At 36.0% G+C, this 72,089-nt stretch overlaps 2 protein-coding genes across 5 annotated transcripts in view; both read left to right on the forward strand.

The window, feature by feature from the left end:
- Positions 1-16,272: 16,272 nt before the first annotated feature.
- LOC121421666 (tetraspanin-18-like) lies at positions 16,273-54,743 on the forward strand. Of its 2 annotated transcripts, none has more exons than XM_041616432.1 (9): positions 16,273-16,479; positions 40,158-40,253; positions 40,827-41,024; positions 42,472-42,546; positions 43,337-43,441; positions 46,968-47,093; positions 48,370-48,480; positions 50,585-50,668; positions 51,253-54,743. In XM_041616432.1, exons 2-9 carry the CDS (start codon positions 40,179-40,181, stop codon positions 51,316-51,318), a joined length of 840 nt encoding a protein of 279 aa, XP_041472366.1. In that variant the 5' UTR covers positions 16,273-16,479; positions 40,158-40,178; the 3' UTR covers positions 51,319-54,743. The 2 variants fall into 2 exon arrangements, with proteins under 2 accessions (XP_041472366.1, XP_041472365.1); XM_041616431.1 differs by lacking the exon at positions 16,273-16,479 and adding an exon at positions 37,019-37,125.
- An 8,966-nt stretch (positions 54,744-63,709) lies between these two features.
- LOC121421667 (tetraspanin-18-like) overlaps positions 63,710-72,089 on the forward strand; it is a 17,093-nt gene continuing 8,713 nt past the window's right edge. The window contains exons 1-4 of one of the 3 annotated variants that reach the window (XM_041616434.1): positions 63,712-63,837; positions 68,219-68,314; positions 68,883-69,080; positions 71,824-71,898. In XM_041616434.1, the coding sequence (XP_041472368.1) occupies positions 68,240-68,314; positions 68,883-69,080; positions 71,824-71,898 (348 nt within the window). In that variant the 5' untranslated portion in view covers positions 63,712-63,837; positions 68,219-68,239. Of the gene's footprint in view, positions 63,838-66,908; positions 67,056-68,218; positions 68,315-68,882; positions 69,081-71,823; positions 71,899-72,089 lie in introns of those variants that run through there. The other 2 variants (XM_041616435.1, XM_041616433.1) reach the window with 2 other exon arrangements.

Below are 72,089 nucleotides of genomic sequence, written 5' to 3' on the forward strand. Positions count from 1 at the left end.
TAACGAACCTTATTTCGTTTTCGGATTAACGAACCTTATTTCGTTTTCGGATTAACGAACCTTCGGAATTACGAACCTTATTTTGTTTTCGGATTAACGAACCTTCGGAATTACGAACCTTATTTTGTTTTCGGATTAACGAACCTTCGGAATGACGAACCTTATTTCGTTTTCGGATTGACGAACCTTCGGAATTACGAACCTTCGGAATTACGAACCTTCGGAAATACGAACCTTCGGAATAACCGAACCTTTGGAATTACGAAGCTTCGGAATTACGAATGTATGCGGCGTAATCTTACAAGAAATTGGTATTTGGAGTATGGAATCTTACAAATTTCCTTGAATAAAACATCCTTTTCCCCTTTTTAAACAGACCTGTTCTGTTAAATTACAGAAAAATTCCTGTTTTATGAATTTACAGAATGATTCTGTTATTGCTTTCTGCAAAATCTTCTGTTTATTTTCTGTAAAATCACGTTTTTATTTAACAGTGTAGTAGTATATTATTGACGGTTACACTTCGTAATTCCGAAATCACGAAACCAAGCTGAAGTATATTCTCGCCTTGAGGCAAATAAATACCCGTGACTAAAAGCTTGCGAGAAGAAGTTGATTTTATTACAGGTACAAGACATCACGATGAATCTTCAACACACATGTATTTCGTTTACCACTCATTTCGTCCAATTGCATTATCGTCTAATTACAATTTTGTCCACCACCCGTTAGGTCCAATAATCAGTTCGTCTAACAACCACGTCGTCTAATAACCATTTCGTCCAATTCCTTAATCGCCCAATCGCCATTTAGTCCAATAGCCAATTGGTCCAAAAGCCATTTTGTCTAACACCAATACGTCGCGTTAGCCGAGTGGAGGTGGCGAAATGACTTCTCAAATTGAAGATAAAATAAATGATTTGAAAAATCATGATGATAACTAGGCCTACTATCAGAATGTGGGCCCTCTCTCTCTCTTTCTCTCTCTATTTCTCTCCCTCACATCATGCACGCAAAAGGGGGAAAATTAGTGGTTAACAAGGATCATATTGAAATAGGGTCCTTTGATTTGGATTGTACCCTTCTTTCTTTTTTCATACAAGTGCACACCTAAAATACAACAGGATTTGATTAATAATAAATCACAAGAGCAACAGGAGTCGCGTCAGCAATAAACAGGCACCAAACACGTAGGGTTGCTAGTAGTAGACTATGATTGTAGACGAAATGATGATTGGCTGAGATGGCAATTGGACCTATTGGTGATTAGACCAAATGATTTTTAGACGAAATGGGTTTATACTAAGTGACAGTGAACCAACTGCAGTAAGACCAAATGGAACATAGACGAAATGAAAGGAGACTTATTGGTCATTAGACCATTTGCCTTTATATAGACCAGTTGACTATTGGACTAAATGGTAAAAGATGTAATGAAAATTGACAAAATGGCTATTGGACCGATTGGCCAAAAAATGCAATTAGACCAAATGGCTATTTCACCAAATGATAATAGACGAAATGGTTATTAAACCAACTGGCTATTGGGCAAAAGGGTAATTGGACGATGTGGATCGTGGACCAAGTGATGGTAGCCGAAACGAAATTAGACGATGTGGTGAGTGGACAAAATTGCAGTAGACGAAATGGCAATAAACCTTCTTTTTCTTTCAGATACGACATTAAAGGAAAGAGGGTATCGCCTCATCCCATTAATATACAGATGGTGGCTCGGGGCATTAGCCCTGCGGACATCGCCTCTGCAGTGGCGAACACCACAGTACGTGCTCGGACTATCGCAGTAAGGGGGCCATGGACTCCATTTCACGAGCAAAAAAATAAACAGGAAAAGAAAGGAAGAAAGAAAGAAAGAAAGAAAGGTGAATCGAAAAGAGATATAACATATATAATTGTTTTTGATATTGTATTGAAATTTATTATGAAATTAAATTTTTGTATCAAAAAAAGTAGCATCTGTTTAGAAATCTTGCCTTATAGGCACACGTGCCCCCCCCCCTTATTTTTTTTTCTTATATCATTACGATACTTCCTCCTTCACAATGACGGCTCTATCCAAATCTTTGGGATTTATGCATTATGTTCTTTCCTTTCCCTTTTCCCCTTCTTTTCTTTTCTTCTTAGCTTTCTCTTTTCTCTCTTTTGTTCTTTCGATTTCTTTATCTTTTTAAAAATTCCCTTTCTGTTTTACTTTTTCCCTTTCCATCCTCTTTTTCATTCCCACCTCGGTGATTTCTTTGGGTTTTCACCTCTCTATGTCATTTAAAATACTTACACTCTCGATCTTTCTTCTCCCCTCCCCCTCTCTCTCTCCCTCTGTCCCCCCCCCCCCTTCCGAACTGTCCCTCTGCCCCCCCCCCCGCCCGCCCGCCCCCTCCTATTCCTAGTAGACTTGTTAACTGGAAAAAAAGGGGTGAACGCTGCATTTTTGAGTACAAATGTCCCACTTGGCACAAATGTTCCTCGAGTCAAAAGAAAAAGATTCATCCAAAGAGACACGCTGTATCTATGCAAATAAGCAAGTAATTTGCATAAATTTGCATATTATGTCGATATGTAAAAACAAGTAATTCAGAATATATATTTCACCAGAACTGCCCTAAAATTGGAAATAAAGACTTAGGGTAAGACAGGGAAGAAAATTGTCATCAGATAATTGGGATATCCTTGTTTATTATTACCTAATTTACAGAAATTATGCAAATTATAATTCAAAACAAAGTATTTTGTCAAGAATCCTGAACTGTTTTTATAAATAACAGCAATTAATACAAAATGTCAACATTCTACATGAAAGAGAATATATTAGCGAAAACATCGATATGCTTCATGACAGTATTAGTGTCTTAATTTGCTTAGAAAGAGGGCAAATATGTCAAAATGTATGACGTGATATTGCGCTAAAACGAGACCAAAACAACCTCTATGTCACAGTCACACTCACGAATCGGACAATAAAGCGATCAATAGGTATGTCATTCGAGATAACACAATCTCAACACAATAGCTTCCATCGGCTTCTCGTATCGCTTTTGTTGGTGTGTCTGCACACCGTAATCTATGATACATACGGGCAAAATGCATTTCGGTATCGGTAAAACACTATTAATTTTGTTTTATTTGTTTCTAATTTGTTTCTCTTGGAAAATTTACAAGAGACATTGCTTTGCAGGTTACTGCTTAAATGAAGCTCTGGTACATGAATCATGACGAATGTACCCCACCTCATAGGCGGCGGAAGCGGGGGGGACGGGGGGGACGTGTCCCCCCTAAATTTTAGGTGGGGGGACGGTCCCCCCCCCCCCCCTAAATTTTGTTTTCAAAACCTTTTTTTTTTTTTTTTTTTTTTTTGCTTGTCAATTTTTTTCCTGCGTCCCCCCCTAAATTCACGTGGACCCCCTTGACACGTGTGTTGTCCCCCCCTAAAATTAAGGTTGATGACCTTTTTTTTTTTTTTTTTACATGTGTCCATCCCAAAATTTCAGGTGGACACCCCCTAAATTTATTGGCTTCCGCCGCCAATGCCCACCTCAATCCATATTTTAACTTTGTTAAAATATATGTCTTTTGGTGACCACGAAGTGGCAAAACTGCATTCCCCCGCGGCATTCCCGCTACTTTACAAACCAGTTTGACTTGTATTATCGACTTGGAAAAGACAGATGTATGAGACATCAGTTAACATGTTTCCTGAAGATATTTTTTTTTGTTTATTTAAGCCTACGTCCACGGGAGCCCTCCGAATTTACTCCATCCCCTCTCTGTATTTCGACACTAAATACAAAAATATCGTGTTTAAAAGCCACCGGCAAGGCAAATTGCGTTATTGGTTTAATAAAGCAACTTGTATATCTATATTTCATATTTATCTATATTAATATTGTCATTAATGTTATTATTATTATTTATGTTCTGCAGTTTGTAATAATGCTCTAGCACAGTAAAGGCTATAACCCAACAGGAGCATGCCTAGGATACCCTTTTCCCTTTTGGTTTTATGTATTCAAAAATAGTTTATTGTCTTTAGAACTCTTAAAAGATTACTTTTGTTTGTATTGATATCTTGGAATAGATTGAGGAGAAAATACTCTACAATTGACATGTAGAAGAGCTGTAGTACATTGAAAAAAGAAGCCACACGTAAGCTCTATAATACTCAAACCCCGTTATTGCTTCCACTCTATGTTAAATTTAAATATTTTCAGAGCCCATTCGGAAGAAAGATACATTTCTACTACACACAGTAAAGCCTCTTTACTTTCTCCTCTTGAAAAAAAACATAGAAGGCATTGTTTTATATCGCATAAAATAAATTCGTGTACATGACGGTGGCCTGTCGAAGTTGCCCAACCCTTTATTTTGTTTTGACAATATATATTTACAATATCGTCTAAATGAAGCCCTCATCTGGAAAAGGGCACTTATTAAAGGCAGCATCTACATTATATAGAGGAGGCCCTGGTACTTGAAAGCGGGGCTGAAGCACCCGCAAGATTTTCCGGAAGAGGGGGGGGGGTGATGCGTGTATTATTCTCGATAGATAGCACCCCCCGGAATTCCGGCAGATGTGACAAAAAAGAAACGTTACCCAAAAAACTTCATTTTGTAGTGCAATCCTTTTTGTTTATTTGCCCGTAAAATTTATTGATGTAAATTTGAAAATAAAAAAAGGTTCAATGTAAAATTTTGGTCCCAAGAACTTAAACAAGCTTCAGCCCCCTCTTCCCAGTGCCAAGGCCTCCTCTATATAAGATGCTGCCTTTAATAAGATGAGGGCTTCATTTAGATTATATTCTAAATATATATTATCAAAACAAAATAAACGGTTTTGGCAACTTCGACAGGCCACCGTCACGTACACGAACTTATTTTATGAGATATAAAACAATGCCTTCTATGTTTTTTTTTTCAAGAGGAGAACGCAAAGAGGCTTTACTGTGTGTAGTAGAAATGTATCTTTCCTCCGATTGGGCTCTCAAAATATTTAAATTCAACATAGAGTGGAATCAATAAACATGATAAAGGGCCGTGTGGCTGTTCTTCAATTTACCACAGCTCCTCTACATGTCAATTGAAGAGTATTTTCTCCTCAATCTATTCCAAGGTATCAATACAAACAAAAGTAATCTTTTAAGAGTTCTAAAGACAATAAACTATTTTTAATACATAAAACCAAAAAGGGAAAGGGTATCCGAGGCATGCTCCTGTTGGGTTATAGCCTTTACTGTGCTAGAGCACTATTACAAACGGCCGAATAATAATAATTATAATAATAGTAATAATAATAATATTAATAATAATTATAATAATATCAATAATGATGAATGTAAATATAAAAATATAAATATAAAAGTTGCTTTATTATACCAAAAAACGCAATTTGCCTTGCCGATGGCTTTAAAACATGATATATTTTTTTTTTACTTAAAGTCGAAATACGGAGAGGGGATGGGGTAAGTCGGATGGCTCCCGTGGGCTTAAATAAACAAAAATTTAAAAAAAAACTTTTTTTCAAGAATCATGTTGTCTGATGTCCCATACATCTGTGTTTTCCAAGTTGATAACACAAGTCAAACTGGTTTTGTAAAGTAGCGGGAATGCCGGGGAGATGCAGTTTTGCCACTTTGGGGTCTCCAAAAGATATATATTTTAACAAAGTTAATATATGGATTGAGGTGGGGTACATTCGTCATGATTAATGTGCCAGAGCTTCATTAAAGCAGTAACCTGCAAAGCAATGTCTCCTGTAAATTTTCCAAGAGAAACAAATTAGAAACAAATAAAACAAAATCAATAGTGTTTTACCGATACCGAAATGCATTTTGCCCGTATGTATCATAGATTACGGTGTGCAGACACACCAACAAAAGCGATACGAGAAGCCGATGGAAGCTATTGTGTTGAGATTGTGTTATCTCGAATGACATACCATTGATCGCTTTATTGTCCGATTCGTGAGTGTGACTGTGACATAGAGATTGTTTTGGTCTCGTTTTAGCGCAATATCACGTCATACATTTTGACATATTTGCCCTCTTTCTAAGCAAATTAAGACACTAATACTGTCATGAAGCATATCGATGTTTTCGCTAATATATTCTCTTTCATGTAGAATGTTGACATTTTGTATTAATTGCTGTTATTTATAAAACAGTTCAGGATTCTTGAAAAAAAAGTCTGTTTTAAATTATAATTTGCATAATTTATGTAAATTAGGTAATAATAAACAAGGATATCCCAATTATTTTATGACAATTTTCTTCCCTGTCTTACCCTAAGTCTTTATTTCCAATTTTAGGGCAGTTCTGGTGAAATATTTATTCTGAATTACTTGTTTATACTATATCGACCTAATATGCAAATTTATGCAAATTACTTGCTTATTTGCATAGATACAGCGTGTCTCTTTGGATGAATCTTTTTCTTTTGACTCAAGGAACATTTGTGCCAAGTGGGACATTTGTACTCAAAAATGCAGCGTTCAACCTCTTAACAAGTCTACTTTCCAGCGGAAACCGAAGATTTAAGGTCTGTGGAAATGAAATCTAATGCTGCCATCTACGGTAAATTATCCTCCTGCATTACAAGCGGATGTAAAGGGGGCACTGTCATAAAATATTTTGGCGGCAAAACAAGTGTTCGCCCTACAAGGAAAAAAAATAATCAATATTTTAACAAAATAAACAATGAAGGCAATTTACTTGTCTAAACTTGTCAATTTCGTAACTTAAAAAATAATATAAAAAACGCCACTGAGCTGCACGTTGCCGTATGAGTAAATTAATGTAAAGACGGTGGCATTGCGTCCTTTAGATGATATGACCCATGTCATGTGAAAACATATCTTTGCTAAAAAGCCTTTTCATTTTCCTCTGCGTTGATTGCAATATAAGAATAATTTGTATTGCTTCCGTACTTAGTAAAATGTTTGTATTTATGTAACAATAACCTCTTGCAAGATTACATCAAAACATCATTTAAGTTCAATAGTGATTTCCATGGATACATCACAAGAAATGCAAAGGATTTTCATCTACCTGAGCCAAGACTCTCATCTTTTAAAACTCAATTTTATTTCAAGGACCACAACTCTGGAATTTTGTTTCTGTAGTTATCATTCAATCAGTTTCATTAAATGTTTTTAAGTCAAAATCAAGGCAATTTATTTTACATAGTTATTCATAAAGTTTGTTTGTATAAATTTCATTCAGGCATTATAGGTACCCCCCTTACGTTGTAGTTTAGTGATTGTTGTTCTATCTTTGTTATTAAAGTCTTTGTATAATTATTATGTTCTAGGATCAGCTCATCACAAGGCTTGTTCCTTTCTTGCTGTCCCTCTCATATTCAATCCACTGTTTATTTCTAGTTGTTTTTTTTTCTGTTTTGTAAATACGATACTTTGTCAATTTTTATGAGCAAATAAATTGAAATTGAAAATGAATAGTTTTCATAAGTTATTACATCATGATTTTATTCTTTCGCAGGGAATTTTACATAATTCCCAAGAAATTTGTTTTGAAATGATTTATCAACGCGAATTTTATATTCCACTTTTACACAAAGTCCCTACACTGTGGGAGGGGATAGTGAGAGGGGCGAAGCGCCCCCCCCCCTACACCTATTGTGGTGCAAAAAAGGAAGAATATAAGAAAAGGATGAATAAACACAATAGGAGGAAGATGATTGAATGAAATAAGGGGAGGGGAATACACAAAATTCAGGTCATTACTAGTATATAAAAATTAAATTTTCGCGCGCTCGCGAAAACTTTCTGTTGAGAGAAATAATAATCTGATCAAGAGAGGAGCTCTAGGGTAGTTCTCAAGTCAATATGCACAATCCTTCTGCTTGCGTTTCGAGTTTTCATTACTCTCTGTTAGCGAAATTCGCACCCATCCATGATTAAATGGTAAATGGTGGTGACTTTTTGCTTGGAAAGCATAAATGCTTGTAAGCAAGCAACCAGAGGACCGATGGCCTGAGGTCCTCTACTGGGGACCTGGTAATGCATGAGGACAATGCCTTACCAAAGGACACCAGCGCACCAAGTGGAATCCAACCAGGCTCACCGTTGTTTTTTTTTTATTGTGATTTTTGTTGATTTATCTTAAAATATACTTTTAAAAAGTAATCCGAAACCTCTTCTCAACCGACTGAGCTACCGTGCGCTCGCATTATCATGAGATACCTTTTCTTGTTTGTAAGAGCATGAAGAGTGAGACTGTGTTTGTAAAGTAACGACTGCCCTCTCAAGGCCGCAAAAGCAACAACAGCAAATAAGCTTAAGCGGCCAGTTGGGGGAAATGTGAATGAAACCCACCCCCCCCCCCCCCTCGCCTAGAATCTGCCTAGGTCACAAGATTGTGCCCGTTCAAGATTTTACCTTACTTCCTCAAGATTGTAACCATTCAAAACTGAAAATATTTCGCAGCGTCTGTTCTCCACCTCCCCATCTTCCCCCTTCTTCCACTTTTCCAATTCTTCTCCTTTTTCTATTCTTTTCTATCTTCTACTTCTTCTTCTCCTTCTTCTTCTTCTTCTTCTTCTTCCCCTCCTCCTCCTCCTCCCCATCTCCTCTTCCTTCTACTTCTCTTCTTTCTTATCCTTTACAAATTCTTTCTCTTTTTAGTTTCCGTTTTACACGTTTGCTTTATTTATTCATTTTTTGATTAATCACACAAATCGTACACAATAAAACATACCAAAGACCTTATAATATATTACTAGACCGAAAGCTGCGCGCGCGTTCAGCACAAAACAAATGAGATTAGGCTCCGCCTACCGCGATCATTTGAAGACAAAAATAAGCCCCCATTGACATTCATGAGCGTAAATATATTCATATTCCGCCCTTTTCATTGGCTAAGAGCGTCATTAATACGCGATTTCCCCGATTCTTTGTCATCGATACTAGTGGTATCGTGTTACAGAAGTAATTATTCATTTGACCTCATTACGTCATCTAATTTATTCATTCTGAACCCGAATCTGAAACTTTTCTTTCCACACAAAAATGGACCTACGAACACTCCGGTGAGTACGTGTAAATTGATATAACCACATGAATTCAGTGGACTATTTACAAATTTCACACAGTATTTTGTGATCTCAGGTTATTTCTCTACCAAATTAGAGAGTTTGCTATCATTCTTCTGTTAAAGGAAAGCAGAATTTGGTCTTTGAAATTGAAGTTAGATTGTCATCGTCGCCCAGTGCAGCCTGTATGTTGCTTGCAGTGTTGCGGTTATGCCGCTGTGTTAACCACATGTATTTTGTATGGGCTCCTAGCCGATTGGTCATCGAGAGAATTTCGGGCCGGTTTGGTTCATTTCCAATTAACAAGGACCAACCCATGATTGATTAAATCAAGAAGAATGAAGCTTCTTTTTGTATACTGTAACGTTAGATCTAGAGGGAGATGGAGGGAGATCTGCATCTATCTTCAGTAGATCGAAACCCAGTCAGGAATAAACTGTGAAGTGGAGTGTGGATGAAGATATATTGCCTGTCATTGATTGTGTCAATCCTCACTTTCAGTTTCAGATATCAAATTTATTTTGCATAACTTCAGGCTTCTGGCCTGCATTTAGCCCCCATAGGCGGCGGAAGCGGGGGGACGTGTCCCCCCCCCCTAAATTTTAGGTGGGGGGACGGTCCCCCCTAAATTTTTTTGCTACGTTTTTTTTTTTTTTTTTTTTTTTTTGCTTGTCAATTTTTTCCCTGCGTTCCCCCCTAAATTCACGTGGACCCCCATTGAAACGTGTGTTGTCCCCCCCTAAAATTTAGGTTGATTACCTTTTTTTTTTTGCTTGTCAAAATTTTTTGGAGCACTTGTCCAATTTTTTACATGTGTCCATCCCAAAATTTCAGGTAGACACCCCCAAAATTTTTTTCCTTCCGCCGCCAATGTTAGCCCCCACCCATTTTAACTTATTGTTATTTATAAATAGGGTCTATAGTTAGACTCTGTCTTAGAAATAACTAGACCAAAAGCTTCAGTCTCTCTATTTTGGTTCCGCTGAACTGTGTTGGCTCACTCACGAATAGTTAATGTCAGAAATTGTTGAATAAATCCCCAGAAACGACGGTTATTCCTGTAGAGGTCTATAAGAAATAATATGCTGCTCTGCATGTTTGTCTTATTATCAATAGGCTAGATCTAGGACCTAGATCTAGATAGGCCTAACGTTAGATCTAATTTCTAACTTGGTTAGAAACCAGCAACTAGTGTTGCTTCTTATTATTTTAGACTTAGATCTAGGCCTACGCCTACGGTACTTTACTTTTATTCATCGATGCTTTCTAATTCTAGGCCAACCTAATTCAAATCTAGTCATCTAAATTATACTTTCCCAACCCGCGACACTTACCCCAGGCCCAGGGCTTATGATCTAGGTCTGTAATTTAGGCCTAGATCTAGGTCTGGGCCTAAACGACTCCATTTACATGTAGGCCTACGACTACGAGTATGTCTGTCAGTGTCAGTGGACCAAGGACTAGGCCCTAGATCTAATCTTGGTCAATAATGGCAATGAAGTTTAAACTTTTAGCCAGGAATAAAAGTCAGACATCAAATCCATATAGGTCCTAGGCCTAGATCTCAGTTTAGAACCAAAGCTTTACTTTCTAGGTCTAGATAGATCGAGAGTCCATCGTTACTATCTAGATCTAGACCTACGAGTAATTTAGATACGCGAATGCTGTTGCACAGCTCTGAGTCTTGGACTAGATTTTCATTTTCTTACAAATAGATCTAGACCCAGTGCATGAGATGAAATTAAAAGATGCAGATTTTTTTTTTTTGGGGGGGGGCAGACATTTGAAAAAATTTAGAGAAACCTAAAATTCAGAAAGCGAGGGCCAGAAGTAACCAATATTACCTATGGCCGTTTTGTGCATTTTCTAAAATAAAATTGAAGGATGTCATGCAATTCTTTTTTTGATGAAGGTTTTCACATTTCAGCTCTTACCCAAATCCCTCCCCTATACAAACGGCCATGAAAAATATCACTTCTTATTATTGTACTCTTTTCTTTCACAAACAGGTTGAGTTTGAAGAACAAGAAAAACGGGTTGAGTTTGAAGGACAAGAAAAACAGTATAGAGGTCTACCTATGTGGTTCAAGATGATGATCATAAGTGCATGCATCATTTTGCAGATTCTCATCCAGGTATTAAAGTTAAACTAACCCATTCAAAATTACAGATACATTACATGCTTTGTATGTCAACCATGTTTACATTAAATAAAAATAACCTGAGCCACAAAGAGGTAGGATCTGTACTGAACATACACTTCTTAAATATATAGGCTCTCGAGTCTAAAGTAGAACCAATGTCAAAAGATATGTACTTTGGGCAAATTTATCAAATTAGGTCGTGTCCTTGATCTACTAGTAATTAAATTGCCTTTTTATTTCCTATTTGTTTATAAACAAAGCAATATTTATTTTTCATGAGTTATATTTTATAAAATTCATTTTATTCATTCTTTAGTGTGATATTCATATTTCATATTTGTAGATTTACAATTTTTTTTTTGGTTTTACATTTTGTCTAATAGGATGATGCAGTTTGACAATTTCCATGGAGGTGATTGATGATGATAAATAATTGGTGAAGTAGGCCTAATAGAACAGTGCCTGGACCACAAAGAGAAACACAAACTACAGCGGTTATATGAGTGAGTGAGCTAGTTAGTGATTATTTTTGATAATGGAGGTTGTTCACATTTTTTTTGGCAACAAATAGACCTGCCTTTGAAAAACCCATTTCAATTTTGTTTTTAGATTATAGTTATTGTCGTTTTTAATTACAGATCAAAATATTCTGTGCAACAAAACATATCAACTTTAATTCTGTCTATTTATATAATTTACATATGTTAATTTATATATTCATATTTACAAGAAATCTCTGTCATTTTTTCAAAGAGTACATGTAGTTAGAATGGAGAGTGGTATGTAAACTGCAGAGAACATGTTTAAGTGATATATATGCTTTATAGAAGTACAAGTTTATAATTAGTAGAAGTAAGATTTCCTATGGTATGTGTTGAAGAAACATATATATGCATAGTCTCACTTTTCTTAAAACATTTGTTTTATAAATCATGACAATTTAATTGATTTTCTTTCTCTATTTTTTCAATCTGCAGGACTGGTGTAACAGATGTTTTCATTCAAGTAATCCAACTATTCAACATTGAAGACTTAGGAACCACGTGATGAAGATGGAAAAGGTTTTTTTTCCAAGTCCAATTTAAAAAAAAAAAATTATTATCACAACCCAAATTCATGACGTATGAAATTTCTTATTGATTTTCATTAAAATTGGTTGCAAAGAGAGAAGCTATAAACATACAAATAGGAGCAGCGGATTGAAGTTGCTTGAAAGTGGGGGGGGGGGGGCACAGGGAAAATGCTGTTTTATGTGAAATTTTTAAAAAGTTGCGAGCGAGCAAAATTTTGACATTTTAAAAACAAATATCCAATTTTGTGATAGATTTCGACAAAATATTCAAAATGATATATTTCACCCTTTGCTTTCCTTTTTCTTTTTTTTCTTTGGTCGATTTTTTTTTTTTTTTTTGGGGGGGCAAGAGCATTGGCGGCGGAAGGCAAAAAATTTAGGGGGTCCACCTGAATTTATCCACCTAAATCTTAGAAGGGACCACAATAATTTCCAGCAAAAAAAAGGTTGTCAACCACAATTTTAGGGGGGCCACAATAATTTTAAGGGGGGTCTACCTGAATTTAGGGGGGACGCAGGAAAAAAAATTGACGAGCAAAAAAAAAAGATTCTCAACAAAAAATTTAGGGGGGACTGTCCCCCACCTCAAATTTAGGGGGGACAGGTCCCCCTATCCCACCGCTTCCGCCGCCTATGGGCAAGAGTCCTTCAAGCCCCCCCCCCCCTCCATCTGTACGAAACTGCTTATATACCCCACTCACATGAATTATTAAACTTAATGCACACAGTATTTCCTTCAGAAGTATATCATAGAAATGAAAATATTGTTTTCTTGTTTCAAAGGGCACTCGTCATGGTGACCATAAAACAGATCCTTCTCAAGTGAAAGGGGCACAGAATAAATTCTTTAGGAGCACTTTTCTTGGGTAAAAGGGGGCAGTTATTCAAGTAAGGGCACTTTCAAGAAGGCGAGGGGGCACTTTTGGCTCTCAGATGGAAGGGCACAGAACACGTGGGGGGGCATTTTTGGGTAAAAAATGCATATAAGGAAGAGCACTAATTGGTATTACCTAAAACAGGTTCTCATCAGGTGAAAGGGACACAGTACACGTTCGTGATGGGGCATTTTCTTGCATAAAAAGGCACTTTTCAGTGCTTCAAAAATTAGGGGGAATTGTGCCCCCCCCCCCCCAGCATACAAACACAAATTTCTTTTGGTTCAAACTATTAACATACGCTTAAGAAAAAGGTAAAGCTTAATCCTCTGATAATTTCTGGATAATTAATAAAATTCACCACTAACCAGAGAATTCCTTCATGTCTTTCATTTGTGTTCATATAGTATTTGTACAGAACTAACTGAATGAAAGGGATTTGGAATTGGCAAAATTCAAAATGAGACGGAGATCGAGAGAGGGAAAGAGTGATGAGAAGTGGGTTGAAAAGAGATGAGAAAGAAATGGAGGGGCACATAATTATGAAGAGATAATTTAGAGGGGGTGGTGAGAGAGCTGATGTTGGAAGTAGGAACAAAAGGGGTGGAAGAGAAATAAGACGAGATTTTTGGAAACCAGGAGACAGATAACATTGGGTATAAAAGAAATCTACTTATCTTCATATTTTTTTAAGATATTATTTTCCAGAAAAATTATGTATGGACCTAACCCCTTTTGAAAAAAGTGAATTTTCTTTTTTTAGTTCACTTTTTTTATGGGAATTTCAACTTTTTTATGGTATCATCTTATAGAGCTACTAAAAATCAATTAAGACATAAAAATCAAATTTGATTAAAAATTGACCTAACCCCTTTTAAAAGTGAGCTCTTCATATGTAGGAGAAAGGTGGCACAAAAGAACATGAGTGGGAAAATGATTAAATGGAAAAAAAAAACAGAGTAAGAAATGCTGGAGAATAAAGGGGACAGGAAACATTGAGCATGATAAACTGGGCCCGTTTCATCATGAGTTACAAGTACTAGTATGGTAACTACGAATACCAATCATAATCAAGGTTCCCACGGTTATCACAATAATAGCGATGTTTAAATAGCTCAGTGTAATTCATTATGAAACGGACGCCAGAAGAAAGCAGGCACGGGGATCCATGAAGATTTTAATTTTTTTTACTTCTCCAATAATTTTAACAAGAAATTACTCTTTTAGTGGTGAAAGTTATTTTTTCAGTATTCATACTCAACCAGTGAAAATGAATACCATCATTGTAATAACCATGATTTGCCCCCACCCCCAATCCCACCTTTTTACCTAATCGCGACTTGATCTACTCTTTTCATCTTCCCTTTTAGAATTAGCATAGGCTTTTAAGACGCAATACAATACAAACATTGTTTTGTTTTTAAGTGATATCGCTTGTGATATCGATACTTTATAAAGCGCAACGTATCGTCTCAGATTTGCGCTTGCTTGATTCGCTGAATCCTTCGCGTCACGAGCGCGTAACAAAATGAATACATTAATAAATTTGCCAAGTTGACCTTTGTCATTGCGCTGGTGTACGTATTGTCTAATACACGTACAAAACCACAGTTGACGAGGGAGCATCTTACGAAATTAATATTAATGGGGGCTTATTTTAGCTTCTAATGGATTAAACAAAATGGCGGTAGCTTCGGGGGCCTGAAACATATTCTTATTTCCGCGACAAAATAACGCGCGCGCTCCATTATGACGCAAAACGCGTCATCAACTCTACGCGCGGTTTAACTTAGAAACAGAATCCTTTATTATTGTATTCATTATCATCGTTAGTATTATTCATGTCTATTCCCCTGTGCATTTGGTGAGCGATTTTTAATCAAATAGGACGAGCGTTAATTCACTTAAAGGTAGGAACAATATCATCGCTACTTGTTTAAACTAACGTTGGAGTCCGACAGTCGTATCTTTTTCTTAACCTATTTGGTTCGATTTCAAATTAAGCCTTCAGTGTTAAGTGGGAAACTTTTAATAATTTGTATACACTGTGAATGATTAATAGTACATATATATTTTTTAATATGATGCATACGATTTGTATTATAATGTATATATTACATAATGTAAATATTGTTAAGTTTTTTGTTTGTTTTGTTTCGTTTTTACAAAAAAAAGCAATTCAGTTGCTATAAACACGTAATTAAAACATTAAGGGGGGCCTACATTTTACAAGCTCTGCTTTTCAGTTGGCCCTCCCTCCCTTTCAAATATTTATATATCTCGATTTGATGATTGTCTATTGTAATTTTAGAAGGTTATTTATTTTAATGTATGTACTTCAAATGTGATTATAATATGTTACTATGTCAATTGAATCATAATTGTAAATATGAAATTGAAAGTGGAAAATGAAATAATTGAATTGAACTGATTTGATTTCAAAGTCAATGGTAAAACCTGTAACTGACATAATTATTAATAAAATTAATTATGGTTAAAATGATGTATTCATTATTTACGACCTACTCATTACAAAATGGTATAGGGACTATTGATAAATCATTTTCAGTTCTCATAATACATTGGGTTGGCTCTGCCATTCCTTTGACAAATAGGTCTGAAACTTGAACTAATATTTTTTTAAGAAGCATTTTGAGTACATACCAGCACTAGGCTCTATGCGTGATCATGAATAAGCTGACGTTGCATCGGCTAAATTAAAAATGTGTAAAAAAAAATAAAGTTATAACGCCCGGACCCCTACTCCTTTCCTATATATCAAACAAAAAAGAAATGATATAACGTTTGATATGTCCCCATCTATGGCATCCCTGATTCCAAATAAATAGGGCATGTAACCATGGTAACAGACATAAAAACCGTGAGCACCATGAAATGTACTACCAACCACGTTCCGAGAATAACCATGAACTCATCTTACTTGCACCATCCCTCAAAATAAACATCATCACCGAACGGAGTATATGCCTTAGCGCAACGAACTCTCAGTGTCCGCGATTCTCTCATGCATAACAATACTATTCATAAATATATAGAGGCTTTAATTCAATATCGACCGACTCTCGCGACACCTATTGTTCCATAAATGCAATTCATCCCCACTTTTCGCCTTCGCATCATAGAGATAATGCTTCGCAAGCACTGTATACTACGCGCAAAATAGTATACTACATCCAGCTCCTGTACTATTCGCGGCGCCGTACTGTGACTGAAGGACGCGGCGTTATATTTGAAATCCGGGCGTATATACTCTTTCACAAGTGACGAACATTGTGTTTCCGTTTGGACGGTTTTTATAGCACGGAATACGGTAAGTCTTACCGACATATGTAACCATTATGAATGTTGCCTGGATGTTTTTCTGTGTTGAAATTAGTATTAAGCATCTCGCGCTTATTACAGCATTCGACGTGCTGGTTCTTATCTTACATAGCAACGAATAGCGCCACTTCTCAATGTATTATATATGAATGTATTCATGTACTATTAATATTTCTGGTTTTGAGCATGGCTTCCTTGTTATACATGTACTTCCATACATACAGCACTGCTGAATTCGTGTTTGTATAAAGACGTCATCTCCAATAAATACGATATAGTCTTTAGTATAATAAAGTATTATAAAGGCTTTATTTATAATGTTTACTTTACTTTGCAAATATACCAATGTCTATAATGAAATTACGAAATAAACATCGTTAGCATGGATACAAACGATGTTTTCTCAGGGACGTAACCTATTTTTGACACTTAAACAAAAACAGCAGTATGTTAGCTGGGGTTTGGTGTCACAGAGGACCACACCCTTGGGGTGTTAAAATTGCACCGTAGAGATTTAAAATAACACCAAGGAATGCAAAAGTACGTGTAACAACCAAATGTTTTGTATTAACACCCATATGTTATAAAAGAACACCAATAACTGCAACACCGAATAATGATCGGTTTGGTGTGCTACTGAAATCGGGGTAGTTGTCCTTCTTCTCCTCCTCCTTTTTCTTTCATTTTCTCCCCCCCCCCCCACCTCATCTCTCCGTTCTGCTCCTTCTCCCTCTCCCATACCCCTTCACCCCCTTGCTTTCTGACTATATGAATATAATTCTATCAGATTTCAAATATATCCATTATCATGATCACATTATTTAGATACGAATCGCTCGCTGGTCGATATTCAAATGTCATCATTTATTCATTATGTTATATTACCCTAAATATACAAAGTGAGTAGCGTACGCGGGGAGGGGGGATTGCAGGGAGCCCCTTTAATTTTGTTAGACATCTTTTTTTTGCTTGTCAACTTTTCATTCAGCACGAACAGCCCCCCCCCCCCACCCACCCACCCTTAAAAAAATTTGCATACGTTACTGTGCAAAGTGCATACATATAATATCGCGCGCACCTCGGGCTCCCTAAAAAATGTAAAAAAAAATAGTGTGGGATCAAAAACCAACATGCGTCCCCTGTAACATCGAGAGTTGGGCAAGCAGAACAGTGGCAGATCTACGGGGGGGGGGGGGTAGGACTCATTACGTTCCATATCATCGTATTTGTCACCCCGCGCCACTGGAAACCACATCCGCATTTTTCCATTACGAGGAGTCCAGTAACCGAAACTAACACTCCTATTAAAAACCTACCAATGTGACAAAAACAGCTCAACTTTTGATCGAATAAACATGACCTTCAATGGGAGAAAGAAACTCGTAGCTCTGTAGAAAGAAAATAAAAGAATAATATTCTCGAAATGGATTCAGCAGCCTTATAAACGACACGCGGGGATTGTTAAGCAATAATACATCAAATATATACATGCCAAGTGTAAAGTACACATTATGACTATACTTGTCGTGGAAAATACAAAGATCGTGTACATACCGAACAAATGGTGTTGTTAAAATGTTTGTCATTAGTACTGACGTTACATCCAGACGCCATTGGCACTGTCCTTATCTTGTTTTTACTATTTGAAATAATCAAAAGTTCAGCAACTCTCTTGATCAAGGAGAAATTTCTTTGAAGAACATTCAAATAAAACAAAACAATAATAAACAAAATAATCTTCCTTATACCTGTTTAAATGTGTATCAATGAAATGATCTTGCTTCCTAGTTTCATCCATGGCCGTACAAAGCATAAGGGCGGGTGTCATTTCTTCCACCCACCCCCCCCCCCCTCCGAAATTTTGAAAACTTCAATTTTTTTTTTATAAAAAAAAAATCATAATAATACAATAAAAGTCTTAAATTTCAATGTAGAAAATGCAAAGGTGCCCTGAAGAAAAGCTTCGCTTCCTTGCGTTTGAGTTTCTTCGAAATGTTTTATAACGTCTTGCCCCCCCCCCCGATAAAATTTCTGCGTATATACGGCCATGTTTCATCTGAGTTGCTCCCGTGTTATTTGATTTTTTTCAACCACACCCTTGCCTTAATCAAGGCGCAATTTGTTCTCGATTTTGGAAGTATATGGGGAGGTCTTTACCATTTGAAAAAGACATCATGCAACATTTCACAAATTAATGATTCGTTCGGTAACGTGTTTGGACGTTCGACTACTTTTATTGTATAGATGATATCATGAATGTACAAAATAATACAGATGAAATGTCTATCTCTCTTAAGTGCATATAGTTAAAGTTCATTTAATTTAGTGAGGTATTCGCGCGCTATATGAGAGGAGAGGGATCAGGGTCTAAAGAGTTTGGTGATCAAAACGAGTGAGAAAATCATGTTATGAAAACGAAATTGCCATGCCCTCCAGGCCTCCACCCCTAATACACCGTGATCACCACTGGAACAATATGAACAATGGATAAAGAATTTTATTATTATTTGTTTTTGTTATGTGCTTCATAATCAGAGGAAAATTGGTAATGCCGAACACTTTTCATCCCGTCAACTCTGTATTGTTAGCTCCGCGTTTCCCAAATGGGTTTTCAAATCGTCAGTCATTTCAAAGATTATCTCCATGAATTATAATCTGAAAACATCCATTGTATAATTTCTGCGTAGCTTTTGCACTTTATTGATTAGAACAGCCTGTAGGTAACATCATCCTCTTTCGCAGATTAGTTTATCCAACGGCGTACATTTTGAAAATAATTTTGTTATTAAAGAAGAATCCTTTATAATGCTAGACGAGCGTTCATGATCAACTTTCAATGTTAGCTGCACAGATCATGACGCGTGAACCTTAATATAACCGTTATTGTATTCGTTGTATTCAGGGGGGCGATATTTCTCTTTTTAATTTATTAGCTCTGCTTGCTCAAATTACTCAGATAACTTCATTGAATAGCTTGAAACTTCCCACCTTCTCATACACTGTAAAGAAGCTGTTTGAAATTTTAAGCACGTTGTTGAAGCCTGGCACTCTAACAACTACTGTATGAACTTTTTAAACGACTGTTGAACTTTTTAATCAACTGTGTGAACTTTTTAAACAACTGTTTGAACTTTTTAAACAAGTTGTTTAAAAGGTTCAAACAATTAGAACTTATTGATAGAGTGACGGGCTTTAACAACGTGTTATTTTTTGTCATTATTTTACTGTGTGAAGGGGCAGAACAAACATGGGCAGGGTTGACCCTTGTATGCATTCCTTTTTCGTAGTAAAAACAAAAGAAAAAAAAAGAAGAAAAGTAAAGGAAATAAAGTGGAAATGAAGAGGAAGAAAGGAGAAAGAAATCAAATGAGCATCTTCATACGAAGCTCGTATGCCTCTCGGCAACAGTCTGGATTTTACTTGTGCGAGCCCTGGCCATGGAAATCAATTTTTACTCTTCCTTTTTCCCCCTAATCTATATCTAATTATTCAAAGGAAATTTGCTATTTACATTGTAGGATTTCTATGTTTTTATGGCTGAATAAATAATAATTATTATTATATTGTGCAATTTCTACATGGATAGAGGGCCTACTCAACTGCGCATTACAATACTTGAAAAGTAAAATTGTGAAATAGTAAACAAGATAAGTAAACACAAATACGATTGAGTTATAATTACTGGAAAGGGGAAGTCGACTGTCTCTACAAAAAAAAAGGTGACTTGTTTATTGAAACTCTCTTGTTAAAAGGTAGGTTTTTAGTTTAGTTTCGAACATTTTATTGAGAAAAATGACGTTACTTTTAGGCCACCTTGCCCCCCCCCCTCCATCCCTTCCCCCTCTCGATCGAATACCCTGACGCCCCCTTTTTTTTTAACCATGATCTCATGAAGCACTCTGCAATGTATTGAATATGAAAAAAAATGCACAACAAAAACAGTGGTGTTAACCGGTATACATAGAGGACCACACCATGAATTTTACACCAGTGTTAAATTGGTGGTGTTAGTTTTCAAATTCAAATTTATTTCCACAATTTAAAATATACTTATATACAAATCATTGACATTAAAAGATATATTACACGTGGAGGGATCAAAGAAAGCATAACTGCTTGTATAAATTGGCCCCCAAAGTATAGAAAAATCATATTAATACATGTAAAATAAACAAACAATATAATCATAACATAATTACAAATAAGTCTAAGAGAAGGGGGGTGAAAACAAATCATTACGATAAATAAAAAGCCGTGTTTAAAAGTGTTTAGTTTTGAAGAAATGCACGTTTAAATTGATTTAAAGATTTTGATAATTTAACAGAATTTGGTAATGAGTTCCAAAAGAGTGGTCCAAAATAAAAAAAAAAAACAGATAGTTAAAGCTAAGCGCGGCAAAGGAGGGTGATAACTGTTACAATTTCTAGTTTGATATGAGTGATATAAATTATTCATTTTAAAATAATCTTGAAGAGACTTAGGTAACATATGGTTGTGGCATTGGTACATGAATAAACAGGTCTGTAATGATATGATATTCTGAATCGGTAAGATATTGTTTCGTTGGAAAAGAGGTGCACTTTCAGAGAGGTAATTGGAATGAGTTATTAGACGGATTGCTCGTGTTTGTAAAGTAAAAATTTTCTGTATATTTCTTTTAGTTGTAAATCCCCATGCAATCCCTCCACAGTTAATGGTAGATGTGATCAAAGCATGATATAACATTTTTAGAACTGAACTTGGCAAAAAATTAAGTTTAGCTATTACCCCAATCTTTTTAGCAATCTTATTACAGACCTGTTTAATATGAAAGTTCCAAGATAAATTGTCATCCAAATAAATACCTAAATATTTTATATTGTGAAGTTGAGTAATTTCAAAGCTATTATAGTATAATTTCAAGTTGTCTATTTTATGGCTGCATGTGCTAAGCAACATATAATTGGTTTTTGAAGTATTCACAATTAAATTATTGACTGACATCCACTCATTGATCTTTTTAAGCTGTAAATTCATATCTACACCTGTAGGTGTTATTACAACAGCTTTTGTTGTTACATTTACACTCTTTAGTGTTATGTTTAATCTCTAGGGTGTAATCTTAACACCAATTGGTGTCAGTTTTAACACCGCAGTTAGCGTGAGAATTGTGATTTAAATGGTGTTGGAATCACCCCCCCCCCCCCGTTCCTTACCCCATCCCTCTATTCTTCGCCCATTGTTTGTCATTATCGTTTTATTTTGTAAAATCTTTACCTTTTCTATTTTATCTTTATCTATGAAGAAATGTGATTTATCCTGCAATATGCAAATGTATATAAAAAAAACATGATTAAAGCCCCCCCCCCCCATCGACGGATTGGGGAAACCATGATAGAGCTACACAATAAAAAATATATATACAACGCGGTTTACTATATGAACCTTACAGTAATTGTTTAAACAGTTAAAACAAGTGTTTAAATCTTCAGCAAAAAAGTTTAATTTTCAATAATCTTCAACAAATTAAACATGAGTGTTTAATTGGTTAAACAAATACTGTAAGGTTAATATAGTAAACAGCGTTGTATAAAATCTTAAACAGCGTTTTTACTGTGTCATAACCCGGTGTTAAACATGTAAATTAAAGACAACCTCTCTTTAATAACTTTAGGGATATTTCGGGGACAGATTGGGCCTAATAATCTATAGCATTTTCAATTTCACTCCAAGCTCTTCTAATGATAAATTGGATGCATACAAAAATTCACCAGGTTGGGTTTAATCTTGTTTATTGCACATGGTCAATGGATTGCAATTTCGTTAACTTATTTTTTTTATGCATTTTCCCCAAACATCTATCGATACACAAACCCGCCATTTTGTTTTAGTGTGTGTGACACAACATAATATACTGTACATAGAAAGAGAAATTTGTGTGTTTCTTGAGCGCATTTTTCTTTCTTTCTTTCGGGGTTGATATCATTAGGCCTACAGCATGGTTATAATTATGGTTATGGCATTGTTACAATATGAAAGCAGACTAATAAATATTTACCCATATTTCCTTTTTCCCCTGCGTCTTTTGACTTCCACTTCACATCCACTTCACATGGAAAGGCTTTATGATTTATCAAGGAATGTATAGGTCCTTAAACTACATCAATCACAGCTCGAGTGACAGAGACACAGGCATTTCGAACAATATGGTAGTAGTAGAAGTAGATTGGTAGTCTACGAGCACAGACCCGTATTTAACACTTCAATCATAACAGGTCTAGAGTGAAGACTAGACTCCAAAGACCGTGTCTGTGTCAGCCAGAGTACATGATGAACCTAGTCTTGCTAACTCAGACTCTGAGTTATGCACTGAGCGAGATGCGAAAAAACAAGGGTCTGTGCTTGCAGACTACTAGGTGGAGTGAAATAACACATATTCATAACGTAGCGGGAAAAGCATATGGATTTAGCTCTATGAACCCTGTGCTGGAAATCATTCTAAATTATTTTGACTAAGAAATATTCTGCAAAGATTGTACTTCATCATTCTTTCGATGTTGGATTAAAGGGGTGGTTGAAAATATCTATATCTAAGTAAACAGAGTAAAATTCACAGAGCAAAATGCTGAAATTTTTATCAAAATCGAATAACAAATATTAAACAAAGTTATTGAATTGTAAAGTCTATCAATATTTTGTGAAAAAAGGTTATATGCACATCCTCATGAATATTCATTAGGTGGGCTGAGGATGTCATATCCCCACTTTCTATTTTCTTGTGTTATTACATGAAATCATAATTGTTTTATTTTTTTCTAGTCGACAATTTGATTGTGCCATTTTCATTGATTTAATTATCTAATTCACTATTATTGGCTATTTTCGACCGGTTTATAAGCACAGTTTCAAAGTGACCCTCTTCATTTCCAGCATTGAAATGTTATTTTCAGCTGTGATTGTTTCATGACCCATAAAAAGTTATTAGTGTATGATTATAGGTCAAGTCCACCTCAGAAAAAAAAGTTGTTTTGAATCAACAGAGAAAATCAGGCAAGAATAATGCTGAAAATTCCATCAAAATCGGATGTAAAATAAGAAAGTTATGACATTATTAAATTTTGCTTATTTTTCACAAAATAGTTGGATGCACAATTTAGTCACATGCATACGAGAGAATCGATGATGTCCCTCACTCACTACTTCTTTTGTTTTTTATTGTTTGAATTATACAATTTTTCAATTTTTACAGACTTAACAATAAGGACCAACTTGACTGAACCATACATGTATAATGTTAAGCAATGGCAACTCCACATCTTCAGTGAGATATGATACTTTGTTTCACAGGATAATGAGGAGAAACTTAGAATATTTCCTATTTCAAATAATAAAATACAAAAGAAAAAGTGAGTGAGTGATGTCATCAGTTCCCTCATTTGCATACCGACCTGAAGCCAGTTCCATAAACTGATTACCTGAGAAAATTCTGGTAAAAACTGAAAACTAAGACTAGTCTGATTTCCGCCATTGACATTAGCACAGGGCAAAAACTCCGGTAAAAACAACCTGAGTTTTCTCAGGTAAAAAAGTTTTATGCAACGGGCCCCTGGACATGCTGGATGTGCATATAACTATTATGTGATAGTAGGCGAAACTTAAAAATGTCATAACTTTTTTTTTATTTTACAACCGATGAAATTGATGAAATTGATGAAATTTTCAGCGTTATGCTCGTTAGATTTTTCTCCTTTTATCTAAATCAACTTTTTGTTGGGTGGACTTGCCCTCTACGATATGTTATATTTATACACATGATATCGAAATACATGTTAGTTTCTTCATTCAATATTATTGTTATGATTGTATATCTATGGATTTTTTAATGATCTGTTGGTAATGAGGAAAACATATTATCATTGCGGAAAACTTTGTTATACTCCTATTCGGCATAATATAAATATAGAGTATTTCATATGGCTCTGTGATTATTAAAAAAGAGCGTTTTAGGAAACTTTTTGAACCATGCATGCTTCTCAAAATCGATTGAACGTGGACATGATTGTTTAGTCGTATCTATGGAAGCTATCTTCATTGAAGTTTGACAAGCGGATTTCATCCTCAGCTAATCTGCATTACGTAACAATCACTTTCACCCAACGGTGCGTAAGAGATCACAATAGTCATTGTTACGTCAACACCGGCACCGATTATGTTCACAATGCAATGCACACGATCGAAAGAGTAACTAGCTTTTTCTCGAAGAGCTAAAGAAATTCCGAAGATCTCCTCCCCCTTTTTTCGCTCTCTCTTTCTCTCTATCCCTGATTCTTCTAAAGCTGTTTTTATCTTTGTGAGCGAGAGAAGCAAGCGACTGAGTGTAAATCATGAGTTTCTACTCATGATGACGTGTGAATTGGGTCATACCGTAATACACATTGAATAAGTATTTTGAATTATGTTATTCATATCTGTTACTATATCCCTTACTATAATGCATATACCCAAGCCTGATAAAAATGAATGTCAATCTACGAAACTTGCTGGTGGCGTTGCTTTGTCAAGCTGTCAGACCAATTTCAATTTATCAGGCTTTGTGTACTGCTCTATTATTTTTTTTTTCAATCCACCATTGTTAATTAGAGAGATGGGATTATTAACATAAAAAGATGAAATTTGACGGTTTCATAATAAAATGAGAGATAATTTAGACTTGTTTCTAAAAAAGATTACAACAAAAAAAGAGTTATTTCCCTCAATAAATTAAAACTTTATTGGCTAGAACATATAAGCAAACATTTATTAATTCATATGTACTTATTGCGTTGTGGCCCAGTGGATTAGTCTCCGGACTTTGAAACAGAGGGTCGTGGGTTCGAATCCCAGCCATGGCGTAATTTCCTTCAGCAAGAAACTGATCCACAGTGTGCTGCACTCAACCCAGGTGAGGGTAAATAGGTACCGGTAGGAAGTAATTCCTTAAAAAGCTGTGTGCGCTATGAACGCCTAGCTTAGCCGGGTAATATAGGAGCGCCTTGAGCACCTAACAAGGTGGATATGTGCGCAATATAAATACCATATATTATTGTTATTCATTTATCTATCTAGTTCCTGTTCTGTCTTTCCTTTTACGCATTCATTGGTGTAATTCATTTACTATTTTTCTTATATCATTTGTATTGATTATGTATTGAAACAGTGGCGGATCCCAGGTTAGGGTTAGGGCGAGGGCATTGCCTGCCCGTGCACCCCCCCCCCCCCCTCTGCCATCTCTGAGAGTCATAGTCAAATTTTCAATGTAAATATGTGTACTGTCGTTCAAGCACAAGTGCCCCCCCCCCTCCCTTGATAGCCACATCAAATATTTTGTATGGAAATATATCGCTCATACTGAGGTGAGAACTTTTTATGGGGGGGGGATTTCAAATTTCACGTGGACATAATGAAATTCATTTTTTTATTGACAGCTGTTTTCTTTGGTTGTCAACTTTTCCCTGGGAAAAATTGTGTCCTCCCCCCTCCCCGGAAAATCCTGGATCTGCCCCTCAAATGAAATATCAATTTACACATTCTAAACTGCTAAAAGTGCATTGCTCCTTTAAACCCTGTAAACAGACCTCGTTTTCTAAAATTTCAGAATGTAATCTCTTATCTTTGATGAAATTTACGTAAAACACACTGTTTTACGGCAATTAGAGGCATACACATCTCGAAAATTTGACGAAAAATGTAGGCCAATATATTGTCTTCTTCGGTGATAATTCAATGTGTTTTTTGTTGTTGTTTTTTCTTGATAATACTGTATAGATTGTGGATAACTTTCTTTCTGTTCTTGTTTCACCCTCGGAAATAAAATCTATTTCCGTGGTTTCAACTTCTCTCTATATTCCTTCTACATTATTATACTAGTATGTAAATATTGTATATACATGGATATACCCTTCACCAGTTTTCAAGGCATTACAATGGTTTTGTAATTGCTCAAGCTTCACGCCTATCTGTTGCGATACCTTTGTGTGCTCTATTAATGATAATATTTTCTTTTTATATAACACTGTCGTTGTATAAAAATCATGTATCGTTGTATTCTCACATTTGATCGCGGATCATGTGAACAGACGTGAAGCAATCAACAAACAAATAAATAAATAAATAAATAGAGAAATAAATAAATAAATGAATAAATAAATAAATAAATAAATATATAAATAAATAAATAAATAAATAAGTAAGTAAGTAAATAAATAAATAAATGAATAAATAATTTAATTAATTAATTAATTAATTAATTAATGAAAAATAAAATAAATAAATAAATAACAAAACACACCCCTCCCCTTACACACAGAAACTGCCTTTTCTCTCATGATGATGCACTTTCTATTTATAGCATGACAGACCCGAGCTAAAAGCATACATCAACTCACGGACTCGTCAACAAACAGTGTCCAAATCGTCTAGTCTACGTCTATACACGCATTTTTATCTGCTGTTATCTGAAAGTATTTTGTCTTCTCCATTTTTGCAATATTATTGTTAATGTTATTTTATAATAATCATTGATATTATGATTATTATCATTACTATTAGTGTTATTATCATCATATCATTATTATTGGTATAATTATCATAAACGCTGTTTTCATTCCATTATTATCTTACTCATCATCATCATCATTTTCATCATTAAGAACATCTTCTTTTTTTACTAAAGTGCTTAAACCGAGGACCAGTGCATGAATCTGAAGAAAAGAGCCCACCCCCCCCCCCCTCCCCACCCCACAAAAAAAATGTAGGTGTGCATCGATAGTAATGTTCATTTCCATGGATTAATAGTAATGGATTTATTGTATAATTTATAGTAATGTTCATTTCCATGGATTTATTGTATAATTTATAATTATGTTTCAAATAGTTTGTACAAATTGTTTATAGAATCTGATTATGTATGTTGATTTGAGAGAATATAATAAAACATCCTTAAAAAAAAAAAATCCATGTTCTGGGTCCCGTAACACAAAGGTTAGCGATTGATCGCTAATTTCAAGAACAATTCTGATTGGTTCATAGCAAGTCTACTTAGCAAAATGCACATGCAACGAGGATCTTGATTGGTCATTTCATTTAGCGATCAATCGCTAACCTTTGTGTTACGGCGCCCTGGATACTGTTCATGAGATGGAAAGCTCTGTGCACAACATATGTGATGTGAGTGAGTGTATTGCTTTGATTCATGACATTCCATTACAGACACAATATGGACCTCATCGAGCATGAAATACAATGTGATAATCTCATTGAACACAATTCCAAGATCTTCCGTAACAAAAGTATTCCGTTTGCGTCACTGGAGCAATTATCACCGCGATCGGTTCATACACCGCTATTGCGTTCTCCTTGAAAGCACTGTGTATGCGCTGAAGAACATGTATGCAATGTACGGCAGTGTATAACTGTTTGCTTGTTACCGGTGCTACAAGCAAGAGATAGTCAACTCGTGTTATTTTGGTAACAAAAATAATATTATTCTCGCCCCGTATAATCTTCGCGTGCCATCATCTTATGCAATGCAAAGCCGCCGCACAACATCAAAATAGAAGCAAAACAAACTGTTTGAGATAGCTAGATGACTAGTCAATTTGTAGAAAACAAATAACGAAGTGATTGTAAAGACGTAATTATTTTTTCAGTCTTCTATTTTTCAGTTTCAAGGCCTTCCACACTTTGTTCGGAGATCTACCCGCTAGCAACGGCCGCAAATAGTCGCACGACCATAATTTTGTGAAAGATGCAAGTGAGCGAGCCAACGAAATCATACACTTACCATGCGTACTATGTTCTGTAGAATCCATATGTTCTTTTTTTTACTCCTGTTAAAAGCGATTTTGACTCCTCCACAAATAAAAGGACTAAATATTCTAGAACAATCAGAGATTCATCATTACAAGATCTAACGTCTACAAATAATGCATTTTTCTTATTCAATACAAAAAAAGCAAAATGTGTAGAGATGACGTCTTGAACATGCCCGGTTGCGTTTCACCCGAGAAGTATTTATTTCTTTTTTCTGCATGTGAAATGATCAGAAGTAAAGCTTTAAAATCAATGTCACAGCTGAATTTCTTATTCTATACGCGATTTGCATCCTTTTTCATTATTATGTTCGTTTGATTTTCTCTTTAAGGTTATTCCAAAATTGTGCTTAAAATGGACTATGACTTTGAGATACTATATCGTGGTTGAATTCATAAAACGTTCAAATAAAACTACTATACAGGCATGGCAGTAGAACACGTTCTCTTACAGACGCTCCCAACATAATAGGATCGTGTATGTAATAATGATTTTCACGCTTCAACCGATAAATCATTAAAATGCTTTATAAACAAAATATTTTTATTCATAAACACGTCACACGTCTTCCATACACAAACAAATTATATTCACTTGTATAGTATCATAATACAAGCGTGAAAGATGTAAAAGGCGGAATAATTAATGAGGCAGGCGGTAGCCAAACCTTTCCGCTGTTTGCAGAGTGGCAGTTTGCGTTTACCCAAGCTCCCGAAGTGTATACATACCTGGCGGGGTTTTACAAGGCTGTTTGTAAGTTAAGAGCGACTTTAAGAACGACTTTGAGAATGACTGGTGAAACTTTCTTATGCGCTAAATAATCACCAATGAACATTTTAATGGTGAACATCACTTACCAAAAGAAGGGATCACCAGTCGTTCTTAAAGTCACTCTTAACTTACGAACAGCTTTATGAAACGGCCGGGGGCCCCTTCGCATAAAACTTTTGCCATGAAAAAATTATAAACTAGCAATGGCAGCATAAGTTTGTTTCGATATCTTTCAAGTAGATTGTCTCTATAACTTTCCATTTGTTCGCTATTTCGTCTAGGGGAATGTGTTACATTAACCCAATATTCTTTCGTAAAAAAAAATATTCTTAAGGTGCATAAAGCTGTTTTTGTAATATTTTGGGTGTTGATTTCAGCACTTCTCTTTTCTCTCCTCTCCTAACTGAACAGCATTTTCTAATATGCAACGAATGCAATCGTCAATGATGAAAATCACTCGATTATTGTTGGGGTGGCTTGGGGGGCTCTTACCCCCCCCCCCCCCCTCCCCACGTATATCACCAGACCGTATTTTCTTACGAGAATCATATTTTCAGGTATGAAACATTAACAACTGTGATTTACTGAATTGTTACGCCTACGTGGTACATTTGGCAGCTAATTGCATATGACGCCATAAATTAAAAGCTCTGAAAATGTTATTACTCCCCTTTTCTTCGATGGGTTTGTTCAAACCTACACCAATATTTTTTTTATTTATACTTATCATGGTGGCTCAGAGGTCGAGCGTCCGCTTCATGAATAGGGGTCGTGGATTCGATTCCCAGCCGAGTTGTCCAAAATACCAGAATTGTCTTCGAGTCAGACGCTCGACTTTTGAGAATGGAGAAGGGTAATATTAACATCTGTGTTATTGAGGGCCCACTTGAAAAACAGTTAATCGTTTAAATAGTAATCTTGGGTAATTATGAGTTATTTATTTATCAACAAAAACTGTATAGGCCTAGTTGTATTTAAAAAAATTAACAAATTTCAACTAATTAATTAATTTTAAGGCCCAGTACACCCCCCCCCCCCCTCTCCCTCCTCTATCTCCTTCAAGACACGCTACCTCCTATTATAATATTTTTATTATATTTTGTTTCGTACATCTTGTATTACGTGTATGATACTTGTATTGTATCCATGGAATCTGTTTATCTAAAGCATATTTTAACGGTGGACGGGGGTCAGAATTATTTTGTTAAAGATAAATACCAGTTGTGTATAACGATCTCATAATGCGTTCAAAGAGAATCCAATGAAATTACCACCTAAGTGTTTGTATGTATGAATAAAAAAAATATGTGCCAAATGGCTCTGGAAAAAAATGCGTAATTGCTCAGAATTCAGCAAAATAAGCACAGAATTCCATGAAACGTCGGGTATTTTTTGAAGAAAAATATATAAGTAATATATATATATATATATATATATATATATATATATATACACAACAAAAAAAGTAAGTCCCCCCTTAAACAAACATCAATAATTTCCGAACCAATGCGAGTTTTTAGTATATTTTTTACATGAGCGTGTAGGTAATTTTATAAGCTACCCTCTGAGTAAATGTTGTGGACTTATTTTGCGTCATGCTTCAGTGAGCACCGTCAGAAGGCAAAAATGTCACTTTTCAAAAGTCACAAGCCAAATATCATGACTTTGATTCCATTTCACTGGAACTAATTCCTCATTCTTATCATGAAAAATAGTCAGAAGGCTTGTAAAAGGTACTTTCTAAAAGACGATACAACTTTTTTGGCTAAATTTCACGGTTGAATAAACACAAGTCCAAATTTGCAATAATTGGATTTTTACACATTTATATCAGTAAGAATGAAAGAATATGATGACAGTTATTTTTGGGAAGAGTATCTTCAACAATATTCATCGTTTCACGGTTCAATGAACATTTAATAAAAACAAAAAATACGATTTTCAAATATCATAGGCAAGTATTGTTTCATTTTGGTAACTGAAAATGATCTTTTCTCAACTTTTTCGTTATGTTCACTATCATTTAACATGCTGCAGTGATTCAAAGGCGTTTAATTAAACATTCACGCTTGAATGAACATGTGGAATGTGATGCTCTCTTTTTTACGTTATTGGAACAAATGCAATTTGTAACTATGGATATCTGTTAAAAACCTCCTTGCATAGTTCATTTGATTTGATTTTTATGAAAATCCCGATGTTTAATGCATCAGTGAGCACACAATATTCAAAAATTATGCAAATGAGAAGAAAGTTCAAAGCCTTGGCCCCACTCTGTGCCGTGTTGAATGGTTATTTTGGTGTGCGCACCTTTTGGATAGTGTTACTCTGAAGCCATGTGCGAAGTTTCATGAAATAACTGTTGGCAGAAGTGGCAAAAACCGTCCATGAAACAAACCCTCATTTCATATTTGTGAAAATTTTGACTTCTTCTCTCATAGACTTGTGTACATTATGGGTGCATATGTTTAAGAATAAGTAACCCCTCATTCAATATGGTGGAACTTTTTTTCAAGGCTGTCTTTAGCAATGTCGTTTGGCAGTAATGTTTATCAACCTATGGCCAGAATTCTGTGCAAAAATGAAATCGATATGTTTATTCATGGATGAGTGAGCACGCATCAAAGTGGGAAAATTAGTATTTTCAATGTCAAAGACTCATTTTAAAGGGTAATAAAGTGAATATTGAGGGCAAATTCGGTTTCAAATGTTTTTGTTTTATCATCCATCATTTCTATCACCACACACTTTCCGAACTTAAAACCTTTTCATGGTTGAGCGAGCACATTCGAAAACTTAGGAATGAATACTCTTTATACGGCATAAATGTATTCTTTTCGTAACAATTTCTCATGATCAGTTTAACTTATGGGCAAATTAGTGGTGGACACATAATTTTAAAATGGGGGAGGGGCCTATAATCGGGGAGCCACCAACATTTTCAAATTTTAACATGATCTAACAAGTTGTAAAGGATACTACCATAACCCCCTATGATGATACGTCACAATACAGGGGCTGCGGAACAGTTTTCAAGGGGGGGGGAGCTGAGCCAAAAGTGGGAGGGTGGGGGCTGACCATGCAAAAAATCACAATCGTACTGTCATTTTTACATTTTCGTACATGCTTTTTGAAAAAAAGTTGGGGAGGCAGAACCCCCTCCCCCCGCTTCCGTGGCCCCTGCAATAGAATGTGCTCACTCAACCATGAACATACGATATCAAAATTGTGTGTGGAGTGTCTAAATGATGGATAGTAAACCAGTATAAAACCATAAAATTCACTTAAAAAAACGACTTTGGTCCAACATTGTATTTGCACAATCTGAAACACGACTCTTGTGACTTTCAAAAATGGTCATTTTTAATTCAATCTTTGATTACTCATGCATGACTCAACCGATCAATCTCATATTTCCCCAGGAGTTGCCTAATGAGTGTGGAAAACCACCTACGAAATATCATATCTCAAAATAATTCCGTTCAAAAGTTACAGCAATTTGATTTAGGGGGGACTTACTTTTTTGTTGTGTATATATATATACTGTCCCACAAATGCTTTTCTGTGTTAGTGATCTTCAGAATGATCGATTTTTAAGAATTCATGATTAAAAAAAATAAGTTTACATCGATGTGCCAGATCTAGATGTGTAATAATGTGTTGACAATTAACATTGATTAAAAAAAAATTACTAATGAAATAATTGTTTGCTGCAACTACTGTCTTTTACCTTTAAATGCGCCTTGATTGGAGGATAGAGAAAATTCATGCCCCCCCCCCTTCCCTCTTAGGGACCCATCAATGCTAGTCTGCAGGCACAGACCCTCATTGGAACTTTGATCAACAAACAAAACTTGTTGCTCCAGTAGAGAGCCTTCAGTACACAAGGTATGAGTAGGCTGCACATTCAGACCCTTAACTCGAGCGAAGGGTTTGCCCAGCAGACTACATCGATGCCGTCCATGATATTGTTCTTTCTCTTGTACCATGTTTATAAAACCAACAAAAAGATAAACAATCATGTATATCCGGTAATTTAAACCTCTCAAAACAAACATGGTTGTTATTCAACCAACATGCTTGTTATTCAAGCAACATGCTTGTTAATTTCTCAGCACATGTTAAAGGAGAATGAAACCTTTGGAACAAGACAGCCTGTGTGAAAACATAAAAATCAAAGAAACAGATCAACGAAAGTTTGAGCAAAATCGGACAAATAATGAGAAGTTATGAGCATTTGAATATTGCGATCACTAATACTATAGGGTGGTATTCTGAGATCCATTTTATCTCAGATAAAATAAAATATTTTATCTCTGTTAAAATCAGTAAGATAAAATACCCTTGAAATCTCTCCGAATTGGTATTCTGAGAACCATTTTATCTTCATTTTATCTCTGTAAGACACACCTATTTTTTAATCAATATCCAATTAGAAACACGCTTTTATAGCTCTCTCATATCACTCAACCAATTAAAATCCATTCCGCCAGGAGGTGTGGCAAAGGGGTGAGATTGCGTCAATTTATTGACTTCAAATACGCTTGCACTATACGCTTACGCGTCTTTACCGAGATTTCATTTTAACAAAAAGGACAATAATCTCATCTTTTTTCGAAGTCTTTATCGCATCTTTTCAAGCATCATTTCAAAGACAATATTAGTCAAGAAAAGTTTTATGAAATACTTTCTGATTGTACAGGAACAACGTTAAGGTGTTATTCTCAATAAAAATATAATTTTTCTTCATTTTTATGTCACCATTTGGTGTTAATTCACCTAGAAATATTGGTGAAATAAACGTCGCAGAGATAAAATAGCCTCTACCCTCTTTTAAGTTTATTTTATTTTTTCTTCAAAGTAACATGGGCGCAAGCACATCATCTGCGTTGCAACGGCCAGATACGCGATGGGTAGGTGTACGCAGGCATTGTTCTGTTGCGTATCATCTGTAGATACGCAAGATAAAATTTATACGCAAGATAAAATCTAAAATTTTATGTGAGAGATAAAATCTCATCTCAGAATACCAATTTCATTTTAAGAGATAAAATAAAATATTTTAAAGATAAAATGACCTCAGAATACCACCCCTGGAGATCGTCCCATTGGCAATGCGATGCGTGATGTTACTTGTGAACAACCCTCCCCATTACTTTAGTATATATTTCCCTTAAATTTCCTCTTTTATCACATCTATTAGAAGATCATGTGTTCTTTCTATAGTAGGGCATGTAATACATAGTTTTAAAGAATACATCATGGATAAACAGTTTGTATGACCATAAGAAAAAACAAAAAGAGACATTTTGAGGGTATTTTATAGTCCATCAAAGGAAGTTGTTAACATGTGACATCGCACATCCTTGTCGCATTGCCAATGGGACGATCTCCATAGCATTAGTGATTGCAATATTCAAATGCTCATAACTTTCTCATTTTTGTCCGATTTTCTCAAACTTACTTTGTTCTTATTCTGTTTCGACACAAGCCTAAACTTGTTCCAAAGGTTTCATTCCCCTTTAACATTTTAATTGAAAAACAAGAATGTATCATTCTCATCATCATCAGTACTAGAAGAAAGATAAAGAACATGAACATATCAATTTTGAAATTCTATTATTTTTTTCTATATTATTGTTTAATATAAAGTCTTTTTAGTAACTTTTTGTTTTATCACCAACGATCACAATATCTATACTAGATTATCCTAACAATTATAAAAGCCATAAAGTATGCAAAAATACATATCAAGAATAAAAAGGGGGAAGCACTATCGATATAATTTGATATTTTTTTGTTTATTAATTCTTATGGATGTTAAAAGGGTCGGGATGAAAGCCCGAGGGCTATAGTAATTAATTTTGACCCTTTTTTGTTAATTTTCCAAGTAAATTGTATTTTTACTGTAAACAACTTTGTTCTCTTTTTATCATTGTATATTTTTTGTGTATATTCTCATGTAAATTGCTTTTTTTTTTATTTGCCGAACAAGGTGTAGTAATAGTGAAAATGATAAAGCTACTTAGGTAATTTGTTATCTATGCTTCTATAGGGAATGGGCCCTATTCTCATTCTGTATAGGGGTAAACAGGTGATCTGATTCAGGCCTTGAATAGATTGGAATTCCTTTCTACTTGACACAAGAAAAGACTTTATCCGAGTTTGTAAAGGAGCCTTAGTGTATAGAAGCAGGCAGTTGTCACCGTGACAAATACGATACAAATAACCCAATGGAAATCAACATGGATGTAACGGCCCATAGAATACTGTAGAGCGAGATTATGAAATTCAGTCAAAAGTCGATTGGGGTAAAGGACGAGAGAGGGGTTTTTAATGGGGTATTAAATGAGGGGAAGGCGAGGGTCATACTCAAGGGCAAAAGGAGGAAGGGGTGGCCGGTTGGATAAGAGCAAGGGGACATGGTGTAGTGTGTATGTAAGAGAGAAAAATCTATATGAAATGTTGTAAAATAATATCAACTTTTGAGAATTCATGCTTCATCATACGCGATTAGGCCTGGGTTATGCGTTTGTATTAAGGTTAGAATGAAACGGAACGAACTGGAACATGTATCGTGTATTGGATAGGGCAGTTTTGAGGTACCGAAAATGCTGACCATCCGGTGAAAAAAAATGACACCTCTTGGTTCGTTGAATCATTGTTGATGGATTAGCAATGATGAAAACGAGGTTGCCGACGACAGCGATGATGATGGCGATGATAATGATGATGATGATGATTATTATTATTATTACTATTATTATTATTGTGATGACGATGATAATGATCGTGATGACGTTAATGATGATGATGATTGCGACGATACATACATGTAAAACTATTATATTACTATTTAAAACTACAAACATAGCAAACATGTTCAAGGAAGGCGTGGGAAGTATGTAATGTAATAATTATGATGATATTTTTAAGAGAATCATAAAGTGGATCTATCTAATTTTCAATTTTAAAACGGACATGAACATAAGCAGGTAAAGAAAATAAAGATTGCTAATTAAACCTATTCGTAAATTACAAAACGAATTTAAGTTTTGTTTTGGCGAGGGGGGGTCCTTACAATTTGATAAAGAATGATGTCATGCCTTTACTTATCTCGCGAGTTTGTTTCCTTGAAAAGTTTTGGTTTTAATTTTGTGTACCCCAATCAACTAAAGATCCGGGATTTATAGAAAATGAAGAGAGTTTATCATGAACCCAATGAGTCACACAAATGATTTTTTTATCATTTATTGATTTAATCAATGATATTCTGTCCATTTTTTATGTGAAAATATTCCATTAAAATTTAATTTCGTTCCCTGATTTTAAAGTAAGATATCAGATAACTCAGTGTGCAATTCGTTGGGGGGTTTTCACGGCAAGACATTATGTTTTAAGATATCGTGAATTTAATCGCTTGAATAGAAAAAAATAGAGGTAGCTTATCAAAATGTAAGTACATTCGAAATCCCATCTGCAATCTAAAATCTAAATAACAATCGATTTTAAATTACCCATATTCTTCTGCCAGTTAGCAGGAATATGTCATGATGGATAGAAGACTACGTATACAATAAATTGCCAAGTGGAATCAAAACGTGCAAGCTTAATCGTCTTTTTAAAAGTTTTCATTATACCCGCTCTGTCATAGAATACTTTTCAATAGTCAGCCTTGTACTGGAACATTTAGAAACTACCCACTCGTATCAGGTATACGTCACTGTACCCTCAATGAGGATCCCGATTGTTACCCCTGCCCATATTTGTGATCTTCAACCAATACCCATTGTTTATGGCGAGTGACGAAAGTACTGCATCTTTTTGCCATTCATAAATCGGCTCAATTTCGACTCCCGAATTGGCCAACGCCCCAATACAGCGTGCGGCGTTTGTGAAGGCTTTTTCATTTGACTATTGAAATTCGAACTGGTGTTTTGTTGTGTGTGTGTGTCATTACGTGCATGGTACTGAGAGCGTGTGTTTGACTGTGTGTTGCTGTGGCGTATATTTTCTGGGAGTGATCGAACGTATAGTAAGTATTCCGAAAATTAAACATGATGTATTTCTAAAATGGGCTTGCGACTGTTGTGGCCGTGATGGTTGATGTATTACATGATTGTGTATACATTATTTTTGTTTTACTTTCAGTGCTGAAGTCCAAATGCCTCCAGGCCTATTATTAGTTTAGAACTAGTTGAAGCAAATGTCCTTGGAACATACAAAAGTCTTGTCATCATTGCTTGTGTAGGAGAGTACATGGACGCGTGACCGTGAAACTTTTTTGGGTGAAAACCAGTGACGGTGGATAAAGAAAAATATTTATCTACTGTTTACATTGCAACGACCGTTTAACGTATGCATATTTATATATATATATATATAACTGTGTATATATATATATATATATATATATATATGTATATGTATGAATATAAATATATATATCATATATATGTATAAATATAAATAAATATATATGTGTATATATATGTGCATATATAAATGTGAGTGAAGCTATACATGTACAACAATATTTATATATATATGTGCATATATATATATTTATATATATGTATATATATATATAAATATATATATATGTATAAATACAAATAAATATATATGTATATATACATATATATAAATTTACCGTTTGACTTGTAACGGTTGTGGGAAATATTATATTGGAGAAACGGGGGCATTCAGAGAATTAGAATGAATCTTTATAGTCAACGTATAAGATAACAAATATCAAATTCTTAATGTAAGTAAGCACAAATCAACATGTGCAAAAGGAATTAGTCCCGAGTTCCATGCAGTTCCTTAGTACAGATAATGAAAAAAAACGGAAAATACTTCATAGACATTTTTCAACCGGTTTTAAATAGACCGTGATTTTTTTAGTATTTCTCCGAATGATTAGAGAATAGGTCTTTTATTATTTCAATGATTGTAAATATGTAAATAGTATTGACAGAAGAAGAATCATAATGAAACGTATAAATTGTGACATTATGTTAACATAATATTGCAGTTACTAGGCAACGCATACCTTTTGATTATGGCGTAATCATGTTAACGTAATGATTCAGTTACTCCGCAACGCATCCAGTTATATGGCGCCAGCCCAGAGGGCAATTTTTGTAAGAATGTGCTTGTTCAATTCAATATATATATATATATATTCAAATTTTTGTAACACTGGCGTCAGAAAGGGGCTCATTGCTGGGGGGTCATGGACCCCAATTTTTTTACGACCAAGAAAAAATAGAAAACTGTAAGCAAAAGGAATGAGAGAAAGGTTTTATGAATATTATATCAAAATCTTTCACAAAATTGGATTTCTGTCATAAAAATGTCAAGTTTTTGTTATGAATTATCACCGATATTCCCTTTCTTGCCCCCTCATTTTTTCCCCTCATATTTCGCCACTGGATTTTATTGCAATTTAGATTTCATGATACACAAAAATACAAAATAATGAGAGTGTAGTTATTTCATATAAAGTCAAAAATTAAATGAAATGATTGGACATGACCTATCGGCCCGAATTCACAAAGGTGGTTTTGAAAACCCACGGTTGAGTCCATGGTTTATGCAGATTTCCTGTATAAATTACGTTTATTTTACCGCGTATATTAAAAATTGTCCAATGCTGATGCGTACTTTTGTCAGAGTGCGCCAAATTGACGCCTGTTGCCGTGGTTATCCACACTATTTTATTCATGAGTCTACTGTATTGAATAATAAGTCCACTCTTCAAACAGTGGACTCATGAATAAAATAGCGTATCTAACCATGGTAACAGGCGTCAATTTGGCGCACTGTGACAAAAGTGCGCATCAGCATTGGACATTCCTTACATACGCGCCCGCTAAATTAGGCGTAATTTACACAGGAGATCTACATAAACCATGGACTCAACCGTGGGTTTCCAAAACCACCTTTGTGAATTCGGGCCATCAAGTTTTGTACATGTTGGCTGTATCCATACGATCTATGAGAATATATTTGCGAGCAACTGCTTCACTAAAAAATACAAAACCCTTAACTTAATAAACATAGTTATTTTCATATACTGAGGATAAACTTTAAATGATTTTCTTCAGACTTTAATTGCACATCTTGCATCTTCAAAATCACATTTTTTTAACCTAGAGTGCTCCTTTAAACAAATACTTTGTTTAATCATTTCTCACTTACCATGGATCCTCAATCTTCTCACAAACCAAACTTTCATTTTCGATTTCCTTTCAAACCGGAAAAAAAGTTTCCATTAAAGTATTGACTTATTAAACGATTTGATTTCAAGTATTAGGTTTCACTCCATTAGATAGAAAAACAACAACCCAGTCATTTAGGAAATTATTTCCTTTTTCTAATAAACAAACTTGATTTCTGTATTGCGTTTCCTCGATCGTCTACACTATTTACAGGGTCCGCGTGCAAACATGTTAACAGAGTAATAGCAGTGGGGCGTATCATAAAAGGACTTGTCAGACGTTTTATCCGACAACTCCCATTTTATCCGACAGTTACCATAGGAACAGTGACTCTCAGCCAATCAAAATCATGGAAAGATGTCAGATCTTACAACTTGTCAGACAAAAATATTGATGAAACGTTCCCCTGATGGTGTTTCTGCATCATGCGCATGGTCAGCCCCCCTCCCCTCCCTTTCTCTGCTCAAAACTTGATCTTCTTTATGTGTATATATATTTTTTTATTGTGATTCGTTTTCTCTGTAATTTACCTCTGTTGCCCTGCATGTAATTTATTAGTTCATGACCTGGGCTTATTTTCTTTTTTATTGTGTATTCACGTATATTCCTTTGTTTGATTTTGAATATTGAATAAAGTGATGAAGACAAAATAATCTAGTGGATCAAAATTGTGTAAACCTGAGGAAACGTTCCATACGCGTATTTGAAGGGTTTTGGGGCCCAGTTTATCAATAATTTAAACGATTTTCTACGTTCATGATGGTCTGATTTCAGATATGAATTGAAATCAAAATAGAAATCTCTTTATTTAATACGTCTATTATCTTTTTTTTACTTTTAGGTCAAAGATAACTAATTCAAGATGGGAAGCGTGGAACTAGGCGGTTGTGCTAAATGCTCAAAATATCTTCTGATTATATTCAACGTTCTCTTCTTTGTAAGTACATATTGATTACGTAATGAATTGGGGATATTGATTGAATTGATGATAAATCGATCGATTTTTACCTGATCATGCTGATTGAGAGAAACACTGTTTACTGATTATGTTGAATAAATTGGTTGGTTGGTTGGTTGGTTGGTCGGTTGGTTGGTCGGTTGGTTGGTCGGTTGGTTGGTCGGTTGGTTGGTTGGTCGGTTGGTCGGTCGGTCGGTCGGTTGGGCGGTCGGTCGGTTGGGCGGTTGGTTGGGCGGTTGGTTGGGCGGTTGGTTGGTTGGTCAGTTGGTTGGGCTGTTGGTTGGTTGGTTGGTTGGTTGGTCGGTCGGTTGGTTGGTTGGTTGGTGGTTGGTTGGTCGGTTGGTTGGGCAAAAATTGTTATACTAAAATCATTTTGATGGGCATTCAATGTATTCCAGCAAGACATTAAATATATTGTATACATAATGTATAAAAATGTATGTAATATGTAAACATCGGTCAGCATATAATGCTGGAAACGTTATCGTTCAGCGTCATGATCATAATGGATATCTATATTATCTCTCATCATTTTCTCTCATCTTAATTTAGCTGGTCGGCATCGCTCTCCTCGCCGTCGGCATCTGGGTCATCGTCCAACCCTACCAGATTGAAATCCTCGAAATCCTGGACAACCCTCTTATCCAGAACAGTGCCTACCTGATTATAGCCATTGGATCTTTCATTATCGTTGTATCGGCGTTAGGATGCTGCGGGGCCTGTATGAACTCCAAGTGCATGCTTGTGATTGTAAGTCGGGTTCTAGAATCTACACTGTAAGAAAATTTATCCTTAAAATAAAAGAAGTTCCTGCAGCAGAGTCTCGAGAACACATGTAATCTTACCAGATTGCGTAATCTTACATGAAATTGGTATTTGGTGTAAGGAATCTAAATTTTCTTAAATAAAACACCCTTTTCCCCTTTTTAAACAGACCTGTTCTGTTACATTGCAGAAAAAATCCTGTTTTATGAATTTACAGAATGATTCTGTTATTGCTTTCTGCAAAATCCTTTTTTCTGGAAAATCACGGGTTTTTTTAACAGTGTATGGCCGGTATCCTGAACTCGGGTTTAAATTAAAGCCTGGTGTAAAGTCGTGGTTAAACTATGGAGCGCCGATTGGGGAACGAATCCCTAACAGTACACATACAATTTATTAACTCATTTGACACTCACATTTTTAATAATGGTCTTGGAATGATAATTGAACTACTTTAAAGTATTTTTTCTTCATTATGAAAGCAACAGGAAACAAATGGTAAACACACACTGTAAAAACTGTGGTGTTAAAACTGACACCAATTGGTGTTCATAAAGGACCACACCCGGAGGTGTTAAAATTACACCCTAGAGGTTGAACATAACACCAAACAGTGTAAATGTAACAACCAAAGGTGTTGTAATAACACCTGTAGATGTAAGATTAACACCGGTGTAAAATAACTGGTATGGTCCTCTATGTAAACCGGTTAACACCACAGTTTTTGCTGTGCAGATGTACAAAGTCAACTGAATTGTTAAACTTTTGACTCCCATCAATTTTAGCACGATGTAGACCATTATGGGCTAAGTTAAACCTGACTTCAGAATACAATTAGGAGTATTAGTAAGGAGCCTTATGGAAGTGCCGTCACAATTTTTTTTGGAGGGAGGGTTGTTTATATTTGTTTATTTGCTCTGGCCATAAGTGCCGTGCCGGGTTCGAACCCCGAACTTTTATCTATTACGTTAACAATTTTGTGTTCATTGTGTTACGTTGGAAATGTCTTGGGTAAAAAGAATGTGTAATATGGTAATTTGGAATACATAATTACATGCCTGTGGGCCCTTCACCCATTATGAATATCCGCATTATCGGAAACACAAATACACCCCGTGTTTAGATTATCCCCGCTTATCGGGACATTACCCGGGGAATCTATGTGTGGCTGTGTGATTGTCCCATTTTGTTTAGTTGTCTTGGAATCCAGTTTATTAATAGACTGGATGCCGAACAACATTGCCAGTGTAGAATAGAAAAGTAATGTGGCTAAAAAGTATTTCGAAATATTGGTGACTTATTTTTTACTTATATACCCTGCGTGTATGAAAAGGGCATCAGTTGGCGGGAATTAGATACAAACTAGGTCTAGAACAGAATGAGATGTTTTTCTTTGATGTATAAGTAACGATTTGTTTTCACCTTATCCCCTCAGTACTTCATCATCATCTTAATTATCTTCATCGCTCAGCTGGTTGGATGTGCTTTGGTTATTGCATACAGGGGCAAGGTAGGGTCAAATGATTTTAAACAATATAGGACCTAAAGCATTTCCATGTGGGACACTTCATATTTAGGTATAATGCGATTTGTGACATATGAGATGGCTTGGGGTTAATACGTTCATTGTTCAGTGGTGGTGGTGGTAGAAGTAGTAGTAGTAGTAGTAGTAGTAGTAGTAGTAGTAGTAGTAGTAGTAGAAGTAGTAGTAGTAGAACTGTTGTAGAAGCAGTAATAGTAGTAGAACTATTAGCAGTATAGCAGTGATTGTAGTAGTAGAAGTGGTGGTGGTGGTGGTGGTAGTAGTAGTAGTAGTAGTAGTAAACGCAGTAGTAGCATTAGAAGTAACAGCAGTAACAATAGTAAAAGTATTAGGAGTATAGCAATAGTTGTAGTAGTAGTAGTAGTAGTAGTAGTAGTAGTAGTAGTAGTAGTAGTAGTAGTAGTAGTAGTAGTAGTAGAAGTAGTAGTAGTAGTAGTAGTAGTAGTAGTAGTAGTAGTAAAGTAGTAGTAGTAGTAGCAGTAGTAGTAGTAGTAGTAGTAGTAGTAGTAGTAGTAGTAGTAGTAGTAGTAGTAGTAGTAGTAGTAGTAGTAGTAGTAGTAGTAGTAGTAGTAGAACGTATAGCAGCAGTAATAGTAGAAGTAGTCGTGGTGGAAAGTAGTAGTACTATTAGTACTTTTAATAATCTTTGATCTTTTTCGAGATATTAAAGTTTTTCTCCCCCTATACCTTACACACCTTCCCTGCTCCCAACTCCTTACCCCTCAAAATGGATTTTCATCTTTTCATCCTATAACAGGTTGATGATTTTGTCACGAACTCATTATCCTCCACAATGGATCTCTATGAGGGAGAGGCCGCTAACGATACCACCAGCACCGCATGGAATGCCATCCAGATTCTTGTAAGTGGGATTAAATTATACCGCTGTCAGTAACTCGCTGATCCGGACTAGTCTCGGGCTAAGTTGTAAAATTTTGAGCTTATGAATAGCGCGGGCTATTTCAGTCTAGCGCCAGGCCCGCGTTTTTTTAATGGTTGATCGCAAAAGTAACGCCGGTGTTGCCGCCGAATGAGACCAACAAATTCGGGACCAATCGGCAGGTAAAAGAGCCGCCGATTAGTTCTGCCGGTGCCTATCGGCTGCTCGGGCCAATTCGGCTATGACACCGGCACATTCGGCTATGACACCGGCACTGTTATATTTACTGAACGCAAATATTGTGGACTATTTTTTTTTAGCGCGGGCCTGGTGTGGAGTAAAAAAAAATCACACAAGTTACTGAAAACGGTAGATATGCAAATATACTGAGTTGCAGGGGCGTCGATGCATTTTTCAGATGGGGGGGGGGGGCAAAATCATGAGTCAACGTTCCAAAGGCGCTCGATCGTACAAAACACCCACCCACACACACCCCTCACAGGTATGTATATATATATATGTGTGTAAATTTATACATGTACAACAACTTTTGGCAACTCTTTTTTATTCAAATATTGTAAAGAAATGGATGAAGAGAACAATGGTAGGCGTAGCTTAAATCAAGGTTCCCCAGAGCTATCTACCCTTTGGAAAAATTGGTGATGCCGAAAAAATGTCTCTGCCGGGAATCGAACCAGGGCCCCCAGCTTTGAACGCCGGTGCCTTAACCACTAGACCACAGAGACGGGTTAGTTTTTAGGGCGAACCCAATCAAAATGACCGTCAGATAGACAGATTTTCGACACTATACTAATTATAATTTCCTTTGTTGGGTGAAGGTGGGTTTCGAACAATGACAAGCCGCCATGCCTCAGCTGGATCAAAGATATTGCTTCAATACAGTACACGTAGTGGGAGAAGAAAAACAAATGTGTATATATATATATGACTCGTGAGATACAGACATAAATCTCATCAACAAATAAATGCGAGCGCGAAACGCGAGCTGAAATTTTTTAGTATACTGACCTTAAAACGGGAAAAGCGTACCTGTTTAGGACTGTAGTAACTCATGAGGATACATATCACACTAAACAGATAATGCGAGTGCCGAGAGCAAGCTGAAATTTCTTTGCATTCTGACCTGAAAGCTTGATATTGTAAGTATTTTTGGTAGCAATGATTAAGATTGGTATCTAAAAGAACAATAGATGCGAGCGCGAAGCGCGAGCTGAAAATTTTGATATTTCGATCTGACAAAAATGACAGTTTAATGGACGTTTTTGATAAAAAAAAAAGATATATATCCAACAAAAGATTATTGCAAATCGAAGCGGGAGCTTTTTTTTTGAGGTATAGAACTGAAAACGGGACATTCTATTCACCTATTTAATCATGAAATTTGCTACAGAAATGATGCGAGCGCGAAGCGCGAGCTGAAAATTTTTATATTCCAATCTGAAAAGCTGACATTTCGAGCACGATTTGAAATAAAGAACGATTTGTGTATCTCAATCTCGCTTGCTGAACATTACAATCTTATTTTATTTTTGCACATCCGGAATTATTGGGGGGGCAAAACGATATGTTTGCCCCCCCCCCAATATTTTCATTGGTGGGGCGATCGCCCCCTGCCCCCCCCCCCCCCCCATCGACGCCTCTGCTGAGTTGTGGAGCCTATACACCCACGGTCAAATTAGAATATTTTGTATTTCATATAATAAAATGCAAAAGAAATAGTGAGTGAGTGATGTCATCAGTTCCCTCATTTGCATACTAACCGAGATGTGCATACATTGCGAAATGAAACGAATCTTTAATATGTCATAACTTTCTTATTTTACACCCGATTTTTAAGGAAATTCCCAGTGTTATGTTTGTTCGATTTTTCTCTTTCTATTCAAGTCAAGTTTTCGTTGGGGTGGACTTGTCCTTTAAGTCAATGACAAGTCACAAGAACAAATCTGAATCCGGACCGATCAAATATATTACTTGTCACCAATGACATACACAGCAACAACTGTGGTGTTAACCGGTGTACATAGAGGACCACACCAGTTATTTTCACCGGTGTTAAATCAGTGTTAGTTTTACACCTGTAGGTGTTATTATAACACCTTTTGTTGTTACATTTACACTCTTTGGTGTTATGTTTAATCTCTAGGGTGTAATTTTAACACCTCAGGGTGTGGTCCTCTATTAACATCAATTGGTGTCGGTTTGAACACCACAGTTTATACAGTGTACCATCGATCGGTTTTGAGTCGGTTTCGGTGGTGTGACTGTCACAGTGGCATTCGAATTTAACATGTTCGATTTTTTGATGTAAAAACTAAATTTCCTTAACCGTCAAACGATATAATGATGAACAGAATTTTTAGCGCGCCACTTGTCCGTAAGAAAGGCTCGGGCTCCCGAAGAGATAAGTCCTAAACTCAGATCTGAGAGTCTTAATTTTGTTACAATTATGTGAAGTTAAAAGACCCGGGGCAAGGGAAGAGAATGCCCTATAAGGTTTAACAAATAATTAGAAATAGCATGAACGTACCGGATCCCAAACTCCCCTGTTTGTTATCATATCGATGCAAAGTAGTAATTGATAAAGTAGTATAGAAATCTTAGTGAATACATTATCTTTACGGCTGGTTTTGGGTTTTTTCTTTGTTCTGCTTCTTTTAATGGCAGATTTAGTTACACGAAACGATGTAAATTTTAAGTAATGACTTTGGAAATACCAGGAACATTTCTCTAATTTCAAGGTATAAAACAGTATTTTGAAAGTGAAGACCATAACCGACGATACCTGACAATATATTGTAAGAGCCCGTTTTGAATATTTGAATCTTACTCCCACTTCCCGTTTGTAGGACATGTTTGGAATATAAATAAACGCATTACTTTCATTTGTAACCATGGCAACCTTTCTCATGTGTTTCATTTACCATTTGATAATTCTATTTGTCTCATAGGTGGTCGAGGTCGATCTGTACATTATATTTCACTTATTTTTGCGGGTCCCCCCCCCCCCCCCCTCCTTTATGTTTGTAATTTTAGCGTGTGTCTTTAAAAGACTCCTTCAAATTATCCTATTTAGAATAGAAATAATCACCTATTCAGGTGTTTTTTTTTGTTTTACTGAAAATAACTTTTTAACTTCTGGAGCCTTCCACGGCGAAGAAAGTAAAAGTGGCCATGTATTTTTTTTCAGGACCAACATTTTGGCACAAAAGAATAAACCTTACAAGTCCTGGGCTCCGTAACACAAAGATTAGCGATCAATCGCTAAATGAATTGACCAATCAAGATTAATGTTACACGCGCATTTGTCGCAAAATACTGACCAGGAACCAATCAGAAGTGTTCTTTCATATTTGCTATTCATCGCAAACCTTTGTATTTAATACGGAGCCCTGGTGTGACATGAAACCCATATGTAACAAATGTTTTATATTATTTGTTAAATGATTAAGAATGGTAAAAAAATGTTGTTTTTTTTCTCTCTCTGTAGCTTGAATGCTGTGGAACCAATGGATATGAAGACTGGGCCGATAGCACCTGGGTAAACGATACCAATCCAACGATCACGATCAGTGGCACCTCTCACGACCAGACCTACCCTGCAACATGCTGTGTGGTAAGACTGATCACTACAATTATACAGAGGGCGGAATATTCAGGGGCGTCTATCTAGGGGCGGACCCAAGATTAAGAGAAAGAAGGGGGGGGCAAATATTTTCTGACGAGCAAAATGAAAAAAATAAAGAAAAAGGAAAGCAGGTTAAAACTCTTGCATCTGCACTTTCTCCCATTTCTGACAATCAAGCCAAATCCTTTAAAAGAGGAGAGGAGTGTTATGTTACCCCCACCCCCCGCTGCCATATCTACGCCTGGCCACACTGCACAGAATTATGTAGCATGTCCCATTCCAAGTTGTCATCCAAGTCCGGCTCTACCAACAAATACTTGATTTGAGTAAAATAAGGAGAAAAAAGTATCAATATTGGTGGAAGTTTTCATCAACGTTGGATGTGAAATAAGGAAATTATAGTATTTTAAGTTTCGTACGTTCCTCTATATTGAACTGCGTAAAGAGAAATATCGTGTTTAATATGTGTTTTATTTAGTTATATATTATGATCATGAAGAAAAATCAGATTCCGTAAAGCTATAATTATAACACGTATGCAGTAACTTCTTGTTTGTTCAGTGTTATTCGATTTCTATTAAAGGACAAGTCCACCCCAACAAAAACTTGATTTGAATAAAAAGAGAAAAATTTAACAAGCATTACACTGAAAATTTCATCAAAATCGGATGTAAAATTATAAAGTTATGGCATTTTAAAGTTTCGCTTTATTTCACAAAACAGTTATATGCACATCTCGGTCGGTATGCAAACGAGGAACTGATAACATCACTCACTCACTATTTCTTGTGTATTTTATTATATGAATGATGAAATATAATCATTTTCTCGTCATTGTCATGTGAAATTAAGTTTTATTCCTCCCTGAACACGTGGAATTCATTATTTTAACATTTTGTGCTTCAGGTAAGGAGGTCCTAATCATCAAATTCTAAAAAAAATTGAAATATTGTATAATTCAAACAATAAAAAACAAAAGAAATAGTGAGTGACATCAACTCTCTCATTTGGATGTAACTGGCTCGTTCATATATTTTGTTCAAAATGAGCAAAACTTTGAAATGTCATAACTTTCTTATTTTACATCCGATTTTGATGAAATTTTCAGCATTGTGTTTGTCTGATTTTTCTCCATTGATTCAAATCAACATTTTTCTGAGGTGGACTTGACCTTTAATAAACATCAATTTGCTTCTTTGTGTAATCTAATTGATAGATCTCTCCTTTTTTACTCATGTTTAAGTTGTTTTTATTTTTCTTCCAGTTTGTGGACAAGTACACGATTATTTCCGGTGGATATTGGCCGACACCAGTAAACATCTCATCGTGTATGGGCATCCAAGTACCACTCTCAAACGACACTCTCAATACAGGGGTAAGGACGTTATCCCTTCTGCATCCATCCTGAATCCTTAATGGGGAAGTTAACCCTGACAATAGTTTGTTGTAAAAAAAAAGAAAGGCTGAAAAAAAAATAATGAATGTTAGAGAAGGTTTGAGCAATATCCATTAAAGAATTAGAAAGGTATTAGAAATTGACGTGTTTGATTTGTGACGTCATATACGAGCAGCTGCCCCACATGTTATGTAATATAAAATGCATTAATTTAATATTTTCAGGGGTTCATGGTGACTTATCTGGTGGGTGTTTCATGAAACTGTTCGTAAAGTTACGAACGACTTTACGCACGACTGGAACATGTTCTTAGGTCATAACTCAATTACATAGGGATATCACAGAGCACATAAAAGGATCACCAGTCGTTCGTAAACTCATTCGTATCTTACGAACAGCTTTATGAAACACCCACCTGGGGGGTGTTTCATTAATATTTTTGTCCGACAAGTTGTCAGATCTGACATCTTTCTCTGACTCTGATTGGCTGTGAGGCACTGTTACTATGGTAACTGTCGGATAAAATGGGACTTGTCGGATAAAACGTCCGACAAGTCATTTCATGAAACACTCCCCAGTTCTTTTTCTAGGCATGCTAGGAGCGGGTGTGAAATGAATTGTGTATTGATATACTGGTATAAGAATAAAAACTAAAGAATTTTCTGAGAAATTTACGTTTCATTCATTTTCTTACCATACGATTTGTCGGAAGGCAGCCCGCATATGACGTCAAAAATCAAACGATTAATATTCTAATAACTTGTATTAATCTTTGATGAATTCTCTTCAAACTTTCACTAATATTTATATTTATAACTCCTGATGATTTTACAATAAACTTGTTTTCGGGGTGAACTTTCCCTATAAATGAGAATTAAACCCTTGGAGCAACTTGATTGGAAGAAGAAAATTCACAGAATAAGATCAAAGACATTTATGAGCATTTGAACGTCTAGATACCTAATGCTATCAAGATCCTTCTATTGGCAATGCGAACACGATCTGGGATAGTACATGGACAACATTACGACTCTGAAAATATTACTCATTTTAAGGATATGGCAATTGAATATTTATTCATCCATGGTATAATGTGAAACCCCTATTACATGTATACCCTTCCATTAAAAGAACATAGATTTGTCCTTGATGGAGACTAGAAAAAGGACAATGTTAAAATGGAATAGATACTTGAGAGTAATTCAGAAGTTGAACGTGTGTGATACAAATCAGTGGACATAAGTGGATGTCGCAGATCTTGGTTGCATTGCCGATCAGTGGCTTACAAATGGAGAGGGGGGAGCTTCTGGGAGGGGTGCTCCCCCCCCCAACCTATTTTTCAAAAAAAAAAAAAAATTAAAGAGAGAAGGATCAATTTTATGTCAAAATCTATCACACAATTTGATTTTTGTAATAAAAATGTCAAAATTTGTGCTTGTTCGCTTTGCTCACTCGCAACTTTTTTTAACTTTTGCGCAATACGCCATCTAGCCCCCTCAAAATCTTTAGCTCTTTACGCCACTGTCAGTGTTTTCTATCATATTCAAATGCTCTTATGTTATTCATTCAGTATTCCTTGAACTTTCAATGGTTTGTTTCTTTGACTATTCTATAAAGAAAAGAGTATCCCGTTTAGAGTAACTTGTATTTTTTGTGAATGTCACACCCCCCCCCCCTCTTAAAAAAGATCACCCTTATTTACATGTCATTCTTTTTTTTGGGGGGGGGCTTGTCAAATTTATTTTGGGTAGGAAATTACATCCAATTTAAGGTAAAGACCTTTTTTTGTTTGTAAAAAAATTCGGCATACAAAACCACTTCAAATTTTGGGTGAAGACTTTTTTTTCTCCTTGTCAATTTTTTGGCGTAAGAAACAACCTCCAATCCAATTTGGGGTGAAGACCTTTCTTTTTTCTTTTTTTTTGCTTTTTATTAAGCTTGAGCCACCCCCCACCCCTTCAAGAATCCTGCATACGCTACTGAGAAATATAATGCTACAATTTCTAATCAGTAATATTTGAATCAATTGTCCACCTGCCAAACTTAGAGTAAGACCTCTTTTTTTAATGATTTTTAATCACAGGGCTGCTACAATGCTTTCCAAGATTTTGTTACCAATCAGATCGCCTACGTCGGTGGGGTCGGCCTTGGACTCCTTATCTTTGAGGTAAGTTGGTAAATGAAATCATAATTATGAGGGTAATTACCATGACCCTGGGAAGCGGGGGTGCTGAAGATTTACCAGTGGGTGCCAGGGAGCACCCCTGGAAATCAGGTAGGTATGCTTAAAAATATAGATTTAGCCAAAAACACCTTCGTTTTCTAATAAATACATTTCTTAAAATTATTTTTCTTTGTCAAATATTTTCTGATTCTTTTGCTTGTCTACTCAAACTATCCAGAAATTTAAATTTCCACTTTGCATAGTCCAAGGCTACTTTGGTTTCAAATTTGATAATTTGATAATCAGTAGTAAGTGTAGTCAATACATGAATAAGTAAGTAAATGAATGAATATATACAAAAGTCAATAAACAAATAGATGAATGAATCTATAAATAAGTAAATAAATGACTGAACTAATTGATTAATTAATGGATGGATGGGTGGGTGGGTGTATGGATGGATTGATGGGAGGGTGGATAGATGGATGGATGGATGGATAGCTGGATGGATTGACGAATGAATAGATGAATGAGTGAGTGAATGAATGAATAAATCAATCAATCTACTATTTCTGTCTTTCCATCAGCTCCTGTCAATGGCATTCGCTATCATCCTGTGCCGCGGCATCTCCAAGGGAGAGGACGTTGTCTAGGCAACGCATCGTCATACTCACCACGCCCACCATTCCACCACTTCCTTTAGTCTTCGCTCCAGACAAAGAACGTCCATAAAATAGTAAAAAAAATCAAGGTTCCCCCCCCCCATTGCGGTAACGACTTTATTAAACTATTAGTTAAAAGGAATCTAAATGTTGTATATACTTTTTAAAGGAAGAAACCGTATTCTTTCTTCATTTGAGGAAGAAAGCTTGCAGATACATGAATGTTTACAAAAAAAACGTTCTTGTGGTTTTGTTGAAACTCCTTCCGACTTGAGCTTTTTTTCAATAATTCTCCGTATTTTTCATTGATGGAGTGATTTGTTCATAAAATTGATTTCACAGGAATATGTAGAAAAAACAAGAAGTAAATAATAAGACGATATACACGGGTTTGTGTCTTGTTTTATAATATTAAATTAGTTCTGGTTCTTAATTTTGGACTGCAAATTTCAATGCATTATCAGTCATCGCCTGGTGGGTGTTTCATAAAGATATTCATAAGTTAAGAGCGACTTTAAGAACGACTGGTGATCCTTTCTTTTGGTAAATGATATTCACCATTAATGTTCATTGGTGATTATCTAGCGCGTAAGAAATGTTCACCAGTCGTTCTGAAAGTCGCTCTTAACTTACGAACAGCTCTATGAAACGCCGGCCCCAGGATCTTTTAGCAGTCCATAAGTGCACGCATGACTTTACAAACCACGTGTTACGATTTTCTAGGTATGACAAGCCAAATGGGTATGCCTTTCATTTGTTTATTCATTAAATCACTAATCCCTGCTCAATGGAGCGTGCAATTTCTGCGCCAATTTCACTTGATTATCTAAAATGCCATACTTTGCTTGGACATCAGAAAAAACGTTTGAGCTCATCGTTTGGCGTTCCATACCCCACACACGGTGAAGTCATGCGTACCTTGTGAAACATTGCACTCTCGTAAATGAATGAATGAATAGGAACTGATCGCTATTCCAAAGTTGTGTCATCTCAAACTATATGTCTCCGGTTTCAAATATTGTATTTATGTCATGATGGCTGCAATATTGAAGAAGATGAATTTTGCTAACCGTTCTTATAATCATGATAATAGACAATCATGATAACAGACAATCTCGAGCAATGTTCATTCCGGGGAAGTGTGATTTTTATAGGTATATTTTTGTGATTTTGTACAGAATGAACGACCTACGACTTTGAGGCTGTAATGGTACACTGTAAAATCTGTGGTGTTAAAACTGACACCGATTGGTTTCAATAGAGGTCCACACCCTGAGGTGTTAAAATAACACCCTTGAGATTGAACATAACACCAACGAGTGTACATGTAACAACCATAGGTGTTGTAATAACACCTATAGGTGTAAAACTAACACCACCAATTTAACACCGGTGTAGAATAACTGGTGTGGTCCTCTCTGTAATACGGTTAACACCACAGTTTTTGCTGTGTAATAAGTAAAATCTTCTCATTGACTACTACACAATATATTCTTTGATATATGGCATTAAAAATCAATTAAGAGGCTCATTAGAAAGAGGTTTATGAAAGTGTAATATTGGCTGCATGAGTAACACTGTTTTAACTTAAACGATCGTGACATTATTGAATAAGTAACATTTGTATATATTTCATCAAATATTTCGTGTTATATTCAGAGGCTTATATCGAAACAGTTCCAACATATATTTAGGATAAATTATGTACAGGACTTTTATATATATTTAAGCCTTGGAGGCAGCTATAGCCTTGTTCGGTTGCCTTAGGGGTGTTGTAAGAAAATCTTTGCGATCGAACGCAAAATTCAGGTGCAAATTTACAAGTGATAGATCATTTTTAACTGAAGCAAATTATTTTTTTTAATGCAAGAGGCAGACCTTCAATCAATGGCAAATTTAAATCATGAAAAGCATGACCTTCAACTGAAAATCTATTTGCAACCAGTAAGTTTCTTGCAACGCCCCGTTAGCTTTATCGAGATCCGGATATACGTTAGTCGATTACTATATCGATACTTTTGATATCGATGCAAAAAATGAGACAATGCAATTTTTTTCAATTGATTCGCTTGTCATTCTTTTGCCACCACCACGCTAACGATCACGGACGAGTCCATCGGAGCAGTCAACTAAACACTAAGCTTTGTCTGAGGCTTGGCATATTTTTTTGGAGAAATAGGTATATGCGGTCTTTCAATATGCAAGATTATCTTCAGTAAAATAATTATATGAATATTTTGGGTTAATAATCTCGTTATGGGGTGTGTTTATGATGTATATATATTTAAATATTTCCCTCAATACTTTTATCTAAATACTAAGCTCTGTAAAACATTTTGATATTATCTTATATAATTGTGTATAGCTCCTGTGTTTATTCCCCATGCCTATTTGATAATGTAAAATAATTTCCCTATTGAAAAGTGTGGCACGGTGTGTTCACAGTGTGGAACACCTGTTTAAATTTGAGCATTTCAACAGCGTGAATCACATATTCACGTAGTCAACCATGTGAACACGCCGTGAACAGTCAATTGATAAGGTGTCCGCAGTGTGAAAATACCTTCACAATGAGGGATACGAGCAATTTAACAGTGTGCATTATTTCAAATAGTCGGCAGTGTGAACACACTGTGTTCTTTCAAGCGGGGCTGTTGTCCTTCGAAATATGATTCTAATTTAATCCTTTAACACTAATAATCATAACAAGTGAAGTGTTATTGTAACTTAATTGTGCTGATATTAATCGCATACCAGTCTTGCTTTGCAAGGCTAAGTGTGTTACGAAGAGCAGGCGAACTATGATCCGGGGAATATATAAATAATACGAGTGAATTTCAGTTTCAAAAACAATAATATTAATGATAGACGTAATAAAGTTAGAATTGTATTATGATATCGGTATGAAAATCATTGAAATATCCAAGTTATTTTTTTTTGAAAACATGCATGAGATTCCTATATGTTGAAGTGGGTTTCGTGAACTCGTGTCTGAACCGTTTTTGCAATTAGGAATTCAAAACTCATATAATATATGATTTATATATATAAATATATATATATCTATATTTCCCAGTTGGCAAGTCATTGTTAAATAACAAAATGTACTTTCTAAATATAATGGAGTGCAATATCAAGTTTTAACAAATATAACGCTATGAGAAAACGTTTTTGTATTTTTGCAGTTGAAATCTACGTGTAAAGTACTGCACAGTGCACATTTAATTGTATCTTCTTCTGTCAATAATACATAAACAATTTAATTTCTTTTCAATTTAGTTGTTAAGAATTCAAATCGTATGAAAATCATCTCCTATCGGGGAGTTCGCAGTCGTTTTGCTTAATAGATAAAAATTACTTCTGTGTTATGATTTGTCTTTTTACTTTTTTTCAGTTCTTGATAATAAATATGTAGACAATGGTAAAATAAGAGTCTCGTATTATTGATTTCGGTTGTTAATATATACAGGGGCTCATGGGCGGAAACCCCAGGGGGACGTGTCCCCCTACAAAAAATAATAGGGGGACACAATATCAAATGTCCCCCTACTATTTTTGGTCTTTTATGATGGAAAAAAAATGCATCATTCACAATCGAAATAATACATGTATTTTGGACCAAATGACCTTGGGTGAATTTTGCGTGAAAACCTTTTTTTTTGGCTTGTCAAATTTTCCAGAGTGAATAAAATAAGATGAGGGGAAGACTAAGATAATAAAAAAGAATCTTTCATGTCACTATGTAAAATTTTTGGTCGCGCTTCGCGCTCGCATTGCCTGTTAGGTGATTGTTCAATATGGAGCTTGTAAATATCAAGTTTGGGAGTCAACATACATTTCACATTTCACCTCGGAAATCGAACTTTCATTATTTTGTGTGATTTACAAACTGATTTTTAAAAAGTGCTCTGTTAAAATGACAGCTTCATGGTCTGAATATGACATTTTCTGCTAGCGCTAAGCGCTTGAAAATTTCAGTACCTATTATTTTCGTGAAATCCATTTAGTTAGAAAAATATCCATTTTCAAGTCTGATTGTCAAAACGCATCAGATAGCGCTTCTCGGTCGCATTTTGATTGGCGAGTTATGTATGTCTCAATATTGATTTTCATGGCAGTTTGTCAACGATTTTTTAATGGTTAAAAATGATTTAACTGATGCATGCTATTCATAGTTACAAAAGTTCTTGAAATGTCCAGTTTTAGGTCATAATATTATCAGATTTCTTTCCCTCATTAAGCATTAATAAATAAGATAAAAATTTAATGTCCCTTTTGTTTCATCTCGCGTTTCGCAAGAAGAATAAGCAGATACTCATCATTTTCACATCACATGTCCTAAGGATGTCCCGGTCCTAAGTCAAAATTCAAATAATAATGAAAAATATCAGCTCTTTATTTAGTGCGATTCATATCCACCTCACAATTTTTCTACAGAGTGCTTGAAATGAATAGCTGAAATTGACTTTTTTTCAGATTGGAATATCATATAGTTTAAGCTCGCGCTTCGCGCTCGCTCTGATTTTTTATTACAAATGTGTTGAATGCCTAGATTCTAGATCTAAACATGAAACGCGCGCGCATGTTTATTCAGATATTCAGTTGCTTGTTCTCTATTTAAATCATTATCCAGTTTCAAATCACAATATCAAAAATTGTCAAAGGTCAATTCAAACACTATTTCAAGCACTGTGCAGGAAAATTGTGGATCATACTTAATGAATGATGCGAGCGCGAAGGACCGGTACATTCTAAGAACATCTTGTCATCATATAAAAATGATGGCTATCTTCATATTATTCCTAAGGTTGTCGATATTCCGTACTGAAAATACCCAATTTAGTTATAAAGAATTCATGAAAGTATTATTTTCTTATTTGTTAATCTAATATGCGTAATGAGAGCGTGGAAGTTGTTGTTTTTGAGGATTGAATGCTGGAAGTTTTAAGCACTTTGTAATTATGAATACGCAACAATAATTAATACATTTTTTTTTTATATTTCAAATAATCAATGTGAGCACAAATTGCGAGTTCTGAATATTGACTTCAAAACTTGATATTTTAAGCTCCATATCAGCCTATTGAGCAAGATATGAATCCCATCGAACAGGCAATTCTGGCGCGAAGCGCAAGCAAAAAAATATTTTTTGTGTGCAAGTCTTCCCCTAACATCATTTTATTCACTCGTCTTCCTCCTATTGCCCTCTTCTTCTTTTTTCCTTCTGTCTTTCTCCTTATTTTCTTTTTTTTATCTTCTTTCTCCTTTTTTTTTTATTTGGCTCCGCCATTTTTCCAGGGAGCACCTGGGGGCACACCAAATCTAAGGGGGGATGGGGGCACGTGTGGGAACGCTAATCACAGTTACGATTAAAATAGCAATCATAATTATAATGATGATTCAAGATTCACGTGTGAAGGCCCCTGAAAGCACTGCCCTCACATAAATAAACAAGTGGAATGCCTCTGGCCGTCTCACCTGCATCACGCGGTTCAATATAGCAGCAGTGCTGACTTTGAATACTACTCTAACTCGCACAAGATGTTCAGTGATACATGGTTACTCTTATGTCCACTTTTTATGAAATAGACCAATAAACTTACAGAGATATGATGGTTATTCAACAAAAAATCCCAACATGGCCAAAGTTCATTGACCTTACATGACCTTTGACCTTGATCATGTGACCTGAAACTCGAACAGGATGTTCAGTGATACTTGATTACTCTTATGTACAAGTTTCATGAATCAGATCCATAAACTTTCAAAGTTATGATGGTAATTCAACAGATACACCCAATTCGGCCAAAGTTCATTGACCTTTGACCTTGGTCATGTGACCTGAAATGTGCACAGGATGTTCAGTGATACTTGATTACTCTAATGTCCAAGTTTAATGAACTAGACCAATAAACTTTCAAAGTTATGATGGTAATTCAACAGATACCCCCGATTCGGCCAAAGTTCATTGACCCTAAATGACCTTTGACCTTAATCATGAGACCTGAAACTTGCCCAAAATTTTTAGTGATGCTTGATTACTATTATGTCCAAGTTTCATGAATCAGATCCATAAACTTTCAAAGTTATGATGGGAATTCAACAGATATCCCCAATTCGGCCAAAGTTCATTGACCTTAAATGACCTTTGACCTTAGTCATGTGACGTGAAACTCATGCAGGATGTTCAGCGATACTTGATTAACCTTATGTCCAAGTTTCATGAACTAGGTCCATATATTTTCTAAGTTATGATGACATTTCAAAAACTTAACCTCAGGTTAAGATTTCGATGTTGATTCCTCCAACATTGTCTAAGTTCATTGACCCTAAATGACCTTTGACCTTGGTCATGTGACATGAAACTCTAATAGGATGTTTAGTAATACTTGATTAACCTTATGGCCAAGTTTTATTAACAATGTCTATATACTTTCTAAGTTATGACGTCATTTCAAAAACTTAACCTCAGGTTAAGATTTGATGTTGACGCCGCCACCGCCGTCGCCGCTGCCGTCGGAAAAGCGGCGCCTATAGTCTCACTTTGCTTCGCAGGTGAGACAAAAATGAATACTAACCGCCCCGAGGCTTTTACACGGTAAAAAATCGTAATTTGAATGATGATTCCAGTGAGAAATAAAGCCAATGACGAATATTTAGCACGTGTGAAACCAAACTAAAACATGATCAGAATCACGAACGCTAATCACAGTCACGATTACAATAGCAATCATCATTACGATTATGTTTCAAGATTCACATGTGGAAAGGCCCGATTACTCATGTTCTTGCCCTTTTACATCTGTGCCGAGATATATAGCTCATTAGAATTACTTTGAAATTCTTTTGTGTAAAGTACTGCCTTAATAGCAGCTCACTGGAATATACCAACCTTATGAAGCAGGGATATGTGGCGCACCAAGCCTTTTGGAATGGCACGTGGGAGCCGGTATAAAAAGGGGAAAAGTGAAAAAAACAAACTTCAGAAGTGAATCTTGAATCGTCATTGTAATGATGATTGCTTATTGCAATCGTGACTGTGATAAGCGTTCATGATTCTAATCATGTTCTAGTTTGGTTTCACACGCGCTAACTATTCGTCATTAGCCTTATTTTTCACTGGAATCGTCATTCAAATCACGATTTTTTTTACGAGTGAAAGGGCGGTTAGAATATAATGGCTGCTCTGAGGAATTGTATGAGATGTTATGTAACAGAATACTATTCAATCGTGCCGCCCGCGTTTGCGATCTTCACCAGAAACCCATTGTTTGCGGTCACTGACGATATAACGACTTCTTTTGCCATTCATAAATCGGCCCCAATTCGGCTCCCAAAAGGGCCATTGCGTTTGTGAAGGCTTTTCATTTGATTATTGGAATAAGAACCGATGAGTTTTTCGAAGGGGGTGTATGTGTGTCATTTGGGTGCGTTGTGCGGATGTGGTTGTACGCGTTGCTTTGGCGTTTATTTTTCTGCGTGTGATCGGACGGATAGTAAGTATTCTGACAATTCATCACGATGTGTATCTCTCAATTTAGCTTGCATTTGTTGTGGCCGCGATGGTTGATAGATTGTGTGAATGTGTATATAGTTGTGTTTACTTTAAATGCTGAAGTACTAATGCCTGTCTCTTGATCTGGATAATATACACTGCTGGACCAATGATATTGGCATGAATACAGCGCGGGTGAGAGAGGGCGCGGTGATATTATGACAGTGATGACCCCCGCCAATTGACCCGTGCCACCTTATTATCCTATACCATCCCTGCTTGTCATCTGAAGTTCACAATAGCTTACTCCTACTATCCCTCTTTTTTCTTCATAAAACCCATACCTCCCCTTCTAAGTCTCTTGAAATTGCCTACTATCGGATCTACGATTACATACATTTACATTCCATCAGGGGAGCGTTTCATCAACATTTTTGTCCGACAAGTTGTCGGATCTGACATATTTCCTTGATTCTGATTGGCTGAGGGGTAGTGTTACTATGGTAATTGTCGGATAAAACAGAACTTGTCGGACAAAGTCCCTTCATGAAACGCTCCCCTGGAACTCAGGAATCTCCAAAGAAGTGGAGGGATCAGTTAAGAGAGAAAGGAAGGTAGGTGGCTCCTTTCGATCTTCGACTTGGAACACCTCATAGTGATGCGAAGTTCGCTACTTCAGGTATATAGGAGATGGCGGAAAGACCTTATGTCCCCTCCACTAATTTAAAAAAAATCTCCAAAACCCTCTTCTTTCTTTCTTCTTTTTTTTCTCTCTTTTTACTTCCGGTTGGAACTTGGATTCGAACCTCTCGTTGTAGTATAAGGCATCTCCAGTCTGTCGCCTTACTCACTGAGCTAGCAGGAATTGTTGAAAGCTATGGGTTTCATAACAGTTATCAGTGCGTGCGTGGGTGTATTTGAGTTTTTTTTTGGTCAGACGTGTATCAATCAGATGTGATTATTTGTGTCTGGGGCCGACCTTTAACGTCACCATCCGAAAGACGTGACCAGGGCTAGACCCACGAATGTCTTTATGAATATTTATTAAGTGGGCTGATGATGTCATATCTCCACTTATTCTTTTGTATCTTATTATATAAAAATTGCGTTTATTCAAATTCTTTCTACCAAGAAATTAAATCATTGAATTGACAACTGATTAAAGTGATCATTTCACTTTGTTCTGATTTAAAGAATTCTCATTTTGGATCTTGAAATTGGGCTGAACATTAGGCTTACAGTGTAAAAATACCATCCCAAATGTTTCAAAGTATTATATAGATACAGAATCAATTTTAAAACCTTGGAGATGTAAACCAAAGTTTGAAAATAATTGGGAGTTGGTTTCAATGTGTATAGAGCGAATCTGTTCACTACAACACATTATAACTCAGCATGACCTACATACAGTGTGTACAAGGTATACACTGAGGTCCGAATTCTGAAGTCGGGTTTAACTTAAACTCAGGTTTAAAGTTGTGGTTTAAGTATTGACAGTCAATTGTTACATAAATCACTAAGAATAGAGATATCATATTTCAGCTCATTTGGCTCTCAAATCATTCATAATTGTCTAGGGGTTATAAATACATGATTGTCTTCACCATCGATGTATCAGGGAAGAGCACAGTAAACACAAGAAACTTACAACTTGATAAAGATTTTGACACTTTTGGCTTCCCATACTTAAACCACAACTTTAAACCTAAGTTTAAGTTAAACCCGAATAATAGGGTGTGTATAGGAGATACACACAGAAGAAGGCAGTCAACAAAGCCAACGGACTTTTTGAATTGGAAAAAAACTGGTCGCAAGCTGAACCCATCTACTAGACGGTTCTCGAAATCAAGCTAATAAAATTGCTACTTGTATCTAAATTAGAGTTTTTCATCCTATATTGTGGTCTGTTTCAGGGTTTTTGAGGACAAATACAGGCACTCATACACATGCTTCGTCTCAGTTTGAGAATTTTTTAAATCAGCTGCTCACAAAGTTAAAAAATCCCTTTAAGTGCATTAGTTATTTCCTGACGAAACTTTTTTTTATTCTGTTTCTTTGTTTTCCACTTTCTTGATATTATCTTCTTTCCTCTTTGTTATTTCTTTGTTTAATCTTCTCCTAATAATTTCGCTAGAGTTGTCATTTTGGATTTTTATTTGTTTTCAGTCGATCCGATCCTTTATTTAACGTTTCTTGTTCACATTTATCGTCTTTATTTCCTTTCTAGTATTTTGGTTTCTCTTTACTTCGATTTTTTCGGTACATAACTATTTGATTTCTTTGTCCTTTGAATCTACACTGTAAAAACTGCGGTGTTAAAACTGTCACCAATTGGTGTTAATAGAGGACCACACCCTGAGGTGTTAAAACTACGCCCTAGAGATTAAACATAACACCAAAGAATGTAAATGTAACAACAAAAGGTGTTGTAATAACACCTACAGGTGTAAAACTAACACCACCAATTTAACACCGGTGTAAAATAACTGGTGTGGTCCTCTATGTACACCGGTTAACACCACAGTTTTTGCTGTGTACTGGAATAGAGTTTTAAGATATGATTTTATACTTAACAGTTAAAGGGGAATGAAACCTTTGGAACAAGTAGGCTTGTGTCGAAACAGAAAATTCCAAAGAACAAATACAAAGAAAGTTTGAGAAAAATCGGACAAATTATGAGCATTAGAATATTGCAATCAATAATGCTATGGAGATCCTCCTATTGGCAATGCGACAAGGATGTGTGATGACACTTGTGAACAACGTTCCCTCAATTTGATAGACTATCAAATACCCTCAAAATGTCTCTTTCTGCTTTTTCTTGTGGTGATATAAACTCTTTATCCATGATCTATTCTTTAAAAAATCTGTATTACATGCCCTCCTATAGAAAGAACACATGATCTACTAATAGATGTGATAAAAGAGGCAATTTAAATGAAATATACTAAAGTAATGTGGAGAGTTGTTCACAAGTGACATCACGCATATTTGTCGCATTGCCAATTTGAGGATCTCCATAGCATTAGCGAACACAATATTCAAATGCTGATAACTCTCATTATTTGTCCGAGTTTTCTCAAACTTTCGTTGATCTGTTTCTTTGATTTTTCCGTTTTCGCACAGGCTGTCTTGTTCCAAAGGTTTCATTCTCCCATTCTCCTTTAAGGCTGATATTTCTTAGTGTATTCAAAGTAGTTTTAAAAGACATGTCGTTAATTTCGCTGTGCCTGACAGCAGTGGAATATAACTTCATGGTTCACATTTGTTTTATTAGATTCAGTCATGATAAGTAATCAGTTGAAGTATCTTATATATGGTTTTGAGTTTGTTGATTTGAGATGTCCAGGCATAATTAATGAGCTTAATGAATAATGCGAGCGCGAAAAGCGAGCTGATATTTTTTTTGTATTATTTTAAGAAAGGACCGGTACATTCTAAAGACATTTTGTCATCATATGAAAATGATGGCCTAGGTATTCATGAAAGTATTATTTTCTTATTTGTTAATCTAATACGAGTAATGACAGCGTGGAAGTTGTTGTTTTTGAGGATTGAATGCTGGAAATTTTAAGCACTTTGTAATTATGAATACGCAACAATAAGTAATACATTTTTATTATTTCAAATAATCAATGTGAGCACAAATCGCGAGTTTTGTATATTGACTTCAAAACTTGATATTTTAAGCTCCATATCAGCCTATTGAGCAAGATATGAATCCAATCGAACAGACAATTCTGGCGCGAAGCGCAAGCAAAAAAATATTTTTGTGTGCAAGTCTTCCCCTAACATCATTTTATTCACTCGTCTTCCTCCTATTGCCCTCTTCTTCTTTTTTCCTTCTGTCTTTCTCCTTATTTTCTTTTTTTTCTTTTCTTCTATCTCCTTTTTTTTTATTTGGCTCCGCCATTTTTCCAGGGAGCAACTGGGGGCACACCAAATCTAAGGGGGGATGGGGGCACGTGTGAGAACGCTAATCACAGTTACGTTTAAAATAGCAATCATCATTATAATGATGATTCAACATTCACGTGTGAAGGCCACTGAATTGCTGAAAGCACTGCCTCACATAAATAAATAAAAAAATGAATACTAACCGCCCCGAGGCTTTTACACGGTAAAAAATCGTAATTTGAATGATGATTCCAGTGAGAAATAAAGCCAATGACGAATATTTAGCACGTGTGAAACCAAACTAAAACATGATCAGAATCACGAACGCTAATCACAGTCACGATTACAATAGCAATCATTATTACGATTTTGATTCAAGATTCACGTATGGAAAGGCCCTCACTCAGGTTCCTGCCCTTTTACATCTGTGCCGAGATCTATAGCCCATTAGAATTACTTTGAAATTCTTTTGTGTAAAGTACTGCCTTAATAGCAGCTCACTGGAATATACCAACCTTATGAAGCAGGGATATGTGGCGCACCAAGCCTTTTGGAATGGCACGTGGGAGCCGGTATAAAAAGGGGAAAAATGTAAAAATAAACTTTTCACACGTGAATCTTGAATCATCATTGTTATGATGATTGCAATTGCAATCGTGACTGTGATAAGCGTTCATGATTCTAATCATGTTCTAGTTTGGTTTCACACGCGCTAACTATTCGTCATTAGCCTTATTTTTCACTGGAATCGTCATTCAAATCACGATTTTTTTACGAGTGAAAGGGCGGTTAGAATATAATGGCTGCTCTGAGGAATTGTATGAGATGTTATGTAACAGAATACTATTCAATCGTGCCGCCCGCGTTTGCGATCTTCACCAGAAACCCATTGTTTGCGGTCACTGACGATATAACGACTTCTTTTGCCATTCATAAATCGGCCCCAATTCGGCTCCCAAAAGGGCCATTGCGTTTGTGAAGGCTTTTCATTTGATTATTGGAATTAGAACCGATGAGTTTTTGGAAGGGGGTGTATGTGTGTCATTTGGGTGCGTTGTGCGGATGTGGTTGTACGCGTTGCTTTGGCGTTTATTTTTCTGCGTGTGATCGGACGGATAGTAAGTATTCTGACAATTCAGCACGATGTGTATCTCTCAACTTAGCTTGCATTTGTTGTGGCCGCGATGGTTGATAGATTGCGTGTATGTGTATATAGTTGTGTTTACTTTAAATGCTGAAGTACGAATGCCTCTCTCTGGATCTGGATAATACACTGCTGCTGGACCAATGATATTGGCATGAATACAGCGCGGATGAGAGAGGGCGCGGTGATAACTAGTCGTATGGGAGGTTGCTCTTTTCGATCTTCGACTTGAACACCTCTAGTGATGCGCTGTTCGCTACTTCAGGTAGGATATGGTGCAAAGACCTTATGTCCCCTCCATTGATTAAAAAAAAATCTTCAAAACCCTCTTCTCTTGTTCTTTTTTTTCTTCTTTTTTCCTTTTACTTCCGGTTGGAACTTGGATTCGAACCTCTCGTTGTAGTATAAGGCATCTCCAGTCTGTCGCCTTACTCACTGAGCTAGCAGGAATTGTTGAAAGCTATGGGTTTCATAACAGTTATCAGTGCGTGCGTGGGTGTATTTGAGTTTTTTTTTGGTCAGACGTGTATCAATCAGATGTGATTATTTGTGTCTGGGGCCGACCTTTAACGTCACCATCCGAAAGACGTGATTCAGCCCCCCCCCTCCCCTTATGATCTCGGCTGTCGATCGCGCGATCGCGACGAAAATTGGCAAACGCGTTACCCATGGCATTATCTACAAAACTATAACATCAAATTCTGCAAAAAATCTCATGTCTCATTAATTATGCTAATTCATGCGTAAAATCATAAGTTTGCTCTAATTAATAAAATAATGCCCCTGAAATGCTAATTTTTGTTTCACATACTCTAGATAGGCATTTGATCAAATTGATTTAAAAAAAAATTCAAAATCACATTCATATTCTTATGTATTCTATTGTTTTCTAAATTTCTTATGTATTTCTTTGTTTTTCGACTTTTTGTTTTTTATTGTTTTTTCAATGGAAATTGTCGGGGACTTTATTTTGACCATAAAAAAATATAAAAATAATTGATTTTAAGCAGTAAAAGGAAAAATAATGATACATTTATGAAGTTTGGCTAAGAACACTATTTGCAATGGATTTGTACACAAATTCACGTTTTTGAGTAATTTTTGGTCTGCATGCACTTACGAAATGTTGCGTAATTTTGGAACCGCGTACCCGGGGGTCACAATTTTGGTCTCAAAAGTTGCGCGAGACTTGAAAGTAAAAAGTCAGCGAGCCACGCGGTCAAAAAATTTCGCGCGGCGGATTTATTGCGAAAAATGTCGAGGGGGGCTGAATCAGCCCCCCCCCCCAGTCTTTTTAGGGTTAAACCTAAGTTTAAGTTAAACCCGACTTCAGAATACGGGCCTGAATGTACAGTTCAGCTAATAATAGGGTGTGTATAGGAGATACACACAGAAGAAGGCAGTCAACAAAGCCAACGGACTTTTTGAATTGGAAAAAAACTGGTCGCAAGCTGAACCCATCTACTAGATAATTTCGCTAGAGTTGTCATTTTGGATTTTTATTTGTTTTCAGTCGATCCGATCCTGTATTTGACGTTTCTTGTTCACATTTATCGTCTTTATTTCCTTTCTAGTATTTTGGTTTCTCTTTACTTCGATTTTATCGGTACATAACTATTTGATTTCTTTGTCCTTTGAATCTACACTGTAAAAACTGCGGTGTTAAAACTGTCACCAATTGGTGTTAATAGAGGACCACACCCTGAGGTGTTAAAACTACACCCTGGAGATTAAACATAACACCAAAGAATGTAAATGTAACAACAAAAGGTGTTGTAATAACACCTACAGGTGTAAAACTAACATCACCAATTTAACACCGGTGTAAAATAACTGGTGTGGTCCTCTATGTACACCGGTTAACACCACCGTTTTTGCTGTGTACTGGAATAGAGTTTTAAGATATGATTTTATACTTAACAGTTAAAGGGGGATGAAACCTTCGAAACAAGTAGGCATGTGTCGAAACAGAAAATTCCAAAGAACAAATACAAAGAAAGTTTGAGAAAAATCGGACAAATTATGAGCATTTGAATATTGCAATCAATAATGCTATGGAGATCCTCCTATTGGCAATGCGACAAGGATGTGTGACGTCACTTGTGAACAACGTTCCCTCAATTTGATGGACTATCAAATACCCTCAAAATGTCTGCTTTTTCTTGTGGTGATGCAAACTCTTTATCCATGATCTATTCTTTAAAAAAATCTGTCTTACATGCCCTCCTATCACTAATAGATGTGATAAGAGAGGCAATTTAAATAAAATATACTAAAGTAATGTGGAGAGTTGTTCACAAGTGACATCACACATATTTGTCGCATTGCCAATTTGAGGATCTCCATAGCATTAGCGAACACAATATTCAAATGCTGATAACTCTCATTATTTGTCCGAGTTTTCTCAAACTTTCGTTGATCTGTTTCTTTGATTTGTCCGTTTTCGCACAGGCTGTCTTGTTCCAAAGGTTCCATTCTCCTTTAAGGCTGATATTTCTTAGTGTATTCAAAGTAGTTTTAAAAGACAAGTATCTTATATATGGTTTTGAGCTTGTTGATTTGAGATATCCAGGCATAATTGATGCTGTGTGTTTATTAGTTATGTAACTGATCATGCTGAAGGCAATAATGAACAGGAGCCATTGATCACTGCAACGGTCGACAGTGAGATATATATGATTTTCAGGCTGATTACTTGATGTTGCTTCGATAGAATTTTCACTTTCCTAGATGTTTCATTTCTACACTCTATCTTTTCTTAATCCGTTTCCACGTTTAGTCCCATAGGGCAGGTTATGTGTTATTGGATAGGCATAGTGAAAGTCAAGTCGAAGAGCGCGCTGTAGGTCCACCCTATATTGTTCCGATTTGAATAGGTCAAGCACGTGCATTGTCTAGTTTTGTGTTAAGACATGGTCAGAGGACCAGCAACCTTAAAATGGAAACAATGAGTGACGTAAGAACATAACAAAAGATTAATCTATGTTGGTTCAGTTTCTGCATGCTTTATATCGAGATAAAAGGCTTTCAGCTATCAGTTTTATCAAGGTTTTCAGAGAGGGAGAGGGAGAGAGAGAGAGCGACAGAGAGGGAGATAGAACTCCTAAGTTGCACTTTTGACAAGTTTCTCATCTAGATTTTACAAGTGTGCTATATACATATAAGGTGTAATCTGCTTAAAGCCTCCAATTGGTAAGTTATTTTATTTCTGTAATTTAAATATTGTAAATTAATATGATATAACTCTGATATATACTTGCGATGGATCGTATTTGTTAATAAACACCTCGACTGCTGTAATAAAAATTATGTAATAGTTTCGCAAAGTATACTTAATTAACATTCAAAGTAATTTAGACCAATAAGTTGTTCATTTTGATGTAGTATTAAAAGTCCTTGGCAATACATTATTTGTATGAACAGTGAAGTTCATTCTTTACTGCTTTGTAATGATTAGTTTCAGTTATATGTGCATTATGTGATTTGTTTTATGTTTCTTTATTTGTATTCGCAGTATTTCATCTCGATTTTGGTCAGGCGCGGATACAGGGGGAGGGGGCACGTGCCCCCCCCCCCCTTGAGAAGGAAAATAAATACTTGTAATGTAAAAATGCCATTAAAACAGAGGCGTGCGCACTCTTTTGAAATTGAAGACCTTTTTTTTTTACTTTTCTTCTGCTTGTAAAATTTTTCCACCGAAAAATCCCCCCCCCCCATTTCGGAAAATCCTGGGTCCGCCCCTGATCCTGGTTCGTTGGTGGTATTTTCACGGTAACTGACGTTACATAGCACAATTTTACACACTTTTCAAAAGCAAACTCCCATCATTTGTTGTTTTAAGAGATAACCATACATACAATGAAAAGTGTGTAAAATTGTGCCGCGTAACGTCAGTTACCGTGAAAACGCCCGTGGGATGATGAAACAAAGCGCCATTTTACATAAGCCAACACCGTTTTCGTGAATATATTTGTGTGTGTGTGTGTGTTTTGAGTTTTTGACAGACGTGTATCAATCAGGTATGATTATTTACGTCTTGGACCGACCTTTAACGTCACCATCCGAAAGACGTGATCAGGGCTCGAACCTCGAACCTCTGCATCAATTTGTAACTTCCCCACAGCTTGGATTACAGGCGCACGCCACAACGCCAGTTTTTGGAGTGTATTGACTTTGAAACTCCGCACTTTTACCGAGGGTAAAGTGAATGTCAGGTGAATCAATATTGGGAAGCGCTTTGAAAACGTTAGAAAAGCGCGCCATATACCCATTGGATTTGAAGAGATTTATTTGCATTTGTGAATTTAAATTTCTCCATCTTAATTCCGCATATTTTCGAATTTTCTCATGTGTAGGTCATTGAAAACTAATTTAAGATGGCGGAAGATAAACATGATACCGCTGAGATAGCCACAAAGTATCTTCTGATTCTCTTCAATTTCCTCTTCCTTGTAAGTATTGATTACGTCATGAATTGCGAACTATCGATTGAATTGATTATGAATCGATCGGGTTTACATGATGGAGAGATTGGTAATGTGGTTTGATAATTAGCATGCTAAATGGTTAATTGATTGATTGATTGATTGATTGATTGATTGATTGACTGATTGGTTGATTGATTGGCTGGTTGGTTGATTGATTGATTGATTGATTGATTGATTGATTGATTGATTGATTGATTGATTGATTGATTGGTTGATTGATTGATTGATTGATTGATTGATTGATTGATTGATTGATTGATTGATTGATTGATTGATTGATTGATCCGTCGGTCGGTGGCTGGCTGACTGGATGGATGGATGGTTGGTTGGTTGTTTAAGAAATGGATTTAATGATTGCTTGGTCGGTTGGTTGCTTGCTTGCTTTGTTGCTTGGTTGGCTGCTTGGTTGTTTAATAAATTGATTGAATGGTTGCTTATTGACTTAAGGACTGTTTGGTTAGTAAATTATAATCACTCTTCTAAGATCATAATGAATATCTTTATAACCTATCATCATTCTCTCTCATTTTAGCTGGTCGGCGTCGCTCTCATCTCCGTCGGCATAGTCGTTATCGTCCATACCAACCAGATTTACATCCTGGAAATACTGGACAACCCTCTTATTCGTAACGGTGCTTACCTGATTATTGGCCTTGGATGCTTTATCATTGTAGTATCGGTGGTAGGATACTTCGGGGCCTGTATGGAGTCCAGGTGTACGCTTATAATAGTAAGTCGTGTCCCCCGGGGGGCACTCTACCAAAAAAGTAGTGGGTATGTGTCGCAGGCGAGACAAAAAAACGGGGGACTTAGAGCGGGCTTATTGTTAAAAGGAGGGTCCTCGGAACGGGCTTCGGAACGACAAATGTTTGTGAAAACGGGGGTCCTTTGAAGGGGTCGCCTTCGTGTGATTGCGTATTCATCCCTATGGAACGGGCATTCGTGCATGCAACTAGCCCGGCGGCACGGCCTCCGGGTGCGCTAGCGCAGGTTCGATGGTCGGACAGCGCTCGATCTGCGGCCGATTTTCACCAAAATTGCGGCTCATTGTATCAGATCAATACGGCTGGAACGTCGTAACGAAAAACATGCGAAGCTTTGGAGCGAATTTCTTTGTTCTTTTTTCTCAATAAGACAAAAATTATATGCCTTGAAACGGAAATTTGAGTGTAAAAATGGGGCTTCCCTCCGCGGCACAGACCCACTATGCATATACTGAGTCCCCCCCCCCCCCCGGGGTTGTGTTCCAGAAACTCTGTAGAAGCACAGACTGGAAATGGTTTATATTTAGACCTTAAAAGGGGACAATCAATTTAAAGGACAAGTCCACTCCAACAACAAGTTCATTCGAATACAAACAGAAAAACCCAACAAACATAACACTGACAATTCATCAAAATCGGATGTAAAATAAGAAAGCTTTAAAGACATTTTAAAGTTTCGCTTAATTTCACAAAACAGTTCTATTCACATTCTTGTCGGTATGCAAATGAGGAGACTGATGACATCACTCACTCACTATTTCTTTTGTATTTTGTTATGTGAAATATGAAATATTCTAACTTTCTCCCTGTTGTCGTGTGAAACAACGATTAATTCCTCCTTGAACATGTGCAATTAGCATTGTTTATAATAATTATGGTTCAATCAAGTTAGTACAAGTTAGTCCTTATCGTCAAATCTGTAAAAAAAAAGATTAAATATTGTATGATTCAAACAATAATTAACAAAAGAAATAGCGAGGGACATCATCTACTGTCTCATTTGCCATTTGCAAGTTACTGAGTTGTGCATGTCACTGTTTGTGAAAAATATGCGAAACTTTAAAATGTCATAATTTTCTTATTTTACATCAGATTTTGATGAAATTTTCAGCATAATGCTTGTTTGACTTTTCTCTACTTATTCAAATCAACATTTTTCTGAGCTGGACTTGATCTTAAACTGGGCTATTTTGGACCAGTATATTCCGGGGGGTCAATTTGCACACGTGAAGCGCCGGATGTATAAGCTATACAAGACTGTATATAGTAAAATTTCACAACATTTTTGTTTATATTTTTTATTGATTTATAATGTAAATAAGCGTATGAAATTTGCCCTAAATTTGTTTTTATGTATGTTTTTGCCTTTAACCCAATTCATATAGCTAGTAAAATGGTATTTTTGGTGGGAGTATCAATTATTACATTTCTAACAAATTTATAAAAAAATTGCAAAAATACAGGAATTTTTATGTATTTTATTGTTTTTAAATTCTCATGTATTTCTTTATTAATTAATCAATTGAAGGTTTCATTATCATTTCATCGCAGCCAGTGGCTGAATTGAAAACGATTTACAAAGTAAAAACATAATGGATAAACAGTGAAATAGTTCATGCAAATCATAACCGCAACAACAGTGAAAGTAAACAAATATTATTGAAAGAAATGTCCAATAATCAATTAATATTCTAGTAAACTTTGGGTACATGATAAACCAATGCGTATAACCTTAATATTATAGAGTTTTCTTGAAGTTAATAAAGAAAAAAGTTTTAAAGAAATAAATTGCAAAAATTTGAATATCATGTAGAAAGTTATAGAAAAATTGCAGAAATAAAAGTTTCACGGAGAGCATAACTGAGTAGCCTAGCATTTTCGAAAGATTCTAGTAATTCAACATAATTAGATGAATTCAAACAAAATTTAAGAACTTAAATAACTGAATGTACATCCAAATTTATGAAAGAAGTTTTAAAGCTTGGTTTTTTTCGATGGACTTTGACAGGGAACCTTTTGATCATAAATAGCATAGAATAAATCCATATAAACCAACAAAAGTAAAAAAAAGTAATCATAAATTTTATGAGTTTTGGTTGAACTACACAATTTGCATTGACTTTGTTCACTGAGTCACGTTTTTGAGCAATTTCTGGTCTGACATGCACTTGCAAAATGTTGAGTTATTTCGGAACCGCGTACGTTGGAGTCGCAAATTTTATCTCAAACGATGCGCAAGACTTGAAAGTAAAACGTTAGCTAGCGCCACGGTCAACACATTTTGCGCGACTGCGTAGTGACATAATTTGTTGAGGGGGGTCAAATTGACCTCCCAGTTTAATAAGGGTTAATACTAAAGGTTATTGATGGTGTTTTTTTACCCTGATTGCTAAGAAAGCAAGCAACCAGAGGACCGACGGCTTAGGGCCATCTCCATGGGACCTGGTAATGAGGATTTAAATGTCTTACCAAAGGGCACTATAGCGCACCACTTGGAAATCGAACTCGGGTCACCGGAAGACGAAACCCCCGCTTTACCGACTGAGCTATCGCGGATTCTCAGTTATTGGAGCTAACGTGCGTAAAAAATATTGTACTACGCTCTAGCTGGAGTTAGATATAACTTAGCTCTGGAAAAGAATAAGATGTTATACTTTGATGAATAAGAGTAACGATGTTTTTTTTTCACTTTTCACCTAATGCCCTCAGTACATCATCATCCTCGTGATCATCTTCATCGCACAGCTGGTTGGATGTATTTTGCTTCTTGCTTACAGGAGCCAGGTATGTTCACATAATTTTAAACAATATCGGACGCAAAGCATTTCCATGTTAAACACCTCAAATCTTGGCATTCATATCCCCCCACCACACACACACACACACACACTTTTCAGGAAAAACGGTATTCATTTAAACATCTAATTATTAATATTCCTGACAATGCGTGGATTCATCTTTAAATGCAGTAAAGG

Source organism: Lytechinus variegatus, chromosome 9 (genome assembly GCF_018143015.1).
Source record: "Lytechinus variegatus isolate NC3 chromosome 9, Lvar_3.0, whole genome shotgun sequence".
Lineage (NCBI taxonomy): Eukaryota > Metazoa > Echinodermata > Echinoidea > Temnopleuroida > Toxopneustidae > Lytechinus > Lytechinus variegatus.

What these genes read in the sequence shown, in the direction of transcription:
- LOC121421666 (XM_041616432.1), top strand. Translation starts at nt 40,179, where the DNA reads ATGGGAAGCGTGGAACTAGGCGGTTGTGCTAAATGCTCAAAATATCTT. An exon ending in ACGACACTCTCAATACAGGG is followed by an intron (nt 48,481 to 50,584) that starts GTAAGGACGTTA and finishes TTTTAATCACAG; the next exon opens with GGCTGCTACAATGCTTTCCA. An exon ending in TTGGACTCCTTATCTTTGAG is followed by an intron (nt 50,669 to 51,252) that starts GTAAGTTGGTAA and finishes TCTTTCCATCAG; the next exon opens with CTCCTGTCAATGGCATTCGC.